The sequence below is a fragment of the Sylvia atricapilla genome, chromosome 6 (assembly GCF_009819655.1).
Source record: "Sylvia atricapilla isolate bSylAtr1 chromosome 6, bSylAtr1.pri, whole genome shotgun sequence".
Taxonomy (NCBI): Eukaryota; Metazoa; Chordata; class Aves; order Passeriformes; family Sylviidae; genus Sylvia; species Sylvia atricapilla.
The window spans coordinates 51017917-51090005 of NC_089145.1; the positions used below are offsets into that span (position 1 = coordinate 51017917).

A 72089-nucleotide genomic window follows, 5' to 3' on the forward strand; every position below is an offset into this window, starting at 1 on the left:
TCAATAATTCTTTTTTAACTCCAGTCAGTTCCTTGACTTAGTGCTGACAACGTTTTAATGAACCTTAGTTAAGAAGCCCTGCAAGCAATTTTCTTGGCACAGCTGAGGGACACAGGGGTATTAAGAAAGTTTTAAATTACTACTGCCATTTTTTATCATGAAACAGTAGCCACAGTTCAGCTGTATTTTTGTAATTTCACTAATTTTATTAACTATAGCATTGTAAATTAGGAGTAATCACAAATAAAACAATGCTTTCATGATCACCAAACATGTTTTGAGAAGGTGAAATAATAAAAAGAAAAAGTATGGTAGGTAGTTGGAGAATTGAGAGAAGACTTTTTCTCCCTTGCAAATAAAATAATTTTGGAATGGCATCAATAAGTAGAATTATTTGATTTCAGCAGATGAAAAAGCTATTGTCTTTATTTCAGTACTGAACTACCACTTAGAAAACTGCAGGGTTATGAATTACAAATCACACATAATACTCTTTAAAAAACTCGATTGCTTCACTGAGCCATGTACCACTGTGCACTTCATGGCCTGTTGGGAGTAAGAAGCAATAGAGCCTCAGGTTTGCCAGTCATCTTTGTCATCAACTTCAAAATACAAATAAAGGCTACAAATAAAGTTGCTGCAGGGGACCTCTGCCCCACAGCTGGGTATGGCAGGGCCAGACATTGCAGAGAAATAAATTACTCTTGTCCTTGGAACTGCCTCTGTCATGCCACCCTGCTTGTGAGGGGGGAGAAATGTACAGGAATGTGATGGGAGGGAGACTGATGATCATCAGGCTCCAGAAATCCCTTCTAGGAGTGCCATCTGATGGGTCTAGCTGTGGTTTTTGTTGAGAGGCTGAGAATCCTTGTGTGCAGAAAACATAACTGAAAAGGAAAATAAATCCAAACAAAGGTAATAAATGCAGAGGAGGCACTTTGACAAGGAGCAAACAGATTCCCTTTTGACAAGCAGCAGAACTGATGACTGTCAAGCTCTTTCCTTGACAGGAAAAAAAGATGTCAGAATCTGCGGCTGGAGAAATCTCCCACCCGATCTGACTATCAAAACACAACTGGCAACCCCAGGGAAGAAGATCCCTGAACAACAGGGAAAAACAACATGTGAAAATACTCTATTTCTTTTGACTTGAGAAGAACAAAGTCTATCACCAGAGAACTCTGGCTACAGCTACTGATTGACATTACTGGCATTTTCTAACTCTGGCCTTTCTTACTGTTTTCCTCTCTCCCTCCCTCCCTCACTTTCCTCCTTAGTCTCTCCAAGCACCTCTCCGCATCTTATCTATGTTTCTGACAACTCACTAACTCACTGTGCTGATTATCTGAATGTCCTCTCTGGGCTTGTCTGTGACTGCTAGTCCTAGTAATTTACCCTTTTGAAATAGTTATTTATTGAATAGCAATAAAAAGTAATTACTTGTAGCAGCCAAAGGAAAACCCTGATCTTAGCATTTTAAAATAGGATACATTACAGTCAAGGTCTTAAAGTCTTCAGGGTTCCTATTTCTGTAGTGGTTCTCTAATACAGGGCCTCCATTAATGATTATGGCTGTTCAAGAACTTCTATAATGTCAACATTGGAGTCTCTTTCCTTTCTAGTGTAGTGTTCCTGGCTTTTTGCTAACAAATATGGGATAACAACTCACAAACTGAAGGTGCAGTGATGAACTTGGATGAACCTAGCAGAGCCTGCTTTATGTAGCTCTTCCTAAATGAAGGCTGCTCTGACAGTGTTTAGAGATTCCATGGTTCATATGAGGCTACTGTGTGCTCCTGCCAAAGGCCGTAACATAGTTTGGGGTGGAGTGCAGCTTCCCCTTTCAGTGTGAAGGTGCCAGAAGTTCTTGATTTAAGCATATGGTGCACTTTCTTCATTAAAACAGCAATGTGCTTAGCTCGGGAGTGCTCCATTCTGAAGCTCACCGATACCCTTTTGATAGCAGAGTTGGTAGAATGCCATTTAAGTGTTATTTGGATTTGAGGACTTTGAGCAGCCCTAAATATCAGGGATCAATTGTTGTGATTCCAAGGAAATACAGCTGCACCATTACATTGCTTTCAGCACAAGATTGTCTACCATGATTTGCTATACTTTAATTAAGTTATTCTGGATAAACTTATGAACACTAACTGTAATTTCTTCATCATTAATTAATTGTGTAAATTGTTACCTGCCTTTCTCTTTACTTCTTTTGTTTGTTTTATATATATGTAATTTCTAGTTCAGAATGGTAACCTGATTGCTAGGCTAAATTATAGAAAGAAGGGTTCATATTTAACATGGATAATAATGAAAAGAGTAGATAAGGGTTCTTTGTCAAAGCTAAGTGTATGGAATAAGAAACTGTCACTGAAGCATCTTAGAGGTTGTCCATATTTACATGACACTTCATGTAAATAAAGTTAAGTCATGAAAATAGGTGAGAACTTCTCTGTCCAAAAAGACTCATATAGCTGGATGGTAGAAAGTATTTCAGGTAATGGCTGGAGTTGAGAAAATGAACTCAGTGTTCAGGAAAGCCTAACAGCTTTGAACAAAATTTATGATCTGAGAGAAAGTAATGAAGGATCTGTGGGGAATTTAAAAAGAAAGTAACATTTAATAAGGGAAGAAAGAGTATTTGGGATTGTCAGTGAGATAAATGCTTGGTGTACAATACTGAGTGTCTGGGTAAAGAAAAGGAACAATGTATGCCTGGCCATTTGTGAGCAGGTGGTTGTGTGTGATCATGATCATCCTGAGTAGTTTTTTTTTCACCAGAAAGGGAATAAGTATGTATGGGAGACAGATATGTGCTACAAGCTTTTTGACGAAGGGTTATCATCTGGTTTTGTGCATGTCTGGGTGTGGAATAGTGGTTTGAAGAGAGAGAATTCTCAAGAGAGAGAGAATTCATACGGGATCATAGCCTGAGTCCACTTGGGGGAGCCTTCAGAATATCTTCTAGTCCAACCTCCTGCTCACATTGGAATGAAAATGGTTGCAAACATATTGATAAAAGTTGTGCATATCCATGTTTATGGTACAGACTAACAGATTTTTGAAGCACTCAGTTTTCTTGGGAATTTGTAAATTTCAAACTGCTCCACTCCTGTATGAATGTACAAAATAAGCTACAGAATATAAAATTGTATATATATTTTCACCCTGATACAGGTGTATGGGCATTCAAATTATTTTGGCTTAGGCTATTCTTATTCTTGCACTAAGGACTAGGTTTGAATTGCGATCATCCTTACTTTTCCTCCTAATACATTTAATGAATATACAACTGGTTCCAGCCTTCTGAGCTAAAGTAACTGCTTTCATGCAATTTCGTGGGTGTAGCAAAACACTAAGGGACAGGTAAGGAGAAAAAGAAATGCATGAAAAAAGCACAGACATACCTGTGAGGACATACCTATGGTTCTTTGAGGAAGAACCATAAAAATAAAATTAATGTTCATTATTCTCTACATGAAAATTACATTTCCAATTGCTGTTGTAGAGCTTACCAAGCATACTTGCATCTGTGCATTCTCCTCTTTTCAAGGTTGGGCAGCATACTGATGCTTTTAGGGTAGAAAGGAATAGCACATCAGCAGAATAACTGCAGTCTGTATGATAGGACCTTCACTGCTAGTAAGATAGAGGATTAAATTTTAATAAATATATAATTGATTAGTCCCAGTTAATACAGTATTATGACTTAGTGATGCCATCCATAATTTAGGTATATTAGGTTGGGTTTTTTATAGGCTTAATAATCTTCAGTGTGCTGAAAGAACGGTGTAATAGTTGAGGACAGCAGGATTTCAGGTCATTATACTGTATATTTTCTTTAACTGTATTTATCAAAGGGCTTCAATGCCCATCATATCAGTTATCTAGTGACAGCAATCAGCATTCTTGCAGAGAGGTGACATTGCATATAACTCAAGCATTATACAAATTGTCTGGTAATAAACTTTTCAATACCAATAATGGAGATCTATGTGATATTATTTACAAATAAAAATTTTCCAGAAAACTGAGAAAAGTTTACAATCTCATTGGCAGCTGAATTAATGTGATTTTGTAGCACAAATGGAGATTGGAGAAGAGAAAATCTGTAGGCATCTCAGCTCAGTTGTTGGCAAAACATAGGGATGAGGAAGATTTCTGACAAGGTTGAAGAGAGATTAAAAAATGCAGTTGTACAGTGAAAAACATGGGCTGCTAATGCCATTACAACTCTAGTACTTCTGAAAGTGAAAACAAAAGCTTTTTTAGTTTTTTTACTGGTAAAAATAAAAAACTTTAATATTTTTTACAAACTGGTGCTATTTTAGACTAATTTATGTAGGTAGGAAAGATGGGGAGGAAACTGGTTGTGTTTAAAATAAAAACAGAACAGTCCTCTCTCCACTCCCACCTGGCTGAAAAATCCAAATGTAATGGAAAAGTAAACAAAACTGTTCTGACAAAGTTTTAGAGGGCTTTTTTAGTATTATAAGAGCAAATATTGGTAAATTAGACATAGTAATTGAGGTAATAAATCAGAGGCTTAAACATGACAGAGATCTGGAATTTATCTAACATAGATACAAAAAATGTCTGGAATTTACATTCCAAGTATGAAAGAGGCATGATTAACCACCTTCACAGTCACAGAAAAAACAAGGAAAAGCTCTGTGTAGAATGGAGGAGGGAAACGAATGAATCAGGAAAGCTATGATTTGGAGTCTTGGAGGTCCAGACATAGGAAGATTTACCAAATCTAACTCAGAACTAGATCTTGCAGAAGACTGAAACAAAAAGACTATTTAGCAATATAGGCAGCACATTGGAACTAGTACATAAAGAAGGGCGAGCCCTAAAGTTTTGTATAATCAAGTTGCATGCCCCAACCTAATGAGTAATTCTTGCAGCTTTCAGAACAGACAAAGATGCAGAAAGGAAAGGCAAAGCAAGAAGAGAATATACACAAAGTGAAAAGAACTGTGGGATGGGAGTTAATCTAGGAGACCTCAACTTGTTCAAAGGAATGGGGAGCATTACTGACTAGTAAAAAAACAAGGGAATTAATTTTTTTGGCTTGTGGTAGAGATTTTAGTCCACCTGTGATATTGAGGTGGGGCTATGTAACAAGCTTCACTTTTATTTTATAAACATTTGCTATATTTGCAGTTATTCCATTAGTCTACAATGACACACAAAGCTTTAAAATACAGCTTGAAATTAATGAACAGTATGGAAATAAATGGGAGATGGGATAAAATGCAGTTCAAGTTTACCAAATATAGACTGTGAGGGTAGTTTAACAGCAGCAGAATTTTTATGATGGAAACCTGTTAGATACAATTAATTTTTATCTCAGTAAAGCATTTGACAATGTTGCACCTGTGAGATTATTAGGTGAAATGGGAAATAGCACCAGAAATGTACATTAGATAAAGAAGTGGCTAAAAGAGGGGAGAGAATAGGTCTGTGCTGGAAAGGAGATTATAAGACCAAAGACAGAACTCAGTGGAGGCTCCTTATACCAACATTTGACCAATATTATTTAACAAAGGCAATGACACCAAAATAAGAATGTGCTAATTAATCTTGCTGATGGCAAAAACAGAGGCATTTGCTCACAATGAATCATATCAGAAATTTCAGTCCTATGAAACAGGTGATCTATGGAAGTAAAGCTGAATATAATACAGAATAGAAGGCCATGCCCTTAGGGATTAATAACAAAATTTTCTGGTATAATAGGAGGAATTCATATAAGGGAAGCAATTGTTTGGAAATGCCCAATTATAATTATTAGTTATGGTCATTATGAGCCACCAGTATGATTCAGCCAACTAAATGTTAAATTTATTCTACAGTATGTCTGTAGAATATTTCCAGTAGAGACTGAGAAGTACAACTGTGTCTTGAATACTGTGTACAATTCCAGTTCAGAATATGAACTGAGAAAAATGCAAAAAATTTCAGTGGACTGCAGAATGAAAAGTTTTTAATTGCTTAATTACAGATTGCCGTCTGTGCATAGATTAACATAGGTTAGCACCCTCATGAAGCAGAGAGCTATTTTAAGCCATAGGAAATTGCTGGCCCAGAAGCAGATGGATATAAACATAAATATAATTAAGGAGGAAGTCAGGATGTTTCTAAGCATTGGAACACCGTGGTTCTGGACCTGTCTCTCTACAGGAGCTGTGGGTAGAAAAGCCCAACAGATTTCAAAATTGAAAATACGAACACACTTACATGGTGAAGTTTTCTGCAGAGAAGGCTGAACTCAGTGACTCAGACCATCCCTTCCAGACACATGTCCACAAAAGGTTAGAGACTAGGGATAAATGGCAAGATCAACTTTATTTTGGGGAAAAGTCTAATGAGAAACTAGCATAGATTTTACATAAGAAATCATTAAATCCAGGGAAAATGCAGAATTGCTAAGTGCAATAAAAAATGGAAAATCCTGACTGTTGGTGTAGCTTGTTTATTTTTTACATCCTGACTATGTAAGCAGGCTGCATTTTGAAAGGTTTATTAGGAATACGACTCCTCCTCCAAATTAACATCTGATTCTGTGCTCCAAGACACCAAAAAACCCACCTTGTTACAGTAACTGGAAGCTTCACCTGTGGCTGCTTCACAATGAGGCAGTAAAGTCACCTCAAAATTATGCAGTAAGTTTAATGTTTTCTGACAAAATGGCATGTAACACTTGTTTTGATTTGAGAATAAAAGAAGTATGTCAAGTGCATTTTTCTTACAGGAGGGTCTATTCCTGTGGTATTTTAAAAAGAAAGTTGGCAGAACTACAGGGTACAAAATATAAAAATAGGCCAAAAATAAGGATGGATGTGGGGCAGGGTTTTTTGTTTGGTTGGTTGATTTGGTTTGCTTTTTTTTGAGGACCACAATTCCTCACATCTTTTCTCTGCAAAAAGAAACTGGATAAAATTTTATGGGTCTGGATATGTACAGGAAGTTCTGATCATTCTGAAGTTCTTAAATGTTCTCGTCTTCACCCTGAAAAGGCTTGTATAAAATGCTAGTGGGTCTTTATAGCAAACAAAATGCTGTGCTTATGTCTGCAAAATACCTCCTTCCTCTCCTACTGTGTTTTGTTCACAGGAAATGTACTGGAAACAATATGAAGACCTTCATTTTTTTTTTGAACCTATATAGAAATACAGACTTATATTCACATATGTATACATTAATACATAGTAGAATTTAAAATACTTTACGTGTCTGAGGTGTATGTCTAAACACCTCATAGACCTGTCTAGAGTATGGCTTTGATATAGATTTTTAATATTAGTTTTTTTGCTGTTTCTGTTTTGTGTAATGGAGCAGTATATACATATTTCAAAGTTGCCTACAAGATCAGTCTGACCATGGCTTCAATTTGAAATTCAAGGCCAGCACTACCATGCAGCCTGAAAAAAATCAAGTAGAAAAACTTCTTTAGCTTTTTGAAGTGTAGCATCAGAATGTGTATCTGAACTGAACCAGTTATCTTTATTACATATGTCCATCACAAATATACCTGTAATAACTGATCTACCCAGCAAGCATTTGATAGCCCAGCAAGATTTTCATCAGTAAAGATTTTACAGATAGGACTTGGATCAATAAAAAAACCACCAGATTTATTGAAGTATTAGAAAGATGGCCTGACAGCCTTTGTGAAAATATTAGCAATAATGCATCAATCAATTTCTATATGTTCATTTTCCGTCTAATTTTATCTGTTGAAGGAAAAATGTTTGCACCTTTCTCATGTAATTTTATAGCCCCATTTTATTAATAATTTAAACTGCTAAGATTTTATTCAGGTATTGTTTATTACATTGTAAGAAGAAAGCAGTAGAATTGCATTTTTATAGCATAATTTTCAAAATGTCTGTATAAAACACTCTAGGAAGCATATACATACTGCAAAGTAGGTCCTTTGAGGAGAAAATATGATATATTAAATGTAATAGTAGTATATACAGTAGTATATATAAATGTAATAGTAGTATTATACAATATCATCACCTAGAATACTTCTTGTACAAGTAATATAGATAATTAAAACTGAAGAGAACATTAGTAATTGAAATTTGTTGCTAAATATGTGTTACTTCCCTTTAAAGTAGAAGAGAAGCCCTTTTGAAAGACAGATGTAAAATTATTATACCTTAGTATCCAACTATCTTTGGTTTTGATCTGTCAGTTTTGAGGATTTGAAGAATATCATTTAAGAAGAACTTTTTCTTAGAAGACATCTTCTTGAGCTGCCTCTCTCAAACAACAGCAAAGTGTGAGATGACTGAGAGCTCTGCATCTTTTCCTCTGTGGAATGCCCCAGCCATGCCAGGCCTGATGCCAGCAGCATGAATCTGGTTACTTGGGAGAGGAAGCAAGCAGGGAGGAGTTGCTGGAGGTACATCCAGTCTCTGAGGAGGCCTGTCCTCTCCCTCAGGTAGTGACAGCAGATGTGAGAAGGGTGAAGGGCTGGGAAGTTTAACAGCAGCTTTGCAGGGAAAGAGAGCAGAGCCAATCTCCAGCTCCCCACAGCCCTGCTCTCCCCAGCCACAGGCTCTCCAGGCTGGGCACACATAAGGGTCCCTGTCCCAGCCTGTCCTTGTCCCCAGGGTGCTGCCTGATTCCAGGGCTAGGGCTGCCCCTGGTGATCCCAGTGCCCTGCTCCTGACTGGGGAGCTCCTGGCCCCCCAACAGGGTAGAAAGAGGAAATAAAATAGCACCATTGAATTCCCAAACATGCAATAGTCCTGCAGGAGATTTCTCCTGTGCAGTTCTCCTGGCAAGGCTGGCCGTGGGATAGTGCTGAGGTTACAGCCCAGCAGCCACACCTGGCAGAGCTGAAAACAGAGTTTTTCTGTTTCTGCATGCTGAGAAATTAAAAAATTAACCCTTGGTAAAATTACTGAGTAGATCTCAATACATGTGGGTAGTGTTGGCAAAGACAAAAGGATTTTTAATGAAAGAAACCTAGGGAAGGACTGGGAAAATGTAGAAAAAAAGGCTGGAAACTCAGCATGCCATCAGAACAGGAACCTGTGTTGTTGGAAATCCTGTTGTGCTCCACAGGTCCCACTGCAGGGAGATGCAGCTATAGCCCCCTTTTCCATTTGCATTTCCATTCTCTCTCCTGGAACATGCTAAATGCATCATATGAAAGCCACATAGGAGTAAGCTGCATAAGCATTCTCATCATGATACAAGTGCATCATCACATGATGCTGGCAGCACTCAGTGCATCAGTGAGGTTTGAGAAGAGTGATGGAGCAAAAGCCTGCAGTCCATCACATAAGGGTTGTTCAGGGGAGCCAAAGATGGCACAAGTGAACACATCCAACTGCCCCTCCAGCTCTGTGGGCAGAATGGGGAGCCGAGTTACTGCTTCACATGGCACCCATTTCACAAATGTCAGATTCACAAATATCCACTACAATTTCATTGTAATGAGGAAAATGTTATGGACCTCGTGAGAGGGCTTGGCTTTACCCCTAAATATAATACTATGATTTTATCAAAACATACAAAAGAACTCAAATCCTAGATCTACTGTAAACAATCACTCTCAAATCTGTTTAGGCAGTTCAGTACATTACTCATCGTAAAGCTTTTCAAAGAGAATCCTTATCAAAGAAGAAAAATCCTTAAAATTGATTAATTTAAAAAAATTAACTATACCAGATTTCAATATGTTGAATAGGTAGACACAATGTAAAAAGCATACCAGAGTGTTCTTAAGGGACTTGTTAGTTCCTCCAGTTGGTTAGTTCATTCCTTCTTATTAACAAAGAACTCATCTTATATGCAGCTACTGTAGTTTTGTCTGTAATGTAAAAGGCTTGATGGTTTGCTTTTATTAGGATGGAACTGAAGAAACTGCTGAGTATTCCTTTACTCTAGACATCAAGAGGTCCTTTGGTCAGACTTTTTTAGTAAATCCTAAGGAAAAGTGTGGCTCAACTGCAATGAGGCAACCAATTTATTTAATACATTGCATACATTGCAGAAAACTACATTTCATCAGCATGGGCACTGCTCACTCAATAATACAAGTGAATGTCAAAGTAGGAGATTTTACTACAGAGCCAGCTTTACTAATGTTAAATAGTAACTACTTGTGCCATAATCTAAAAGCAACATTCACTCAAGTTTAACTTCATTTCTGATAATGGAAGATACTGCTTTCAATTTTGTGGCACTGTTAAATATTGGTAGTTTGGTTGGTTGGGGTTTTCTTTGTCACAGTAACAGATGTATGGCAACAATGTCAATGTTTGTTAATGTATCCTTCTCTTTAGCCATAACTTGGTGTAACTTTCAGGGACACAGCATAAATCTGTGCTTAGGATTCTTACAAACTCTCACTGTGGTCGTTCGCTTTACTCTCAAAAAGCATATTTTCTGTATTCTCTTTGTTGAAATGCCATTAGCTACCATCACTGTGAGCAGCTCAGAGACAATGCAAAAAACTGAGTGCTTTTTTATTAAATCTATTTAGTGTATCATCCACTAGAGCATCAAAAGCTTGAAAGGGCTTTGAGCCTCGCTCATAAGAGAAGAGGGAAATAGTTTTTCTTCTGTAGATAGGTGGTAGTTTTCCCATTGCTGAAGTATGCAGAATAAACACATTTACAGATTTCAGGAACTATTCAAATATGATGACACCAAATATTTTGCATGAACATTAGACTTCTGTCCTGACTTTCTCAGTAAGTCAGTCTCCCAATGTGATCTGCATGCACACTGGAGTTTTACTCCCAATCAAAATCCTGCTCTGAGTTCTGACCTGTTTTCGTTTGATTTGCAGTAATGTAATAACCTGTAACCCTCTTTTAAATTTGGTTGATACTGATCATGACTTCTAAAACTGGAGAAAGTATGCCAGGCAGACAGAAGGACAACTGCAGCTTGCAAAATTACATGTTTTCTGTTTTCATGATAAAGACTAAAAAGCTCATGTGGCAAGGTAATTATTTTTTAATTCTCTCTTCAAAATTGGTAAGGTGCTTCTTTTAGATTTTTTCCCTATCTTCTGTATCAGTTCTAGGTAGATATGTATTTCTATATATAACATACTGCATTTTCTACATTTTAATGTTTTACTACAAAACTTTGTAGATGATAATACACCTGAACAAAAACTTGCCTCCCCATCAGTAGGTGAGTGTACACTTAATAGCAAACTCTCCAAGCTGGCAATCAGGGCCCACTCATTTGATGACTTCCACACTGTCAGTGTCCATGATCACTGTTTTGTTCTGAATCCTCTTCTCTCTGTACTTTCATACTTATCTCCTGTTGATGAATAGCATTTTATGGACTAATAATAAACGAAAGGTAGGAAACAAGGATTAAGAAATAGATTTTTAGATTTTTTTAAAGGATGAAGTCATCAACATCTAAAAAAAGGCTCCAAATGCAGTGACCACAGAGTTCACAAAGTGTGCAGATGGTGCAAAGGTATTCACAGCAACCAGCTAGGAATCTGACTGAGAAAGGTCACTGAAGCATTTAAAAGATGAATTATAAAATTACCAAAAAATCGATTTGGTAGATGTGAAGCAGTGTGTATAGGGAAGCTAATCCTATCATCTACACACAGTAGCTCTTTTACCAATCACAAATGGTCTCTTGAGAGATACTGGAGCTCAGGAGAAGACCAAAGCCAACAGAATGATCAGAAGGCATTGGAAAAGGAGCACAAAACAAACCAGACATCATAATTCCATATAGTCCCTAAACTCACTGTGCACCTTAATCATTACATGAAATTCTGGTCATGCATTAGTACTAGTGTAAGTAGAAGAACTAGAGAAATTCAGCAAGGAGACTATTTGTGGAGTGACTTTAGCATACAAAGAAAAAAGCCAAACTTTTCAGTCCAGGAAGGAGAATACTGAAGTATATTAATAGGGTATAAAATTTTGCAGAAAATGTGAATGAATAGGGTGCTTATTTTTTCCTCACAATGCAAGAATCAGGCATTGGCTAGAGAATAAAAAGGAAATACTATTTCAGACAATACATAATTAAGAAGTGGAACATCCTGTCCAAGAAAGCACAAAGTGTAAAAGCATAAAAATTCATTTTTGCAGTTCCTTTGCGGAGGGCAGGCTCAGGGATGCTGTCAGACGTGCTGGGTCAGGAGGCTGAGGAAGGCCCAGGAGGTTCTCTGTGCCCCGTGGCCTCGCTGACGGCTGAGACAGGGCACACGGCTCTGCAAGACTACATTGGTTACCAACAGAAAGGCCGCCTGGGCCCTTACAGCAGCATCTTTTACACAGCTGAGCATTCCGATCCTGGAGACATCGCTGAGGCGTTCCGTCGCGGAATGCTCCATGAGGGATGGGAAGGACGGGCTGGCTCTGGGAACCGCATCCCGCCTCTGGCCGCAGCAGTTCGCTGCTCCCTTCCCGCAGCGCGGCGGCGGAGGGCGCACGGCTCTCTGGGGCCCTCAGAAAGCCGCCCGCCAGCGGCCACCCCGGAGCGACCCCGGCCTCCTTCCCGGCCGCCATCTTGGCGCCGGCCGGAAGAACTACCGCTCCCGGCGCGCTCGGCGGCGCGGCGCCATCTTGCTGCCGGCGGCTCGGGCGGGGGGCGGCGGCCGAGACATGGCGCTGTTCCCGGCTTTCGCCGGGGCCGCCCAGCCCGGGGAGCCCCCCGCCGGCAGCTCCGAGGGCTCCACGAGAGGTAAAGTCCTGGGAGGACCGTCTTTCCCTTAACAGCGCCCCGGCGACCCTCAGCACAACGCCGCCAGCCCCGCTCCGGCCGCTTCGCCCCGCCGTGGAGCGGCGCCTCGGGCCCGTGGGCCCGTAGCCATCGCCCCGTGAGGCTGCGGAGCGCCGCACCGGGGCTTTTGGTTTGTTGGTGGTCTTGTTGTTTTTCTTTTTATTATTATTTTTTTCTCTTTTTCCCCACTAGCTTTGGATATCTTGAAAAGTGTTTTTTTTTAAATTCCTTGGTCATTAAGCCAAATCATAGTTGTAAAGGACTTTTTTGGACGGTTACACATGAGAGTATGATTCATTGTATCGCGTTGACTGTTGTAGCTGATGTCTAGCTAGTAATACTTTTAGTAAAATAAATGAGTATATTAAAGTAAATAACACTTTCTAGTGTAATGCTAAGCGGTGAAATAGGTACTACGTTTATTAATTCTACTGAAGAGGTTTTGAACTAACCCTTACTTTTGCCTGCCAGGTTCTACCATCCTTAAATCTGACCATTCCCTAGATGCCACAGCAAAGGGAAACCAAAGAATTATTTACCTAGGCTAAATTTCTTTTATCTTTGGTCCAGTCGGTGTGGTGCATTAGCTTCTTCTTCTATCAGTTCTCATTACCCCTGATGGCACAATAGTGGTTGATACTCACTCTGCCCGTACAGAGATGGTCTAGCTGCCTTTAGCCTCCTTTCTGGTAATGACACTTGGTGTAGGGAGTAGTGGACATGATAAGATCCCAAACTACGGCTTCTAGGAATAGAGGAGCTACTCTGTCAGGCAGACATACATTAAAATTCTCTGGTAATAAGACTTTGGTTATATTTTAAAACTTTAGGAATATAGCCTTAAAGTTTTTTATGGTAGCCTATGTTGTTTTAGACCACCTCTCTGGGAGATCAGATTATACAGAAAAATATGTAAGACTGACTTTGGGATCCAGATTTTAGTTGTTAGCACTGCTTATGACTTAAATTTTGGCATACTGGAAGCTTTTTGTGTGAGAATTATGGACAAAACTGGAACATAATTTGTTTGGTTTGTGTTTTAATATATATTGTACTTTGTTGTTGACAGCAACATTTTAATGTAAGTTGTAAAAAATAAATATTAACTCCGAACCCCATTTATGGGGGTGTGTATCAAATTTCACACATTCAACTTGTGAGAACTTGAGAACTTGACAGGCATCTGTCTCTCTGATAGATGGTTCTCTGCTCAGACCTGATGTGAAGCCAAAGTGCATCATACTGCAGAGATCCCCAGAGTATTTTGATTTTAATGTTATGTAAAACTAAGATGCCTTTAGCAGACATTTAGGACTGCTTCATAGCTTTATTATAAAAGTTGAAGTAACAATATATGTATATTGGTCATATTTCATGCAGCCAACCACTCTGCCTCATACTTTTGAAAACCTTCCTAAACCATTTCTAAAGTGAGTGCCGTCTGAAACAGAAACAGAAGCAGTGCTTACACTTCCTAAGCATCCCAATTGCTGAGTTGCAGCAGCCTCTAGAGTGCTGCAATTTTGTATATGCTTCATTACAATTATGTTGTCAAGCTTAATTAGTGTTTGGTGGAAGATAAATTGCAAATTTATCTCTTCTCTTCATGAAGAGAGCAGTGGTAATAAGTAACACTGCTGACATTAGTAAGTATAATGCACAGCATTATTTGCAGTCTGAACTATGCTGTAGGTCAGATGATGCAGTGAATTTTGCTGAAAGCAGGTTTTCAGGATCCTGAGAGGTAGCAAAAGGCTTCGTGTAACTCTTAAAAATTGTCCCTGTAGACATGCATGTAGAGGTGCTGAATTCTCTTCCAGATCCTGTCAGTGTCTGATCTTACTTGGCGACTGAAATGCAGAAATTTAGAATCTTGATGCTGACTAATGTATCCAAATTAGCATCAAATAGCTTTCTTTCGCGCTGTGGAAAGGTCTAATGTTTCAGTGGTTAGAGAACTGAGAATCCAGTAACATGTTTTGGCCATATATAAAACACTTGAGTATTCTTGTCAGTAATGGATGTGCATATCAATAAAATTGATTAAGAATTGTTAAGAATATTTTCCACAAATTCCGTAAAGTACAGTTTTGTTAGTTTGGATAAGCTTTATCACATTCATTAACTATACCTTCTGTTTAATTATGCCTTTCTGTACTTTTTTAATTTCACTTTTTATATATGTAACTATTTCTATTCTATAATGTATATAGAAATTAATGTATAATTGGTATATATTAGTAAATATATTATGATACAGTAGATTATCTTATACAACAAATTTATACGGTCTATATGTATATAAAGTTAGAACTTTTAAATCATAAAAATTAATGTTGAATAGATTCTTTTTTTATGTATAGAGCTGTGTATTAAACATAGAATCTGCTTTCAGTATGAGCTAAATGCAATTTTCATGGAGGGCTTTCCAATATGCTCAGTTATTGCACATGACTTAGTGACATTTACTGTGAATTTAACTGTCTTCAAGCTAATCTGTGTTGATCTCACACTTTTTTTTCCCCTACAGAGTTAGACTGGCTTAGTAACCCAAGCTTCTCTGCAGAAGATGCACTATTACTGCACCAGCGCACTACAGAAGTTGCCAATCTCATTCCTGAAAAATCACCATTAGTAAGGTAGAGTGTACCTCAGTATCTTTTGAAATAGCCTCTTTCTTTTGTCCTGCTTCTCTTTTGTTATATGAGACGAAATTCAGAAGCTAAAAGCTGCTTTTCGTTCTAGTGTTCAGTATTTAAAAATGCCTGAACTGAGTCATGCGTAAAAGAATGAATAATGCTTCCATGTCTTTTAAATTAAAATAATGAGGAATTGTATGTATGCAATTACATTCCTGTTTTCTTTTTCTCAGAGCTGCATTTAAATGATTGTTATTTTGGAAGGGAGAGGAAACTGAGCAATCATGATTCTTCATTAGCTTTTGAATGTCTAAAGTAACCCTTGAAATAATGTAAAGATTAAGCACCATCTTTATGATTTCTCTGTGGAAACCAGAGAAAGCCTTTTCACAGTCAAGTTTCTTACTTTTTGAAAAACAGTTGCTGATGGGAACTAATGAAATATTACATGTATGAAGTTGAGTGTGGCTGTGGAACATGCTGCTCAACTGAAGTAGGTGATTATATCCTTTTGTAGAAATGAGCTTTAGGCAGCCACATTTGCTGGTTTTAATATGTTCTCTGGACTGGTTGCTATACTTGGCTTATCTGCACTGTGACTAGCACTCAGTAGTGAATGCAGTTAGGTTGTAGTTGACAAGTTCAAAACCTTAGTCACTTTTAGTTTGATACAAGCTCCCTTGTCTATGGTGATTCTTGGTGATCATGACAGAGAATATCTTTATAATACCAAGCACAGCTGAGTACACCTTCTTCTGTATTTAGTCCTGCATTTACATGCATTGTGTGTTTGAAATGCAGTGAATGTTTTGTTTATCAGTCATATATTCTATCTACTGTGTTTCCTCAAATCTTTTTAGGCCTTCCATGTCATAAAGCTAAGGATTTCGCAAGTTACCATTAGATAGAATGACATAATAAACCCACCATATGAATTTTATCTTTGAAAAGAGCTTTGTCAAAAAACAGTGTGCAGAAAAATGTTTGGGTGTTTGGTTTTTTGTTTTTTTGGTTTGTTTTTTTGGTTTGTTTGTTTGTTTGTTTGGGGTTTTTTTGCCTATTACATGGGTACTTGATTTAATAAAAACAAATTGGTTTTATCTTAGTTCAATAAAAATTAATTGCTCCAACTTGGTGGTTTTGAGAGAGTTTGGTTTGCAGAAGTGTGCATGTTTGTTTTAAAGAAGATGGTGCTAATGGTTCTTCTTTGGTTTCTTTTTCCTTAATGTCCTTAAAAAATTGTGTCTGAGCTGTTGCTTGAGATGCCTTGTTTCTGAAATAAAATATTTTCTTTTATTGACGTGTTAGGAATACTGAGAGTTGTCACTCCTTTCTTTTATTGAAAGATTCCAGAAAAAAAAAAGAGTTTATGCTTTAATTAAGGGTTAGAGAAGACCTCCATTATTCATTTGATTATAAAGTGTGGGAGATTCTGTGTTATGTACAATAATATACATGTGTTTTGCCAAAACTATGTCCTTTGTGTGATCTCTCAGAAACTTGGTTGTCTATTGTACATAGTGTTATTTATTGCATTATATTGTATTATATGATAACATTAGTTGAGTAGTCATCAAAAATTGTTTCTTGATTGGTAGATTTCATTTTTTTAATCTGGAAGTGATTTAAAAGTGTGGGTTTGATACTACTTATATAAGTAATAAAAAAACAGAAAAAAATCAGACTTTTTTCTTTTGCAGGTCACAGTGAAAGATTTTTCAGTCCTTTAGCTTGACCTAAGTTGTTTAGCAAAGATAGAAAATTTTATCATCTTGGTCATCTTCTTCAATTTGTCAGTGTTCACAGATGGATATTTGTATAGATCACACATCAAAATTCCTTGCCAATTAAAACAGTAAGGGTGTTCATCAGTAATTCCAGCAGCATATAGTTGTGATTTAATGCAGATTTATATCACTTTTGCTGTATATGTTACTGCTACCTGCTCAAAAAAAAAAAAAATGCAGGGAGAATAAGGGTAAAGAGTAAAATGTTCTGAACTTTCTTATGGTGGTATTTCTTAACATTTTTACTGCTTAGCTGAATAGGGATATATAAATGTATATACTTTTTTTTAAAGCAGGACTTCTTCAAGATCTGAGTTGTCAGAGGAGAGTGATACAGATGAGAGTCTGAAACAGACAAGTAAGAAAAGGAAAAAGAAAAAGAAAAAGCATCACCACAGTAAGAAGACAAAAAAGAAAACCAGAGGGGATTCCAGTAGCAGTGAATCAGATGTGGATACTAAACACATCAAGGACAAAGGAAGTGGCAAAAACAGTGGAAAGGAAGCAGCAGCAAAGTATGTATATATTAACGCTATGCGAGGTGTAAATTCATTGTGTTCTTTTGCTTGTCTCTTCAACTGAAATTTTTACCATTGGCTGATCATCCTTTTCTAAGCTTTGTGTGATTAAACCTGCATCCAAAACAAGGGAAATAGATTTACAACCACTTGTTTAATCATATCAAAAAACTGTGACTAAAACATTCAGTGGAGTGCTGTTGTACAGAGCAAAGCATGGTATGGTGGTTATGAAATAAAATTTTAAAGTCATATAGAGGCTTATGTTCAGTTTTTGTACCATCTTGTTTCCTTTCACAGATCTTTTGTGAGGGTTTGGAGAGCTATTGCATTAAACATTCTTAATTAGTGAAAAAATCAATGTGTGGCTGGGTTTGCCATGTAAAGTAACTTCCTCCTCACAGAGTTAACATTTCGGGTTTTTTTCATTTTAAGACAAAATTTGTCGTAAGATTTAATATTTCTTTTATATCCACATATTTTGCTTCACACTTTCTGCTTGTGATATTTCTATATGAGGATTTGAACAGTTGAAATTGTTGTGTTAATTCCAGGAGCTTTAGAGTACTGTGTAATTAGAGATGTCATTTTTTATGGAACAAGAAAATAGGCATGTAGTTACAATCATAACCTTTGAGCACCAAAAGGGGTTCTGTGAATGCAGTGAGTATCCAAGTTTGGCATACCTGCCATAGCTGTGCTTTCCTCAGTCTGTTGGGTTTTCAGCATTTCAAGGAGGCCCTGTCCAGCTGGCTGTGAGTCACCTTCTCCTGATTCTCACCGTGTTTGCTAGTTTGAGCAGCCATTTTGCCTCTCTCTGATTCCCTGGTTCTCGTGTTTTCTTTGGCATCACCAGCTCTGGCTCTAATTCACCACACTGCAGCTACTCTTGTGGATACAATAAGGATGTTTGACATTAAGGAATTGTTGGTACAGCTTATGTAGTGTGGGTAGTCCTTGAATTTCCCCCAGTTTAAGTACTTTTCTCCAAGGGGACTAATCAGAAGCTGAAAGTGCAGGTTTGTGGGATGTGCCTATGTCAAGGTAACATTGTTTCCCTGCAGAAGAGTGGCAGAGGTACTGCAGATGTTGTCTGATACCTGTAGCCACACGTGGCTCCTCCTTTATGAGAACTTTCATTGCCTTGTGGGGGCTAAGGCTTCCTTGACTGTGAGGAAGGACAGTAAAAATTATTTGGGTGCTGAACCCATTCTGCTCAGTCCCATCACTCATCTGTGCTGGAAAGGTGCCTGGGCCTGGTTCATAAGCTGTTTGCTCAGTTGGGCCAGCCAGCCAGTGCTTTGCCCAAATAAAAATGTCAGAGTTCTTTCATGTTGTCTTTTTTTACTACTTTCCATAAATTATTGATGCTGAGAGAATACTGAGCTTTCAAAAGACTGGTTTTGAAACCACAAAATTGCTTTGAATGTGAAAAGTGTTGACAAATTTCAGAAAATTTTTCAAGACTCCAAAACTCGCATATTTGTGCCACTGGAATTCAGATTGGAAATTCATAGTTATCTACAGTTCAGAGGCAGGTCTCAATTTCCTCTTAAGATCATTTGTATAACCTTAATTTTTAAACCATTTTGATACACACTGTTTTATCAAATGCATGGGTTTAATTACAGTTAGTTAATCCTCTTACAGATTATCTTTTTCTTGATTGTAACATTTTACCAAGGCAGAAGTAAATTTTGAAAGTAGTAATATGTGGCTTTTGGATTATAGGGTGCCAAGCAATTGATTGGATTGATTGGTTAAATCTGGGTATTACCTTTCATAATCATAAATTCAGTTCTTGGAAGTGCAAGGACTTCTGGTGTTTTGATTTGATGGTTCTATTAGTGTATTTCTAATTGGTTTTTTCAAAGCGTGGTACTGACTTTGCAAGAGTGGATCATGTACAATGACCTTGAGTAAGCTGAATTATTATGAAGCACAGAAATGTAATGTTTCTTGAGTTATGTAAATGAATATGTTCACAAATGCTTAGAATATCCTCTTTCACCTTGTCTGCAGTGTAGATAAGAAAGCATCAAGTGTTAGCAGCAGTCGCTCTATTTGGCTTGATGATCTCCAGGCCCCCGCAGCAGAGACCTTCCGGATAGACAAGAAACCAGACCCTGCAAACTGGGCCTACAAATCCTTGTACCGTGGGGACATAGCAAGGTATGGGCCGTGGTTCTCTGTTGGTATAACTGTCACAGTCACCTGAGTCTGTCTGCAGTGATTTTACACAGTAGATGTAAAAAAGGTAACTGAGTAGCTTATTTCAAAATTTGATTTGGCATTGAGCCAGCGTCAGTGGCAAGTGATACCTCTAGGGGGTCTGTACTGGGGCAAGTGCTATCTGATGTGTTCTTCATCAATGACATGGACAGCAGGATCAAGTGCACACTCAATAAGTTTGACAAGACTAAGCTGAGTAGTGCAGTTAATGCTCCTGAAGGACGGGATGACATCCAGAGGGACCTGGGCATGCTCAGCAAGGGGGCCCTCATGAGATTTAACAATAGCAGGGTGCTGCACCAGGGTCAGGGCAGGTATGAGCACAGGCTCGGGGTGAACAGATTCAGAGCAGCCCTGCCAAGAAGGACTTGGGGTAGCTGGTGGATGAGGGCAATGGTGAGAGGAAGTGGATGATGAGCCAGAAATAAGCACTGGCAGCCCAGAAAGCCAGCTGTAGCCTGGGCTGCATCCAAAGCAGTATGGGCAGCAGGGCAAGGGAGGGGATTCTGCCCCTCTGCTCTGCTCTGCTCTGGTGAGACCCCACCTGAAGTGCTGCATCCAACTCTGGAGTTCCCAGCACAGGAAGGATATGACCCTGTTGGAGTGAGTCCAGAGAAGAGCCACCAGGTTGATCACAGAGAACTGTAGCACCTCTCCCATGAGTAAAGGCTGAGAGAATTGGGGTTGTTCAGCCTGGAAAAGAGAAGGCTCCATCCAGTACCTGAAGAGAACCTACAAGAAAGATGGAGAGGGACTTTTTATAAGGATGTGTAGTGACTGGACATGGGGAAAAGGTTTTAAACTGAAAAGAATAGGTTTTGATTGAATATTAGGAAGAAATTCTTTACTGTGAGGGTGGTGAGGCATTGGAATAGCCTGCCCAGAGACATGGATGCCCCATCCCTGGAAGTGTTCAAGGCCAGGTTGGAAGGAGTTTTGAGCAGTCTGATCTAGTGGACAGTGTCTCTGCCCATGGGGTTGGAACAAGATCATCTGTAAGGCCCCTTCCAACTCAAACCATTCTATAATTCTTGGATTAGTGTTTTAAAAGGCAAAAGATGGCATGTAATAACAGGTATAATGTGCATGATTTTCATTGTTTTTAAAAACATTCTCTGTAGCAAAATACAGGGCCATCTGGAGGTGGCAGCATGGGGCAGATTCAAAGTGTGTTTTTGAGGTCAGAAATCCCAGGTTGTGTTATTAATCATCTTTATGCAGGTGCTGTTTTGGTCTCTATTGTTCTGTTTCTGTGTCTGAAAGGGAAGTGAAGGTATTGATTATTTTGTACTAAATTTGTCAAGAGATTTATTTACATGAGTAGTTTGATAACATTGAAATAAAAAAAAAAAAAGAAAAAAAAAGAAGCTGCAGGTATTTTCTTAGCAAACAGATTTCTTCGCCCAGAGATTGTACTAAAATATGTCTGTCCTATGAAATGCTACATTTTATGTTAGTATAGATTAAATGCACATTCAATATCCTTAGTGAGTTACTGGTACTGCGGTGACCCCAAAACATTTCCTTGCTTTAATAGAGAAGCCCATCGAAAGGTGCCTGCACTTGGCTCGTGCATTATGTATGTACACATCTTGATTTTCTCAGGAAAATAGTTTACTGTACATACAATAATACTGTATATAATTATTTGTGGAGGAGGGAGAATTTATGAGTTATATTTTTGCAGCATTTTATGCCTTTGCATTAAAATTTCCTGGTTACAGTTTGTTTCAGTTTTCTATCACCTGTGGATTGTCAGCTATTTTCTGAGATGAAAAAGTATTATTTTAGCATTGCATGTCACTATATCTGCCACTGAAATTACATTCTTGGTATTATTTGAAGATTATATTTTCCTGTCTTAATCCATAGGATTATTGTGGCCTTTATGAACATGGCCTCTCTCTTCACATCCCTCTCGACTTTTTGGCCTGTAAAATGGACAGAGGCCTAGGGAGGCAGAAGGAAATTACTGGACTGAACAACTGGTGTCTCATTTTCAGTTTAAAATAATCTAGTCTAAGTAACCCTAAATAATGTCTATTGTTCTTTCTCCAGGTTTGTCTACATGGCTTAAAACGATGGAAAGGAAAAAGGGTTTTCTTCTGCTTGAGTATGACATATATTGTTGAACTCAGAGGAGGCTTAGTGTGAAAGCAAAAGTGTGATGGCACTGAAAGGATTTATAAGTTGAAGTCTTAAATAAGCAGAAAGTTACCAGGTTCTTAAACTTTTGAACGTCTAGGCTTACTTTATTTGGGTTAATTTGAATGAAAGTATTTCTTTTGAAAAGGAGGTATCTTTTCTACTGTGTATTTTAGAAGATGTTTGATTGTATTTTCCCTTCCAAGGTATAAAAGGAAAGGAGAGTCCTGTCTTGGCATAGATGCAAAGAAACACCGTATAACTTGGGACAGTTCTACATCAAAAAAGAAGCAAGCACAGAGTCGACCTGAGCGCTACTTTACAAAGAGCAATGTGAAGATGCTGAACACAGATGGCATTCTTGTTTGTAATAAAAATTCTCCATCTGATCCACCTGCTTTTATACCAGTTTCCCAAGTGGAAACTGATGATTCTTCTGACACAACAGAAGTAAATCCTCTTGGGATTTATGATCCATCAACCACAGTGTGGCTACAAGGAAAAGGGTGCAAGAGTGCAGACAACGAGTCTGTAAATACGCAGCAAACAGTTCAGGAGCCTGGGATAAACGTGAACTCCATTCTAATGTCAAAAGTGGAAGAATATAACAAGAAGGTCAGAGAAAACCCAAGAGATATTAATGCTTGGATGGAGTTTATTTCCTTTCAGGTATGTATTCTAATGGGCCTTGCTGCTTGTCATAAGTAATAAATACATGAACATTTTATTGTAACTTCATTTGTTTAGAACTGTGTATCTTTTGTTAGTGAAGAATGAGCTGTTAACTTCACAAATGTCCCATTCTTGTGATTCTAGTGATTGTTCTTCCTAAGGCTGTAACAATGTTTCTTTTTGGTTTAGGATGAATTAATGAGTGGACCTAGCGCTTATGCCGGTAAGGGAGAGCAGGAATTAAGGAGAAAATCACTCAAGTTAATCTTGGAAAAGAAACTGGCCATTTTAGAGAGGGCAATTGAAAGCAATCCAAGTAATGTTGATCTGAAACTTGCCAGGCTGAAGCTTTGCACAGAATTCTGGGAACCACCAGCTGTGATAAAAGAATGGCAGAAGCTAATTTTTTTACATCCCAATAATCCCGAGATGTGGAAGAAGTACCTTCTCTTCTGTCAAAGTCAGTTCACTACCTTTTCCGTTTCAAAGATCAACAGTCTCTATGGAAAATGTTTGACAACGCTGGCAGCTGTACAGGATGGCAGCATGGTGTCCCATCCTCTGCTGCCTGGCACAGAGGAAGCTATGCTGGGTAAGGTTCTTTCTGCATATTATGGTCAGATTGGTCTTCATAGGAGCTAACTGCATTAAGAACAGATTTTTTATGTATTGCATGAAGCTTTTTTTCTCTTCAAAATGCCTGGCATCCCGGTTTCTTAGCTGAGAATTAAAGCAGATATTCCAACCAAATATGGGTATAGCTGATCCTTCTCTTCCCCAGGAGAGTTTATGATACAACATCCATTAAAGTCTAATGTGCTGAGTGGTTTATAGTACAATGTCAAGACTGCAGAATCACAGCCAACAGCCAGGAGATGTGCTTTTATAAAAAGAAGACTTGTGAAAAAAAAAAATTGTCTCTTATTCAGAAGCTATACAACTGATTACTTAAATCCAGAAAAGAGAAGGAACATTACAAGTCTGATATGAAATTTTGTTGAGAATCCCAGTCTGTAGATGGAGAACTCTAACCATGTGATCATGCCTTTTGTATTTCTTCTATGCATACATCTACCAGTTTATAATTCATTATATAATTATCCCTGGAAGGAAAACAAGTCAGATAGTTAGGATGCTGGAGTGGATTCAGGGAAGAAATGAGTTCATGCTCAGTTCTGGCATGGTCTTTAAATTTATTTGGAGCTAAATGACTTAACCTATCCATTTCAATTTTACTTCTCTACCTTAAATATTAGTGTCACCATGAATATTTTTACTTGGTTTTTTTTTTTTTTTTAATTATCGTTTTGAAATACGTTTTCAATCTAAAAGAGACTGTTAGAGGGGAGTCCATTGGTTTTTTTGCATATGTACCTCATAGTCCAAGAAACATCTTATTTTATCCACACTTGTAATTGCTGTTGGAGCAATGATGTTATGCAATATCCAGTCTGGACTTAGAGATTGAGATGCTGAGTTACCAAATTAATTTCAGGTGTTCAGATCTCATATGGTCTTTGGCTGATTCATCTTGGATCGAGCACTGGAAAAGGCACTGCAAAGGAAAAATGCTCTGCCGGCCAGTGGATATTGTACAGCCTGATAGCTTCTAATTGTTTCTACTGTCTCTGATTTCCAATATTTCAGTCACTTTTTACACTAACCACAACAAATGATTCTCAGGGCAAAGGTTTTATTCAGAATCTATTTTTGGAAACAAGAAGGTTTTTCTTTAATTTTGTTTTCCCGCACATATTTGAACATATGTGACTCATGAAATACAAACTCTTGAAGCAGTTTGTAGCTGCTATGAGAATTTTTTTAAATAGAATTCCTTTAGCAAAGTAACTAATATTAGATTGATGTTTTTCTAAATAGTTTTTTGCTGGTGATATCCATAGATAGCTTAAGATGAAAATGAACTCAAATTCATGAGTGGAACAGAAACACAAATAACTTCTTGTTGTTCTGTCTTAATCCTATTATGATTTGTTTATGAACAATCTGAAGTATTTTATTTTTTCTCTTCAGAATTCAAATGATAGGAATAGAGAAATTTCCACTGGAAGACTTCCTGATTTAAGATTTCTTTAGTAGTGACCCAACTATGTAATTCTTGGGCTGAGTTTTAATTGACAGTGTACTTACTAGGAAGGTTACCAAATTTTTCATTAAGATAAATATACAGAATATTTCACAAACTAATTAGGAGGCGAGTAGCACTGTAGATGTACATTAGGCATATATCTTCAACCTTTGACGTTTGCTAAGGACAAAGTGGAAGAGCTTTAATTTTACATAGTGGGGGACTGTGCCATCTAGTGTTCAATGTGCAGTACTATTCTGCTTGGAAATAGATGGGTGTTTTTTTAAAGTATTGAAAAATTTTAAAAAGATAAAGCTGCATTTAAAATGGTAGATCAGCCTTTAGGTAAATTTTGACATTAGAATTTATAATACTTTAAATTTACTAGGAACTGTTAATATAAAGCAGACGAATGTAAAGTTGTTGGTTTGGTTTGGTTTTTTTGAGTTTTTTGTTGTTGTTGTTGTTTTCTTTTTTCTGTATAAAGGGAGTCCTGTTTTTCAAATTGTACCTACTGGTAGAGGTGAAACATCCTTATCTTCTAGGTCAGTTCAGCTCCAGTAGTGTCTTAGCATCATGAACTGAATTAAGTATGTATTCATGCTGTTTTCAGTTTTTGCCACAAAGGAAATGCTGATCTTGGCATTTCTTCAAATACCTTTTTGGTTTTTTAAATGTAGAAAATTTTACCCAATAATTTATTTTTTTTGCACCAGTTTGGCAGCAAATCCTGATGAGGTATTTTCTACATTTAGAGTATTTTAATCAAAGTTCATCTCTGAAGCTCGGAGAGTAAGAAAGGACAGTTTTTTCAGTGTCAGTTTGATGCAGTGCCAAAATGAGTTAAAATACTTGCTTGGGAAGACTGTACTACAAACTTAATAATTGTTTTCATTGTTTAAATATCTTCAGAAATCTCAGGGTTTTTGTTAGCAGGAATAATCATTGACTGTGCAGAAAAAATTAGATTAAATTCCTAGTTTGTATATTCCAGCTGAATTCAGATTTCTGTACGCCTGATATATGTCTAAATTGAGATAAAAGGAGTAAATAATTTCCCATGTATTAAATATAAGATTATGATTAAGAGCAGTTGCTGCTAACCTATGTTGTTACGTGTGTATTTAGACACCTAAATATTTGGATTGTTTAAAACCCTCCAAAGCCAATATGTTTAGTGAAGAAACTGTAGTATTTAAAGAACTGTTTTACTGTTTTCCAAGCTGTCAGTGATTTGTTGAAGTCTTTATGAGCTTGGGGTTTTTATGCAAGTTGATTATGATTTAAAGCAATTGAACAGTTTCTATTGTGTTAAGACTGGAGTGATTTGTAATTTTTGTAATTTGTGTAATTTGGAGTGATTGAGTATCACTGAAATGTCCTTGAGCTGCCTCAGAGTGGAGGTGTTTATAATACCTGTTTCTTCTTCAACTCTTTCATTGAAGACTCTCGTTGCAAAATATGAAGAGAAACACTGGGACTCTGCTTCCCTTTTTTAGCTGAGACTGAGGATCAATGTGCAGTAGGGATAATACAGTGATTAGACAAATGATTTGTTGAAGAGGGAGGGATAGGGCTTTTCTCTACTTCTGAGTAGTAATGTTCTGACCAGAAGACTAGACTTCTCTTAACTCAGGTCTTACATAAAGGAAAAGGTAATGACAACTGGAATGAAAATTATATATTGCCAGCATATATCTCATGCAAGACTGAGGCAAAAAGGATTTTTCTTGTTATCACCTCCTGTGTGCATTGTGATTACATGCAGCATCTTCAGACAGGGCTATGACACACTGACAGGTGTTGGATACAGTGAAGTTCAGACCATTGTGTCTAACTTTCCATCAGTAAGGGCAATGCACATATGGCATGAATAAAAAGTCATCTCTTTGGCACATATAAAGTGAGCAGTCATAAAGTTTATTAAGTTGTGACAATTTTGACATGTATTTATGCTGTTTGCTCTCCATGTTTTGAATTTTGATAGTATTCCAAAACAATTATGTTCTACAGCATTCTGTGTATGTGTTTTTATATTTGTGGGCTGTAATAAAATACTTTGCAACGAAATTTGAAATACTAAAACTTTATCTTCTTTTATTTACAGCTATTTTTATTCAGCAGTGCCACTTTCTGAGACAGGCTGGCCATTCTGAGAAAGCAGTGTCTTTGTTTCAGGCTCTGATTGACTTCACCTTCTTTAAACCTGACAGTGTAAAAGATCTGCCAACAAGGGGACAGGTAGCAATTTCCATTTAAATGGGTGTGTGTCTTTATGTATTACAGAAAGTGCTGTACAGAAAAATGTTGATGAATTTTTAAGGACATAGGGAAATATTTTGGATAACAGCTTACTTAGAGGTTCTTCAAGGTGATGCTTGAAAAATGCTTATGGGTCCTCTGGAACTACACTGGACAAATGGCTACTTTTACTATATATAATAGAAGTGTGATAACCAGGCGTTTCATGTATTTTTTAATAATTAAAAATAGAAAAAAATGGAGTTAGCTGACCAATGGCTGTGTCTGGTTAGCACTTGCCCTGCTGCTTTTCCCCAAAATGCTCTTGTTTTGTTACTGGTGATGGAGAGGGCTAATACAATCTTTCCATTCAGACAGATTTTGCAAAAGTTTCTTAGGTTCTCTGTTACCTGTTTCCATTAATTTGATGGCTATGTTAGGAACACTTCCACGCTTTCAAGTGCCTTTTATTTGACCCATGAGATTCTGTTCAGCTTATAATGGTAAATGTTGAAGTACTAAATCACTTTTTCTCTTAATTTGTTCAGGAGAACGTTGCACATACACCCCACAAATAATCAGGAAGTTAATCCTTAGATGCCAGTACCATCATCCCACTGAACAGTTAAGAGCTGTTTCTTTTTTAGTGAGTGGTAGAGAGGCTACCATTTAGGCAGCTGGGCTACTGTAGAGGATAAAAATTGAATTTGCTTCAGTTATCTCACTGTCCTCCCTAGAAACAGACTCCAGTTCTGGCTCTCTTGATTAATACTGTTACCCACAACTGGAGCAATCTCACAGGTTAAAAAATAGTGGTGTCTTTCTTAAAGAGCTAAAATTTAGAGATCAGTCATAGCTATCATGGAGGATTTGGTGTAGTTGCACACATACATATAGTTACAGTTTCAATCATTTGAAAAACTGCATGATTACTTGTAGAATTAAAAAAATCTTAGAGCAGGATGAAAAGGGACCTTGATTCAAAAGGACCATTACTTGGGTTGGAAAGTGCAGTTCTTGAAAAATAGGAAAATGCCAGATTTACAGCTGATCACACATTCTGCTGTCTTACAGAAGTGTTATGACTCAGTCTGGAATTACTTGTTTCCGTACTGTTTTCACACTTCACTTTCTCACTTGCAGCAAAGAATAAATCTACAAGAAGCAGAATAATATTTTGCAGTTTGCTGTAAGCCTGGAATTTTCTCATGCATTGATGCTTTTTTTTTTTCTTGGAATAAATTTTATTGTTAATATTTGTATTAACATTCACATCTCAAGGTCCAATTTGTATTAACATTCACATCTCAATGTCCAAGCCAAGGGTTAGTACACAGCAGAAGCATTTAATAGGTGAGAGATTATCATTAGAGATGAGGATACACAAAGGAGAGGAGGAATTGATGAATCTAGAGATGACTGCATACTGGTAGTGACAAAGCTTTTCAGACTAGAACCCTGAACTTCTGATTCACTGGAACATGACCTTAACTTTTTGGCCACCCTTAAACCTGAAAGATTAAAGTCCTTATGGATCTTTTTCCTCTTGTCTTTAGTCCAGTCATATTTATGTGCAACTGTAACATTTTGATTTGACCATAGGTATGTGATTGGGTTATCATTCCATTAGCCAAATTCTTCATGGTCTCATAGAAGTTAGGGAGGAATGGAGTTTTGGGTTCTGGAAGCCACGCTGTGGGGACTTGGGTCTTTATCCTTGAAAGATCTATAAAGGACTGTAGGCACAAAAGTATTTGGCTTTAAATAAAGCCTATTACCTTCTCACAAAAATGAGGTTTGTTTTAAAAGAGCTGATGACAGTTCTTATGTGCCACAGCCATAACTGAAGTATGCAATTGTTCCTGCTGAATCTTAAGCAGTATCTAACTTCTGTATTTAAAGTCTTTAAATACAGAAATTACATTGTAGGGTCTGGAAAACCCAGATTGACAGAGATTTGTCTGTACAAAGGCAAAAACTATTTTTTTCTATGTTTTGTTTTGGTTGGTCCTGTCAAAAACAACAGGTGGAATTCTTTGAACCCTTCTGGGATAGTGGAGAACCACGAATTGGAGAAAAAGGAGCAAGAGGCTGGAAAGCATGGATGCACCAACAAGAAAAGGGTGGCTGGGTTGTTCTTAAGCCTGGTAAGCGTGTCTCAATATGTGTAGTTGTGTGTCTATGTGTTCATCTAAACATTTTGATTAGGATGATATAATCTGATTCTTGTCATAGTTTTGTATAAAATTTTTAAAAATATTTACTGATATCAACATAATGTATATCATAGTTCACAGGGAATAGCATGTGTTGAATGTTCAATGTACAATACTGTTTATGGAACATTGTTGTCCTTCCTACAATGAGGATTAGAGGAGAGAGTTTTCATTTTGGAAAAGCTGGATGTGTGAGTGCTCGGTGGAGATCCATGTCGATCAGAAGTGAAAGGAAGCTGCTTCCCTTAAGACCCTTTCACTGCATTAGTAAGGTGAGGTGGGATTGTATTATTAGTTGACAGTTGCCTCAAGGATACCTAGATTTATGATTCTATTTCTAGAATCAGATTTCAGTTTCTCAAGCAAAAGTACAGCTAAAATAGGAGGAAAACATTTCCTTTTTCTTTGTGATGCAGAAAATGAGGGAATTGTGTCTTTACTTGGCTTGAGTGCTTCTGGAAGAGCAGGGATGCAGAAAACACTCCATGCTGCTTAGCCTCACCTTGTCTTGTGGTCTTCAGCACTTCTTTTCATGTCAAGGACTATTTTTGAAGCAGATAGAGCTTGCAGGGAAGCAGGAGGCTGAAAGGTGTCTGACCGAAGATGAGTGGTCTTTGTCTTTGCTGCTCCTTTGTAGCAATTCTGATGAAGCAAGTTTGGGTCTGCTTTTAGTAAACAAAGGAACTGAAAGAGAATTATGTTCCTCCCTTGTTCCCTGGATTAAGATGGAATTTCCTTGGCCTCTAACTGAGGTCAACAGTTTTATTTTTGGTGGCTCTAGACATTTTGTTCACAAATTGAGAAGTCTCAATATAGAGAAGAGGACCACTGCCAGTCTTGGGCAGCTCCAGTATATACCAGTGCTTTCCCCATATGTGTCAGCCCCTAAGTTCAATTGAGTGTGTTCATTAAAAACTGTCAGGTTTCTTCAAACTTTGATCAGATTGTGATCAAAATGCTGTCTTTTTTCATAGTGCTTCTGACTAAAGGAGATACTATTGATCACAAAAATACAGAGAGAGTAAAAATCTTGCAACCATCTGTTTGTTTTACCTGAAATTTAAGAACAGCTGGGATTGGGAGTATTTCACCTAGTTAGCAGCAGATGTCAGGATGAAGAATTTGGAGGGGGTGTAGAAATGGCTTGATTTTTATAATGCAGGCAACCATTAAACTTTGAGGGCTATTGTTTTTCTCAGCAATAAGAAAGAAACATCTCTGTAAGTTTTCCCTTTGCCTATAGGTGCTCATCAGTTTCTGCACAGAATTAGTGTATTGCTATCAGAGGAAAAACATAGTAATTTTATCCAATAGTCCATAAAGATTATCATAAAAGTGGGATGTGGTTAAGCACATCCTTTTGTGTGTGTGTAACTGTGTGGGTTGTTTCAACAGTTAAAATGTTGAAAATATCACTTACTATAAAGCTTCATGACCAAACTTGTTTTGCAATTTTTAATATTAAAGTACTTTTTTTTTTATGTACAGTGGTTTTCTCAAAATATTTTATGCACACTAGTATTCATAGAACATATTTGAAATTTTATGCCCAGGTATGAAGTGAAGAATCTAAATTACACAGAAGGATGCCTGACTTTTGGCTGTTGCTTGCAAATTGCTGTTGATAAAAGTGGTCCACAGCCTGTCAGAGTTTTCTTTTCTCCTCTGGGAAAAAGTTTGAGTGCTGACATTGATTCACAGCTTCTAAAAGTTTGGAAGCTTCCTACCTTCCTATTCTTACAGAATTAGTGTCAAACCCCAGAACTGTGATGTGGAAAATCTCAGCTATGTCTTGTGTGGTTTTTTATTATCACTATACTTATTTCCTTTGTTAAAGTAGTTGAAGTGTATGTCATGCCTGACATTTGGATTTGATGGGATAATTTTTCTTTAATAATTTTCTGTGTGTATATATTGATTTGATTTTAGATGATGAGGATGATGAAGAGCTAGATGAGGATCAAGAAATAAAAGATAAAACTCTTCCCAAGTGGCATATTTGGTTGGATATTGAATATTCCCGTGAGGCAAGGCACTGGTTACCTTGGAGGCCAGACAAATCCAAAAAGGAAACTGAAGAAGATTGTGAAGATCCAGAAAGACAGGTCACTGATATAATAGAACAAGGGGAGATTATAAGACTAGTTATCCTTTAATTTGAATTCATTGCCATATTTGTGGATATTTTAGAAGAGTAATACTTTTCTTTGTTTGGAAAAAAGTTTTTTTTATTTGAAATTCAAAATTTGCCTTGAGGTTTTGTGCTGAGACTTCTGGAAACCATGGGAAGCTCATGGTAAACTTTGGAAAGTCTGCCAGGAAATAGTCTGTCTTTGCTGTTTTGTGATTCCTGTCATCTGTGTGGAGAAATCTCACAGAAATATGTGTTTAAGAAGAAATGTGTATTAAATAAACAAAGGTTTCATTGCCTTCAAGTCAGATAGTTGGAAATTTTTTATTCCTTGGGAAACAGGTCAAGACAGATACTGATTTTCAAATTAGAATGTGTTAAAAGGCCTGTGAATTATGTCTTCCAGACCTTCATTTTCTAAGTTTTCTATGGACATCTTTGTTGTTCACAGGCAAAGAAATCTCTTGATAGCAAATTTACAGTCTGACTGGTAAAACAGATTGCTTGTTTAACTCGTCCATTTTTAATTTGGATGACATTTTGATACCATTTAATGGTAATTCTAAATCCTATTGATTTGAAAAGATTCTTTGATTACATAAATTATAGATTTGCTGCTTTTATTTGATTGCATAAATTAATGGAATTTGTTTTAATCTGCATTTTTTTAGGTGTTATTTGATGACCTTGGACCATCTTTAATCCGTCTTTCTAATCCAAAGCTTCAGCATCAACTGTTGTATTCTTTTTTGCAATTCCTGGGAGTTCCATGTACAAGTAAACTCTTTCCTTCCAGTCTCTATATTGCCATGGATGAAAATAACATCTTTGACAGTGTGCTTTATGATGATAAACCGCTGACTTCTGTTGATTTTCCGCTCTCTGGATTCAACAGTATTGGTCATATGGATACAATGTCACGAGGCAGACATCAGATAGGCCACTATAAAGAAGGAGAGGAGTTCATACAGAATGTCTTCCATGTTCTGTCCCAGATATTTACAGGAAAGGAAAAATCTAACCTGGCCATTTGTTGGCTACAGTACGAAATATCTAAGGTAATGAGGAGACTGCATATAATCAATTTTATGATGTGTGGCTTTCTTCTGTATTAATGTTTATATTGAATTTAGAAAAATCTTGATGAAAGTTGTCTTGCTTGTCTTGAATACTTGACTAAGTATTCAAATCAGGAAATGCCAGTTAAGATTGCACAAGAGGGAAAAAAAGAGAACAAAAAACTCCTTTGTCCTTCAGTATATGTTAGAGAGTGGCATACCGGTAGCAAACTATTTTTTGAATTTTTGCAGAAATGTTCTTATATGATAATATATAATTTTATGATCTATTATAGAAAAGTGCTGTGAGGTGTTTTTTTCTCCTTTCTGCTTCCATCCCTCTCAAAATATGTTCTGTTTATTTTCCCCTGCAGGTAATTCAGTGTCTGCAAGCAAAAAAGAAAAAGAAGCTAAAAGCACAAGGGAGGAAGAGTAAAAAGTTGGCCAAGAACTTCCTTAAAGCACCTGACAACCGAAACAACCTATCTCTCTGGAAACTCTATGCCTACCTGGAATGGCTGCTGGGTAACATAGATGATTCCAGGAAGGTGTTTGACACAGCTCTTTGCACAGCAGGGACAGGAGGATTGAAGAGTGCCCAGCTCTGCAGCCTCAGCCTGCTTTATGCTCAGCTGGAGGTGGAACTGCTGGAAAGTACAGAAGGAGCTGTTATGTCACGTGCTGTTCATGTACTGACCAAACTGACTGAAAATGGACCATATGTGCCCTACAGTGGACAGGTGTTACCCATGAATGTCTTGAAAGCTCGTAAAGCATATGAGCATGCACTGCAAGATTATTTAAGTGAAACACCAGTTTCTGATCAGGGGCAGGTCAAGGATACTGATCAGCTGGTTAACCTGGTTGGTTGTTATGCGCTGTTCCAGTATTTGACTGTTGGGATTGATGCTGCAGTATTAATATATACACAAGCTTCAGAAAAACTCGAAGTTTCTGGTTCACAGAAATGTGAAAATACTGGAGAGAATTTTGGCATTCTAAATTTTCCTACTGCTCTTGAAGCTGTCACAGTGCTGCATACAAACCTACTGAGATTCCACATGAAAATTAGTGTTTATCCTTTGAATCCCCTGCGAGAGGCACTAACGGAGGCTCTGAAACGGTATCCTAGCAACCAGTCTCTTTGGAGGTCATACATCCACATCCAAAGGAAGTCTCACAGTGCAAGCAAAGCAAGAAGATTTTTTGATAGTGTCACAAGGTCTACTAACTCTTTAGAGCCATGGCTGTTTGCAATCCAAGCAGAGCAGATGAGGAAAAAACTCACAGAGAAGGTCCAGAGGTAACACCTTGCAGCTCCTTACAATTATGCTGTTTGGATCTGTCTAATCACTCAACAGAGGAGAGAAAATGCTATCACAGTTCACGTTTTGCAGATGAAGAAGCTGTAGCAGGAGGTTTTTTGTTCAAGGCTGAACAGGGAGTCAGTGGCAAAATCTTGAACAGAATAAAAGCCCTGGGTGATAGCCTTATGTCCTTTATACAGCCATTGTGTTTGTTTGATTACTTGCTACTAGCATCAGGATGATACACATTTCTTTAAGGAATTTTTAAATAACTAAGCCTGCTTAGATGGCCAAGATAGACACTGTGAACTTGAAAACTGCTGCATTTTAGTACTACAGCAATAAAGAGCATAATACAGAGCTATGCTGCAGTTTCTGCCTGAGCTGGCTGCCCTACTTTACTCCTGAATCACAGAATACAGTTGTGGCAGATCTGTTTCCATAGTGAGTGCTTGAGAGTTCAGTTTTTGTATGGAGCTGTTACTAGGTAGAAGAGGCTGGAAATTCCATGAATTCACAGCTGTGTGGGCTCAGATTTTTTGCTCTTGGGAAAGGAGGAAAGAGTAGGAGATATGGGGAACAAGGTACATGTTCATTCTTAGGGCCTAGTCTCTTAACTGTTGTCTCTCATTTTTTGGAGCTACCTATCCTCTGCTACCTACAGATCTCCACTGACATGGACAGCTTGGTTGTTTGTATCTGCACATGGCAACAGGAAATAGTTACCTGGAGGTTTTACAGAGCTGTAAACTCACAATATTCATACTTGGTGAAATTACATAGTTACCAGTATACTTTGAAATGATGGTGCATGCACTTCTTTGATTGCTGCAGGCTGGCAACAAGCATTTAGACATGGTAGTGATATTCCTGAGCTGTTAGTCTGTGTCATCCTAAATTGCTATAAGAATTCTATGGCCACCAAATGTAAAGGAGGATTGTAATTTGATTTACTGTTAATTTCAGATTAACACTATGATGATAGGTGTTCACTATTGTTACTTGGAACTGAAAATTTCAGAACAATTTTCTCTGTGACACCGAGTTCCTTTCAGATGGTTCACTGCTACCAAAGCCTTTCCTGTAGATTATCTTTATATGGGACAAGTTGGGTGTTGCAAGAGGAGCTGAACTACTGCAACAGGGAGATAAGCGGCCTGTCAGTCATGCATAAAACTAATGTTTTGTGATGTTGTGGCAAAATAAGAAAAATGCCTGTGCTATATCTATCTGATATTCTGGTTTGTATTTCTGCTTAAGTGTATGGCATTCAGATGAGAAAATGAACACAAAGGGTAAAACAGGAATGTTTTAAAGTTGCTATTAGGCACAAGACTGCAAATGTTTTACTCCATGCAGAGTAGGTTACATAATTTTCCCTCATGGCAAAGGTTAAGATGAGAGGGAAAATTACTTCAAAGACACATGAAAGAAAGAGATAGGTTAGGAGCCAAGTGTTAATGGTGAGTGGAACAAGCTGGCAGCCTAAGAGAACATGCACAGACAAGTGATGCTGCCATCATCAGTGCTCCAGTCTGTTTCTTCAAGCTCAAGCATCAAAAGTAAGCTAGTAACAGCTGTTGAAGGAAATCAGTGCTTTGGTGAAAACTACATACCTGCTTTTGTGTTCTGCCTGGAACTTAGGAGATATGAATCTCTGGGTGAAAATTACTGTTGTGATTGTGGTTGAAATCCAGAGTTGTAATTTTGACCTTGATCAAAGACTAACGTATGGCCTTACAAAAGTATGGGGTAAATTTGAACAAACTTGCCTAGGCACCAGAAGAGGATGTGCTGATCCAAACTTGTATTTCTTTTGAGCTGCTCTGCCAAGCTTAGAATGATAAATAATCTTGGAGGTAGGCTAAGATGTTTTAAGATCATATGATAGTGGATTATCATGTTCAAAGAAATTATTTTTTAACTTGCTGCATGAACTTTCACCAAAAAATTGATAATTTTTCGATTTAGAAATGTGTTGCTTATATTAGCAAGTGCTAAAAATCTGGTTTGTAACATTGGGTTTATAGGATGAATTACAAAAGCCTGGCTATATATGGTGCTGTGAACAGGGACAGTGCATTGTTCTTTACCCCTTCTTTACCCAGATGTGGTCCCTTGGCTTGGGTTTAAAGCACTATTGTTTGTTCTCTCCTCTGTGTTTCAGGGCAGATGTTGGTGAAATACATTGTACTATTCCTGAAACTGGATTAACAAATCGGATTGTAGCTCTGTTTGAACATGCAATTCAGAGTGAAAATGGTACCCATTGTCCACTGCTGTGGAGAATGTATTTGAACTTTATGGTAAGAAGATGAGTATCAGTTTTGTTTTATTTTGTTTTACCATAATTGGAACTCTCATAAACACAGCTGGAATACTGCTTAGAAAAATGAATACTAAATGCTCTCATGCATCTTGTGATTTGCAAGGTGATATATTTGACTTGTACTGCTCCTTATTGTTGGGAGCAGCAAGGAGAAGGTAATTCACATGGATTAGGAGTAATAGCTTCTGACACTGTACTCCTAATATAGATGCAGACATCGTGTCTGTCACCTTACATAGATAAAAAGTTTGTCATAAGATACCAATAGATGTCAAGCTGCTCTAGTGGACTAGACCCCAGCATATACTGGTGCAGGAATTTGCACTTCCTGTTCAACTTTGAGGTTCCTGTCAACTGATTTCTTCATCCCATTGTGATCCCTCAGGATGGCAACATGACCCTCGGGTGTATCAGCCTCTCCTCTCAGTTTTGATGGTCTGCAGGCTTGCTGAGGGTGTACTCTGCACCATTAGCCAGATAATTAACAAAGGTGTTAAATGAGATTGGTCCCAGTAGTGTCCCCAAGGGTATTGCTAGTCACTGACCTGGTCCACAGATCACCACCCTCTGGGCGCAGACTTAGAGGCAGTTTTCTCACTGTCTGTGCATCCAATTCTTTTGTCAGCTGCTTATTTAGGAGGCCCTTACAGGAAACAGTATCAAAGGCCTTACTGAAATCCAGATAGACAATGTCCACTGCTCTCCCCTTACCCACCAGGCCAGTCATTTCCCCATGGCCGTTTAATGAGTTAGTCTGTCATGACTTTTAGTGAATTCACACTGTCTGCTGCTGATTTTCTTTTCACTCATGTGCCTGGAAATGGTTTCCAGGATTAGCTGCTCTGTCACCTTCCCAAGGTACGAGGTGAGGCTTACCAGTAGGCCACTGGGTATGTTGTCTTCCCCTTCTTGAAAGCAGGAGAGAAGTTTGCTTTCTGCAGTCTTTGGTTCCTTCTCCCAGTTGCTGTGATCAATCAAAGATTGTCAAAGAGTGACCTCTCAGTGATATCTGCCAGCTCCCTCAACACTTGAGGTGCAGTTCATATGCAAAATAACTGCATGGTAGGCAAAATATAGCTATAGCTTCTATATCTTGCCTTCGTTTTGACAGTCTTTTGAATCTTAAATGCTGCATATAAGCGTTACATTAACTGGCATTGCAGTGTAATGCTAAAAAGCATCAACTTCATGTAGTCAGCTTTGCTTCTTGGTTTTCTTGCTTTTCCACAGTATGATATGGAAGATGAAAACACTCAAGAGTAATAACCTTCACTCCCCAGTGTTTCTCTTCTGTTCAGTTCCCCTGGTGTAATAAATTGTCAGAGGAGGATCAGCAGTCAGAAGGCTGTGAAATAGAGAGGAGGCGGGAGAAGGAGAGATCTTCTTTTGTGTTTGAGAAGATATCTTGTGTGGAACTGTTAATTGTGATCATTTCTACACAAATACACACTTGTAAATATTTTATACAGCTTTGTATGTAGGAATGTACAGCTGAATTACTGTTTTTCTTTACAAACTAATAATGACACCCCAGTATGCACAAATACTAAAGATCACCTATTACGTGTTTTATCACTAGTGCTTCATTCATGGAAGATACCTTTTTCACAAGAACAACAAAGAATATTTACTAGATGCTAAGAAGATAGAGGAAAATACTGTTACAGCAATAGTTTGGAATAACGTTATTTAGAGAAGCAAAATAAATTAGAAACATTAAAACTTTCAGATCTAGTCATAGAAGAAATTGTGATTGGTCAGTACTACCTAGGTTGTGTAGATCTGTTTTCCCCTTGCTGATGAAAGGTGGGTTAGGTAAGTGGGCAGGGATATGGGCTGGACTGCCAGGCTCAAAGGCTTGCAGTCAGCAGCATGGACTCCTGCTGCAGACCAGCCACTGGTGCTGCACCCCAGGGATTGATACTGGGACCAGTGCCCTTCGACATCCTCACTAATGATCTGGATGAGGAGAGTCTGTACCATCAGCAAGTTTGCAGCTGATAAAAAATCAAGAGGAGTGTCCATAGCATCATATTCTGCTCTTGGTCTGTCCAGGTTCCTTTGAATAGCCAGGACTCTTTGTTCTCTTACTTGTCTTACAAGTAAGGCCCTGAAACTCCTTAAAGACATCTGAAGAGTGTAACCTGACAAATCACATAGCTACCACAATGTATAATAAAAAGGTTTCTCAGCAGAGGAGCATTGAGCTTTTTAGCAATCATTTCTTTGCCTCAGAAGTAATTGTTCCAGTATTTCAGCTATCACTGCACTGAAATATGAATGTTTTTTTATCACACAGGCTTCAGTAGGAAAAAAAGAAAAAAGTAAAGGATTGTTTTATAAAGCCCTTCAAAACTGTCCTTGGGCAAAGGTAAGCACAGAAAACAGGTGAACTTGTCATCACACTTTAATTTTTGAAGTTTTGTATTGGGGAAAAAAAGTTTATCCTTAGTAGTTGTAAGGAACTTTATGCAAATGAAAGGAGAAGTTTCTGAGGAAGTAATGTTAAGATTTTTTGCAAATAAGAGACACATCTTAAATGGAAATATGGTCAATAGTCAGTGCTGTTTGTGTTTCAGGACAGAAAGGTGTCGCATTGAGGCACGGCAGTAAGAAATCTTGTGTGTTCTAGAAATGATTTGGTCTTGCAGAGTTTTATCATGAGCATGTGTAATTTTTTCAAGTATCAAAAATACATAGCTAAACAACAATTTATGTAATATATAGAAATTACTGAGGAGAACCTGCAACTCCTCAGGTAATGTCTGTATATGCTGCAAATGATCCAGTGCCTCTTGACCTCCACTTTATCTTTTTGCATAAAGTTACTCAGTAAGAGTTGGAAAAGACTTGATTAAACATTTAGTCGGCTGTCACTGCGGGAGTACTGATTCTGTTTGTATTACTTCAAAGAATAGATATTTGTTATGTTCTTGCTACAGAGTTGTTGCTATCTACTTACTTTATACTGTGTTTCTTGCTAGTAAAGTAGCACAGAGAATGGTCTTGCTCTTTCCAGGTACTCTACATGGATGCAATAGAGTATTTCCCTGATGATCTGCAAGAGACACTTGATCTCATGACTGAAAAAGAATTGAGAGTGCGGGTACCTATGGAAGAGCTGGACCTGCTGCTGGAGATTTAAAAGACTGACAAAGCTAACAGTTAGATCCATCTCTTTTCATACAGGAACTCTGTTGGGACTTGGGTACTATGTACTTGATATTTTGTTGTTCTTATTAAATCTTTTATATAAATTCCTATCAAAATGGAGTTCTACTACCTGCAAGTATTCTGGAGTCAAGAACTGCTTTATGCCCACAACAATGGATCCATTTCTCTGAAGTATTGCTGGCTCCCACAGAAGGATACCCTCTTTAAATAGCCTCCTGTTGGAAGCTGCCTGCATTTCTTATTCTATTGTTTGAAATTACATTCCCTGGGGTTCAGTAGAGGTTCAGTACACGCCAACTATGGCTTGGTGAGCAGCACAGGAAATAAACATCTGCCAAATGGATGCTCCACTGTCCTCCAGTTGGCAGACTTCAGTAATTTCCTTCAGCGTGGTATGCCTGTGTGTATGTAACTGCCAAGTCAAACAGCCATTACATCTGTACATATCTTGTGAGTAAAAGCTAAATTTTTGTTTGAGCAGGCACCTATTTTGGTATGCTTTGACAGATTACCATTTTAATATAAATATTTCTGAAAAATACATCTGAATATTTGAAAATCCAAAAGTAACTTGGTTTTTATTTATTAATTCAATAGAATTCTGAGTGTATTAAAAATGAAAACATGTCCACAATGCACCTCTAAGCAGCTCACTTCTAAGCAAATTTTTGTAATTGATGACTTGACTGGAATCCAGGCAATTGTTGTAAGAGTAGAGGTTTGATCTCTATTTGCTTCTCATCAAGAAGGCATATCTTCTGTGATTATTTAAAAAGTAGCTTATATTCCAGGAGACTGTTAGCAAGCTCCTAGAGAAGTAATATGAAATATGGTAACAATTTAAAGATACAGTTCTGTTATATATTTATTTTGTAAAGCAGAATATGTTTAAACATGGAAAGGATTGCTTAGCATCCCTGCTCTTGAGACCTAAGGACTCAGAAACTAGGTTTTCTTCTGAAACAAGGACACCTGCAGCCCCTGAATACCCTAAACTGCGTCAGGCATTTTTCATGAGAGAACTCATTGTCACTAGCAGCACTAAAGCGATTGGGATCATCCAGCTGGTGAGATGCTATTACACATGAAACTGTGTCTGGACCAAGATGTACAAATTCTGGCTCGGGTTTGCCATCATGATGCAAGATAGAAGACACTTTACTTCAGGCTGCATTTCATTTATTCCTTTCTAAAGTGATTTTAAATATTGCAGGGAATATGTATAATTTTAAATGGCATTACAGCACTTTTGAAGAGCCTTATAATATTGATATAGTTGCAAGTGATGCTGGTTTTTCTGTAACTCATTAGTCTTTATGAAAAATATAGTTTATTTTTGAAATCTTTACTTTCTACACAAATGACAGGTCTCCTGAATTGGAGGTAAAGTTACTCTGTACCCTGAACAGTAGCATGACAAATTATGCCTGTTTGTTAATGCTTTCCTATCACAGCAGAATGCTGTTTCCTCTAAAGCCCTGCAAGGGCCATGGGGAGCAGAGAAGCTTGATCGTGCTTCTGCTTACAGAAATCCAGGTTGAGAGGGACCTTGAAAGACCCCAACTTTTTGTGGAACAGGGAGCCTAGATGAGATTAACCAGCTCTCTCTGCAGTCACATTCAGTGATGGCAGCAATGACTTCTATATCGGTCACTTTTCTTCCATGTATCCTGTCCCAAGTCCTTTCCTTTGCAGTTTCTCCCAAGGCAACACTTGGGCTGCTTCCTTCCTTTGATGGTCAGAGGCTTCCTGGAGCAAGTCCTGCCTTTTAATTCAGACCCAGGAGCTCTCCTGTCCTGTGGGGAATACACTTGCTGTTCACTTTCTTCTGGTATTTAGAACATTTGTCTTGTCAAGGTCAGAAACTCGGGCAAAAGTGGCAGCAGTTAAATTCTGCTGCAAAAGCTAAGAACTGAATTTTCAAACGTGTGTTTTTCAGTTCCTGTGGTGGCAGACAGGGTACTAGAACAGTGTCCTTGAGTTCATTTAATGCAATGCAGCTGTTCTTCAGGGATTTCTCTTCCTGGCTGTTGATTTGAGCCAGCAGTAACAGCCACATCCCAAATAAAAAGTGCCTTGCTTGCCACACGTGTCATAAAGCTCTTCAGCCCCTCAAGCAACAGTGAGATCAACTGCCATGATTAGAAAGTGCTAAAAAATCCCTAGCTTTTTGTGACCTTTCTAAGGAGACAGATCTCCTAAGGTTTATAAGAATGGGTAATAAAACTTGTTTTTCAAGCTTCAGATGAAAAACAATTCTATTTCAGGATTTCTGTCATCCAGATTAAATAAAGGACTCCATTCATCTGTAGGGTTCATTTTTAACAATGAGCCACATACTTTTTACACAGAAAAATAAAATCTCTTGGCCTTGCTGCTGCCATTGTTGTTGGAGCACTGGCAGGGAGCAAAGGCATTGCTCTGGGTGTCACTCTCCACCGTCTGTTACTGGCCCACGTTTGCTCCCACAGAAAGTTCCCAGAACAGAGACTGCACATTGCATAACTGGTTTGCATGTGGAACGTTTCTATAAACCTTACACATCACATGTACAACATTTGGAAATTAATTACTTAGAAATTCTAAGAAGCCCTTCACAGAAGTGTACTACACAGGATACTTTGTAAGTAGTTTATGCATGGCCACAACAGACACCTAGCCCCCATGGGAGTGGAGCTGTAGGCAACAGAGTTGTGTACAGGGGAAGAATCCAGTTCTGCTGTAGAACACATAGGACATGTAGTCAGAATTCTCTGCACACTGCTTTATGCCAGACCCCACAGCTCCAGCACGGTGCCGTATGTGTGCACATCCTGCCGTGGGCAGCACAGGGCCCTTGAGCCTGTTCCACTCTGTTGGTTCTTTTCAGAGACATTCTCTAGCTTGGATGTTTATCTAATGAACTGGAAGCCTTCTGGGAAAAACAAATTCATAAACTAATCTTACAAGTACCCTATCCCAACAGGTTTAGATGTTTAAGGTAAGATTACTAATGAGCTACTACTTACATCTTGCTCTCTTATAAGCTGCAAGTTCTAGAGCTGGGTACCTTTCCAGTGTATCTCAGTGTTACTCAGGGTTGCATACTTGTCACTGATTTTCATGTATAAATGACTGATAGATACTGAAGTTACTCAAAAGTGACACTTGTCCTAGTTAGCCCCTAAAAAAAGATATAAGAAGGAAATCAAGAAGAACAGCAATGCTAGAGTAGTTTTAAAAGACTGCCAAGCCTTAGGAGGACTAAGAGTTGGATAGCTGCATTGCTCCCTGCCCAGGTGCTGTGGGTCACTGAGACAAACACTCGGGTCACCAGCATTTTTCCCTGAAAGTCAGAGAATGCAACAGACAGTTCCATGTAAATAGCAGAGCGTTGCCACCAAGACACTTATTTGAACTATTTTATTGGGAAGTGAAGAGTTACACTGGCTGAAAACCCATGCCCCACCAGCTTTTAACCTGTTCATGAATGCAAACTAGCTGTGTGGTTTTACACAAGACTCTCATCAACACAAAGTTCTGTATAGATCCCAAAGAGAGAGATGAATTAAAGATACAGTCCCTCAGGAGTTCCCTCTTGCTTTTTATAGAGAACGTTCTCTTTAGACTTTTTGAAATCTTCATTTGTTACTTTCATTCTCCGTTCCCTCAAAGCCATCAATCCAGCTTCTGTACAAATTGCCTGCAACACAGGAAACAAGAATAGTTACGCTTTCTGTGCAACCCCTTCAAAACACCCTCACAGGCAGCTGCATCTTCCTACTGCTCCAGTAACTGTAGAAGGCAGGCGTGTTAACAAAATCTGCATTCCTAAGTTTGATAGTGTTCTGTAGCACTGAAGCAGGCTGCATAAAGCCAGATGAGTGTGTCCAAAAGGACAGAAGCAGTCAAGAGTTACACTTCACTGACAGAAAGGCAGCAAGGACAGTCACATCCAGCCGTCTGATCCTTCTGCAGGGAGGTGGCAGTTGTGTCATGTTGGTTTAAGCTCATGAGTGTGCTAATTGTAGCAAGGGCTCTATCTGCTTTAAAAAAGCTGAAGCTCCCTAATACACAGTTGCATTTTTATTTACTTGCAACATAGTCCCTGAAAGTGCTACTTATCCTGTACTATCTTAAGTAATGTTTAAGATACCTTGCACAAGATTCCACATTCTCCTTTTAGTTTCTACTTTGCTACTTTAAAATTTCATAATCAGGTAACACAGGTACATACTCTTACCAACACAACCAACCTCACAATTACAATTTTGATAATTTCCCATTTGTAAAGCAGAGTCCCTGGCACTCATAAAAGGTATTCTAAAGCCATCCCACTGTCCCTCGGTGATGTAAGCACAGAAAATCGGCCAACAGGTCAAATGACAATTGTTTTGGATGCAGCAAAAATGAGATTTGATTTTTGCTTTGAAGTATAAACGATGATTATGTGCACTGACCTTAATATCTGCACCACTGAGATCATCTTTTGCCATAATCAGCTCATCCAAAGTCACATCATCTGCCAGCGTCATCCTGCTTGTGTGAATCTGAAAGATTCGTTTCTTTGTCTTTTCATCAGGTAGAGGGAACTCTATTTTCCTATCAATACGTCCTGTACAAAAGAAAAGTTCAGTCTTAGGGTTTTTGCATGCAGCTGTTGGAAACAGCAGGAAGAACTCCTGAAGGGTTTGGCTGACAATGACTCTTAAGCTGTCCAGAGAGGGAGCTGGTGAAGGGTCTGGAGCACAAGTCCTATGAGGAACACCTGAAGAAACATCTGGGCGTGTTTAGTCTGGAGAAAAGGAGACTCAGGGATGACCTTATCACCCTCTACAACTGCCTGAAAGGACTTTGTAGCCAGGTGGGGATTGGTCTCTTCACCCAGGTAACAGGCCAAGATAAAATGGCCTGAAGTTCACATGGGGAGGTTTAGATTAGATATCAGGAAAATTTTCTTAATGGAAAAGGCTGTCAAGTATTGGAACAGGTTGCCTAGGGAAGTGGTGAAGTCACCATCCCTGGAAGTGCTCAAAAGAGGTGTAGAAGTGGCACTTGGGGATGTGGCTTAGTGGTGGACTTGGCCATGTTAGCTTAATGGTTGGACTCAATGACCTGAAAGGTTCTTTCCAACCTAAACAGTTCCATGATTCTTCATGCCACAATGAATCCTGTCTTGGAGTAGAAAGCAAGGTCAGACTCTCTCTTTCAGTTCTGGCATAGTATTATCTGTATTCTAACTGCCCTGGGTTTGACCTGGAGGGTCTAAAGCTAAACGATGACAAAACCAGACCAAACACATACCTCAGCAACTTCATACCGTGGAGGTATTTCAGCTTATTCTTTTGGTCACTCTGTTGTTTTCTACCTTCCAATTTAACAGGCACCACAGACATACTACACTTTGATACATTTTTAGTGACGATTTAAGAATACTACCTGTGCCTGCTCAAGCTCAACTCCCTCACTCATGCCCCAAATGGCAGGAGTGTGCCAGGTCAGTAAGGAGCAGCCTGCTTTCCTTGCACCAGGATCCAGGCTGTCTCTGGTAAGGCCTAGGCTCTCACCACAACACAGGTGGTGCTGCCCTGCCTTCCCCAGCTTTGGCAGGTGTGCTGCTCCTGCACACAGCTTGCCTAACAATTACTTAAAATGCTTGTGCCATCTTAATAGAAAGGAAGAATGTTCAAGCTGATTATGTATATGTAAAGGAATTAACACATTTCTTCTCTTCCAAAGATTTTTCTCCTATTTAGAAGCTTGTGAATGGGTTCTGATTTCGACAGATGCACCAGCACAGATGAGATGGTGAATAAGAACAAACTTGCAGTCTTTTTACCAGCATGTGTTTGTCAAGTTATGACAAGTCTTTTCACAAGAAAAGTGGCTTAAGCATACACAGCAGGGAAGTCCCTTACCTGGTCTAATTAAAGCTGGGTCCAGTGTTTCTATTCTGTTTGTAGCCATGATAACTTTAACATCCCCCCGAGAGTCAAACCCATCCAGCTGGTTCAGCAGCTCCAACATTGTGCGCTGGATCTCTCTCTCACCCCCGGAATTTGAGTCATACCTTTAAGAAAAAAAAGCACAGTCAGAAAAAGCACCAAGTAACTGCCACAAAGGTATCAACAAAAGGGGGAGAGGGGTATTTTGTTAGTAAACATCCGTAAGGGATTTAAATAAAAAATTTAATGTTTATCCATATTAACAAAACATTGGTTTTCAGAATCATGTTGTGACATCTAGGTAAGTAAAGAGACACTGAACTATTCTTGTGGCTGGGGAATGTAACAGCCACCAAGTGAAGGAAATCTGGGTTTTTTCCATGTTTGTTATATATTTGGAATTATCTTCCCACCTTACAGAATCAGCAAAAAACAGGAAAAACTTAATTCTTAAAAGCACATACATCCATACATAAGGCAGCAGCTGGCACATTGGGATTAGACAGAGCTTTAAAAATTCTAGTGGCACTTTGGGCTGGTTGCCATGTAGTAAACATGTATGAACACCTGTAAAAAACATTGACTACTTCAAAGACTATTTGCATTGGACAGTTGCAATAAACCTCCAGAATTTTCCAAGTAATACAGTTTGGATACGGGCTGAACAGCAGTTTAGTGTGACACAAGCAATGCTTCTCCATGACATAAACCATGTAACCTTTTGTAAAATACTCTCAGGCAGAAGTATTTAGCCACCTACTTGAGAGGCAAACAACCAATGGATATATTCTATATTAAATATTCTGCTTTACCATTGAATCACTAAAGCAAATTACTGTATATGGACTTGCAGCTGGAGGATCCCGTATACACAGTGTCTCCTTCTGGTTTTGACACTCTCCTAGAGATGCTGCCATGTAGCAAGAGAACAGAGGTTCTCTCTCTCCATGTCTACTTAGTATCAAAGGCTGTGATACATTGTGTTTCCACAGAAGTTATTTGAAGTGTTACTTGTTACAAATGCTCACATTACATCAAAACAATGTACGCAAACAGAGTCTCAGTGTAGCTGCAAAAGAAGCGTTTCTAGCAAAGCTTTCGTTACCCTGGCAGTGCCGTGTGCGCAGTGGGGCTCGGCTACTGTACCTCTTTGTGCCGATGGCGTCGATCTCATCGATGAAGACGATGGATGGGGCGTGCTCCTCGGCCACGCGGAACAGCTCCCGCACCAGCTTCGGGCCGTCGCCCAGGTACTTCTGGATCAGCTCTGAGCCAACCACCCGCAGGAACGTCGCTGACGTTTGGTTTGCCACTGCTTTGGCCAGCAAAGTTTTGCCTATTTTAAGTTGAGAAGAAATATTGTAATTAGTTTGCAGAGAAGGGAAAAGAGAAAGAGAAAAGTGCCCTAATAAAACAGTTGTATGAAATTTGTGACAGACTTGGCAACACTTTAAATACTAACCAAGTGTGAATTATTTTACTTGTGTGATCTCAGCACAGGAAGTAATGAGCTGTAAAATACCTGTGCCAGGTGGGCCATACAGAATGACTCCTTTGGGTGGCTTTATACCCATCTCTTCATAATATTCAGGGTGGGTGAGAGGAAGCTCCACAGACTCCTGAAGCACAAAAAACACAAACATGTTTTTCTAAGACGTGGAGTGGTCTCCAACAAGGATCCTCAGAACAGCAATAATGAAAGCAGTAAAGGCAAAAAGAACTTAACTGGTTTCAAGACAGACATTGAACAGCATGGCTCTCTGTCACCTCCAATTCTAAGGCAGACAACTACTCTATCTGCACAGGTCTTCCGACTGTTTCCACTTGACATTTGGTAGAGCAGCAGTGAACATTCCCCCTCCTCCATCCTCAATGCATCATCCCAAATTTAGAACCCTGGAGTTCCTGACCCCCAAACACCCATGGATGACCTTGGGGCCAGGGAACCCTTTATGGAAGAGTGCCTTCTATAAAGAGTTACCAGATACCATAGATTTTAAGAGCATTTCTGGTTCCCCCAGAACAAAAGGGCTGAGTTTTAGCAAGGTTCAGGGCAGTGCTCTGCTGGTAGGGAAAAAATCTACCAACCTAATACTCCCCAACCAAACAACAAACAAATACAAAAACAAAACAAGCAATTGGCCTGAGAGGCTAAATGCTTAAATTGGAGGGCATCAGACACTCAAAATGACCTCTGCAGTTTTCACAATTTAACTCTCATCTTGCAATAATTGAAACTTTACATGTTGCAAAGCAAGAAGCTATTAGAGAGACTTCATGAGCTCTGGGCTCTAAAGGTTCCTCAGCAACTGTGAAAGATTCCTGTGCACACAGCCTCTGGTGACCCGCTTAATAAGAGTGAGGTCCACAAGTCTGCCCAGCGAAATCTAATGAAGAAATGCACTACAGAAGGATAAAGGACACCACTACAGGAACAACAGCCAGTCCTGCTGTTTCCCTTCTCAGCTCCTGGCACAACAGTTACACTGCTGCTGTTACACAGTTAACTGTAAATGAGTACAACTGAATACCTTGATTTCTTGAATTTGGTTGTCAAGGCCTCCAATGTCAGCGTACGTCTCTTGAGGAGCTTTTTCTACTTTCATCACAGTCACTAAAGGGTCTGTGTCGTCCATCAGGACTCCTATCACAGCATGAACCTAATTCAAGAATTAACAGTTGTCAAAGAAGGCAAACGGCATTTTTAATACAGGCTGAAGTCTAATCCCTATGCCCACTTATTCAGGTGTGTGAAATAAGCAGCATTCTCTCTCCTGTGGTCTTCAGAAAAAAAAAAGGCTGGTTCACAACAGTACAACTTGTAAGAAACCTGATTTTATAAAAATAACTCACCTTATGATTTAGCAAAACAGAGCAGCCTGGCTCCAGCAGATCCTTGTCCACAAAAGACAGAATGCTGACATAGTGCTCTGATCCCACTGATGTGGACACAATAGCATGGTTGTCATCAATGATCTCCTCCAAGGTACCCACAGACATTGGTGTTCCTCTCAGATCATCGACCTTGGACCTCTCTTCCTGTTGTCAAGAAGAATCCAGGAAACAATTGAACAACACAGGAAAAAACATTCTTGTACAACAGTGGCTCAACAATTCAGACAGAACACAGCAGAACCAGTCTTTCTTATTGTTCTACTGCCCTAAAAAGACACAGGCCAGTAACAAACTTCATGATTATTTCCCCTACAGACACTACTTATGTGGATGTGAATTACTACAATCTTCTTTCTCTGTTGATGGATATCTGCAAGCTGCACTTGGACAGAGCATTAAAAACAAACAACTCCCACAGCTTCATCTGTAGTGATCCCTGCTTGGTCTAAAACAATTTAGCCAGTTAATGAGGAATTGTGATAAACCTGATGTTTGTATCAACTTGCACACCAGTAGTGCTTTATTTCCATTGCTTTGGTATGAAGGAGTTCACATTAACTAAGAGCATTTACTGTAACTTGAGAAGTAACAGCTCACTCAAGCCTCACCTCTTGTTTTTCTTCCAAAGGTTTCATCTGTTCTTGATTTCTGATAAACTCTTCCTCCATTAAGAGATAATCTTTAATTCTCTCCAATTTCAACAACTTGAGTCTGCACTGTGTGTGAGGAGTCACTGTAACCAAAGCAGAATCACAGTATTTTAGAACAAGCTTGGCATGGTACCAACTAACCAGTAATTCAGTACTAGAAATCCTGCTTTATTTTCCTGACTGTAACTTCTACCTTACTCATCCCACTGTAACTCCAGGCAAAAAACAGATTCAATGTTTCCCCTGCATTTCTCCTCAGTTTAATTTCTCTCTCTCTTACCTAGGAATTCACGGGCTGCATCTTGCAAAACAGTACTCTTATTCTGTGGGTGGCTTCTTTATGTTAATTAGAAACAAAATTACATTTGGCACAGTGTTAGTGACCTCCACAGAGGCAGATCTGGAGAAGAGCTCTGTACTCCCCAAGAGCAGAAAGGCTGCAGCTCTGCAGGGCAGGCAGAATGCTTACCCAGGGGGAGTTTGCTGGCAGCATCTGGTCCCTTGGTCTTCTTTTTCTTTTTCCCCACTCTGGTTGGAACTGGAGGTTCATATTTCTTCTTCTTATCCTTATTCATGAAAAAAATTCCATAAGAAGAGAAGAAGTCGGGATAATAACAACAAAACAATACACACACATGTTTACACGAAAAAAGACCTTTTCAGAAAACACTGAAACTTTGAAACACCGAAACTTCTACCAGTTTTCAGGGAATAGAGGACATGCAAGAGTCAAGCCTGAAATAAATCACAAACAAAACTAATAGATGAGACAATGAGAAAAATACTGAATCTCCACCTTTCTGCTGCACTTCAATCAACAAATCAGACACATTCAGTTACCCAGCCTAGACACTGCCTGCCGTGTACATTGCATTTTCAGCTTCAAAGGAGACCAGGGAGGCCCCTGATGTCCCACAAGGTGAAGTACACGCCTACTGCAGATCATCATGCAATGTCAAGCCAACAACAACTTTCAAACCAACAACAGTTCCTTAAGTGACAGCTTGAAGGCTTTCCTAACCCTGACACACTTACAGCTTTATTTTTTTACAAAATTAGTCAATACCAAGGTATTTCAGTTTAAGCTCCCTTTTTTTATTTATGAACAATGCCTGTTTTCTCCGATGTACACCCAGTAAAGACAGAGCCAGCAGAAGCATAACCTCATGCCACAAGAATGATTTTTAAAAAGTAAATTTTAAAAGCCTGTTGCAGCCAGGCTCTGTAGGAGCACACTGGTAGTTCATTCTGTAAATATTTATTCGAGTTTCAGTTACCTTGTCATCCTTCTTGCTTCCACCAGGACCATGTCCACCACTCTGACTTTGACCCTGGACAAAAGGTAAAAAATCAAACAACAAAACCCTAAATATACGTACAGCTCTATGAATCAACAAGCCTACAGGCAATTCCACAAACAGAAATCTCCTAATTAGATTTCTCCTGTCTAAACAACGTGCTAGCTAACATGCTCCAGCTCATTGTGCCAAAATAAAAAGAAGTATCCCTCCCGGCCCGGCCCCACCGCCCGCGCTCCCCCCTGTGCGGGCCGCGGCCTGGCGTTGCCGGCGGTGACTCCGCAAAACGCCGGGCGCTGGCGGCAGAACCCGAAGGGGCGCGGTGCCCCGGCTCGGCGCGGCAGACAGAGCCGCGCTCTGCTCCCCGCGAGGCCGCGCTCGGGGCCGGGCCGGGCCGGGGGCCGCGGCCGCTCTCACCATGGCACCGCGATGGCCCCGGAACCGCCCGGGCCGCACCGTCACGGGCCGCGGCCGCCTCACTACGGGCAGCGGCGAGGGACAAGAGAGCGGGCGGGGCCGAGCGCGCGTCCCCGCCGCCGCACGGCTGTGCTTCCGGCAGCGGCCGGCGGGGGGCGCCGTGTGCCCGCGGTTCGGGAGGCGGGGGACGGAGAGCGGCGAACCTTCGCACCTCGTATTTAAAGATATAGGGTTTTTATCCCCTAGACCGGATCCTTCCTTCCATCTCTTGCAAAAACTAGTCAATATAAGAACATTTTTGCGTGTGCTGTAATGGTTTTTCTTGCGGCAGCGCTTTAAGAACATGGGTAAAATTTTCAGGAAATCCCTCCTTGCACAAAACCATTACTTTTATACCTACACTTCTGGTTCTACTGGTCTGTGATATCCCTGGGGAATGCAGTAGAAACCTGCAGTGGCTGCTTTTGACATTCCCAGCGGGAAAGCGCAGCCTGCAGTGAAGCGCGCCCCGATCCCGAAGCGGAGCCACTCTCGGGTCCGTCTCGCACCGTTCCTTTGCCCCGGAGCTCCCGGCCCCGTGCGCGGCCACAGCGGCTGCTCCGGGCCTGCCAGGACCAAAGCTCCGCTTCCTCGGGGGCATCTTCCTCTGCTTTGGGCTGCGAGAGCATCAGCATCACAGGAAAGGTTACAGCCGAGAGGAGGGCACAGTCTAAAAATACTCACAGCCGGTTCTCACCCAGTGACCCAGCACATAGATTGTATTTACATCCATCACTGTTTCAGTGTAGAGATCAGAGCATCTGTGAAAAGAGGCTTCAGTTTACACCAGACAGTAAGATGTGGGATTGTTTTGCCTCGCTTTGATGGTGTTTTCTTTCTTTCACGCTTTCTCTAGAATTCTTGTCTGGGTAGGGAACTTTGTTAATTATTAATGTAACTGGCTGAGCTGTGTAGAAAGGTGTGAGGTTTTGATCATTTACTTTGGTTTTGTTCCATTTGCTCGCAAGGGTTACTGCTGTGTATTGTGGATTTAATTTGACTTTTCTATTGTTTTTATTGTTTTATGAATTAGCTGCCTTTTTATTACCATATCAGCTGTTCTGTAACTTTTAAGGACATTGAAATGAAATTAAATATAACAGGTATTCTTTGCTTTAATAAAATTCACTTTTTGGAGTTTACAGTCTTACAGGATTGCATCTGTATTTCTTTTAACCTTGCAAAGTAAAAATTCTAGAATATTCTTTCATTTCCCTCACACAATTTTTCCTCCCTTTAACCTCCCTTTAGACTAAGATATACCCATATTTATTTCAAATTATACCTGTAATTGGTAGTTCTGGTTATGGTTGAGAATTCTTATCCCCTTTTTTCTTTGGAAAGCCTGATCTTAGCGTAGCTTTGCCAACATTTTAACTGTGAGGGTTATGGCATAAACTGGCCCAAATGGCAGGGGTGTAGGATAAATGTAAAAGCTGAACTTTCCATTTGTAAGCTGACAGGACAAATCTGTGACTACCTGTCTGGTTTTGTAGTATTAATAAACATTAGGAAATTTTATATGGGAGCAACTGTAAAAGGATGTTGTCAAGATTGTCTCCCAGCTCATTCACTTAAAGACACAGTGTGGAACAGCTTTGACAGAAAACATGAACTACAGAGGGCAAACACTGCATTTGGGGTGATCTGGTTAATGGCTTTCAGTTCTTGGGGTGAATAGTGCTGGCAAACTGGAAGTGAAATTCAAACGTGGTTCTTTAACCTGGCTGCTTGCCTCAACTTTACACATCCAGAATTTTGGTTTGATTGCAGAGTACAGATAATGTCAAATTAGGAACTTTAAGCAATAAATATTGTATAAACAATAAAAATGATCCAAGTGCCTCTGACTTCTAGGGTTATGCTTACTAAGGAAAAAACCCAAAAGAGTGAGCAGGGGTGACAGGAAGGAACACACAGTCCTTGTTTGTTAAAGATGAACACAGCCTCAGGGGCACCAAAAAACTCTTCATATCAAAAAATACCAAGACTTCTTCAGTGAGGGTGGAGGGTTTTGTGCCTTTGTTTTTAGTTAGTGTTTTCTACCCCTCTTCTTTATTCTGCAGTAAGCTTACTGCTGATCTTTTAGGCATATTGTAAAGCCCCCAGCTCTCTTCCCAGGCCTTTGAGGAGGAAGAGGGCAGCTGAGGGCTGGGGGAATATTGGGTTTGGGATTAGTAAATAGCAAAGAGGTTTATTTTTCCTTTGCACATACAGGAAATTACTAGGATTGCTTATGTTGCTGTTATTAATTTGTCTCTCTTAGTATATGTCTAGCTTCCTAGAGCTTTTTATGTTTGCATAAAATGAAATAAATCTACAGATTGGAAAAATATTGATTTTGCTATTGCAGCTACATATAATGGGTTGCATTTTCAAAAGCTGCAATTTAGACCCCCTCTTTTCATAAATGGGCTTTGAACTTACAACACCTTCAATAAATGAATAAAAATGCAAGGGTTTAAGGACAATTGGTATTTCTTTTTTAAGTGTGCATGTGTCAAAGTACCAGTTTAACCATTAAGCTTCTCTTCTGCTTACAGGTTTTTCAAACAGTTTAGAAGTGGAAGGTATTCTAATACCTTCTAACTGGCAAGTAACAAGAATTATAATTAGGATTATAATTAGCAAAAGGATAATTATTAGCAAAATGCTAATCCTTGTGGGCTCCTCATAGAAACAATTCAGTAAAGATTCTCTCCCAAACTCAGAATAAGCCTTCTCACTTTCTGGAAGAGTCTTTTACTTTACATTGTCCATCCATGGAACTATGAGCATAACTTTTTAAAATTAAGGTGCTCAAATAAGTGCCTGATATCAGGCAACATGATTTCTTCTTCCTTCTCCCATCACCAAGACTCAAATATGGTTTTAAAAATAGGAATGTCACCTTCACCTCCACTGTTTTTCCTGAAAAAGTGACATTTGAGCCAGTTCATTTTCAAAAAGGAGTGGAAGCCCTAACTGCATCAATGGCTGTTGGCTAAAACCCCTCGGATGTGAATTACTGGGTACTCACAAAGATGACACCCCTTAGGAAAGATTCACCTGGTGGTTCATGACTTGAATCATCAGTCGTAAGTTCTCTGGCCTTCCCTGACACATTGTTGTGTTTCTCAGCTATAAAGGGCTGTGGTCCTTATGCCCTCCTGCAGTTCTGTGCCTTGCTCCCAGTGTGGATGAGAGCACCTTCAGACACCTCTGCAGTGACTCTGCTGTGTCCCCAAGGTGCAAAGAGCTCTCGCCCTGCCCTTTTTCCCTTGTGATGGCCTAGCTGCCACCCAAGGGTAGAGAGGAAACAGAAAATGAAGGCACCTTCCTAATTCCTCCTTTCACTGGAGAGTCCAGAAGGATGCTCATCTTTAGTGCAGCTTCATGGCTGTGGGTTAGTACCAAGCAGTTGTAGCAGAGAAGGTAAGGGCTGCAGCCATGAGCTTACCCCTCTAAAACAGCAATGCGTGTTCCCACCATTGGTGGTACCAAAAACTCCAGTGAGGCTCTTCAGCTACTCAAATTGAAGCAATTGCCAAAGTAGACAGATTCTACTGTGCATTGGAAAGTAGATGCTATAATAGAGGAGAAGTCCTTATACTCTTACTTTTTAAACAATTTGAAAATGAAATTTTCTGTATGGCTAGAAAAATCTGGATGAATTTCATGTTCTTGGATATGCTGTCCTCCATTTACACAATCTGAGTTGGCATTTATTATATTCCTAAACATATTTATGCATAGTTTACTGTTGTAAAATTTTATTTCTTGGCAGCAACCACATTAAAGGAACATTTAGATATGCTAAAAATTAATTGTCTTGACAGCATTAGCTACAGACCTGCTTTAAAGCTTTGATTACTACAATATTGTTCAGAACAAGGTTATATATTAAAGATTGCTGAGACCATTCTTAAAAAATAGCTAATGCACTTAATTTTAACAATAACTAGTTTAAGAGGTTTGTTATTTAAATTTGGTGCACACGGTAACATTTTCTGTGAACACAGAATTAAGTGTTTTTCATCCACATGGAAAGGCAGTGTCTTACTGGACACAGGAATCTTAACTCTCCAAAAAGAGAGCTATGAAGGGTAACTTAGGAGACTGCTAAGTGTCACAAACCACCTAAACAGATTGTGTAACAACAGTAGTAGGGCTGCAGGTGTTTCTTTTGTTTTCTTGGCCACAGAAGTTGTATGACACTGTGCCATTGGGTGAACAATGGTCCCTGGAAGGCTGCAGGGCTGGGCAGACAGAAGCAGGAAGGACTATTCTCTAAACACAGAGCTTATGCACGGGGTGGATGAGGCCAGTGCGGTCAGCCAGAGTAATTTCTATGCTGCACTGTATAAACCTGTTCCTTGTTATCTGCTGGCTCTTCTCCAAGAGCTACAGGTACAAGCATTTTTTGTCGTTTTAACATATTCATTTATCACTTTTGAGGTAAATAGGTTTGGCTCGTGGTTTAGTGGCGAAGGTGACCTCATAGTCTTGCAGGCAGGGCTGGTAGCTGAGGGACACTGTCTCAGTCCTACCATCCAACAGCTGAAGTGAAACTACTTCTCCCTTCGTGTGAGAAGTATCAGAGACACCTCATTCACCTAGTGGCAAATACATTCCCATAAGTGATGGCAAAGTTTGGCCCAAAGGATTCCAAGGAGTGAGAGTAGAACAAGAGCAAAGTGGAATCCTAAACTCAATGGAAAGTGAGTGTGAGAAGAAAATACCTTTCTCACTGTGCAGAGGTTAGCAAAATATCAGGTAGTGTGGCTTATTGGTTCTCATATTTTGGTAAGAGAAGATCCTGTGGTACTTCAGCAGTGAGCACAGAATGATGTTGCTATGGTGACTTCTTGTTGTGGGGCAGGAAAATGTAATAAGAAATCAATTTTTTTGTGAAGTCCAACATACTAGCTGGTCCAAATTCTGTAGAGTTTTTGGTAGCTTTAGGAAAGCTGGAACAAAAAACCGTGTGATAAGAAATTTACTACATTTGGGGCAAAGAGAAAAAGAGAAGAGATCAAATATGGAATTATGATCTAAACTGAATACAGAGTTCTTCACCTGGCTAATTGATGGTTGCTGATGTTTAAAAGATACCATCACTCAGTTCTCCTCTAGTCAACCCACTGATACATTAATAGCTGAGGATGGTTTTAACAAACTGAACAGTTCTTCAGTAATTACATCAACATTCACATAAATTTTTGCAGGACTCAATCAAATGATGAACAGATAGTGAAATAATTTTTATGTAAAGAGGAAAACATGAAAGAGGCTTTTCCTTTTATTTCAGAGAAAGCAGTATTTCTCAAGACACAAATGCTTTCTAAACATTTTACTGACTACTACTTAGGCTGTGAGTCTGAAATTCCTAGACAGTAATAAATGTTTGCCAAATCTGTGTGCTCCATTGTTTTATTAACTGCTAATGATTCGTATGTTTTCTGTCATGAAAAGCCAGAGTTGTTAGAATTACTCATCTAATGATGCAAGTGTTCCTGCTTTGCAGGGAAGTCATGATGCCTGCTCCAGGTCCTCTCCTCACAGTGCAGTGCAGAGGGAGGCCAGAGGGCAGAGCACATCCACACTAATACACCAGCAAAGCCTTCATTAAAGACAGGAATTTGGAGAGTCTTGAAGTCAGAAAGCATTTAGGAACAGTCCCAAAGCTCACTGAGGTGGACAGAAAGAAAGGCTGAATCTAACAATGAAAATTGTAAGTGGGCTGAATCACTGGAGTATTAAAGGGAGTAAAAATTGGAAAGAAGGGAGAGAACTATCATCAGTGTAGGGGAATGGGAAGTAATTGTCTGAAACATCAGAAAAACAAGGTAACCTAGCAGCCATTAGCTTCACCACCTGGCCACTGGAACTGCAGATAAGCTGAGTTTAATTGCTCCTCCCTGAAGTACTGGTTCTGCATTAATCTGTTGACTGTAATGTAATGGCTCCTCTGTCATTTCCTGCAGCACTGTAATCTAATACTGCACAAGTGTCTCACCATGTTCACATTCTCTGTTGAGTAATTGTGGCTTTGATTTCATGATGCATAGTCTGTTCAATCAGCCTGTAATTGCAGCACTATCTGGAAGTATTGTTGATATATCTATGTAATTATGTTTATTGTTAATAATGCAAATTGAATCTGTTGAGTTAGTCAAGTCAGTCATTCTCAAGAAGCAGTTTCTACAGATGATTTCTTTAGCTGCTGAGGAGCAGGTTTTTTTAGTTCTCCTTTATTCTTTCACAGAAAATACACTCTTAAAGATAAGAACCACAGCCCCATCATTGAAGTGTCAGCATGTACTGTAGAGGTTATGCAGAAATCTTGTCTATCCAAAACATCTGGAGAATTTAGTCCAATGCATGTGGTACTGGCATGTGGAGTGACAGATGAGAAATGCAGGAATCCCTGTTTGCTTTGGATATTGCTTCCTATGAGCTTTTCTAATGATTGGCAAGGTGATGAATTTTGGAGTATTTGGAGATGCTAGTCTTGTCTGGAAAAGCATAGGAGCCATGCAGGTTCTATGGTGCTGAATCTGTATTTTATCTTCTACAAACATGTCTGTTAAAAAAATTTGTCCCACCCTGATACAGATTTCTTTCACTCCCTGTCTCACATAAAGTCAGCCCTGGCAAAGGTTTTCAGATATATGCTTATAGTTGATTAAATTGTCTGTATTCCCTGCTGTAAATACAGCTCTCTATAACAGTTTCCTGTATGTTACTCAAATGTTACATCTATCAGGATAATATACTTAATATTTTATTCAAGGTGAGGTTGGAGGAGGCCCTGAGCAACCTGATGCAGTGAATGGCACCCCTGCTCACAACAGGGGAGTTGAAATTAGATGATTTTAGGATAATTTCTAACCCAAAATGTTCTATGATTCAATTGTTATAGTGTGAAATGTTTAGACTGTCTGCTTCCTAGTAGTATGGGGCACATAATTTCCTTCTGTTGAAATCTGCTTTCTTGGGAATTTTTTTGTTAACAGGAATTACTCATTTTGTGGTCTTTCTATCTCAGGATGCTCCTTTTGTAAATGAAGAACTGGTCATACAGTTTGAATAACACTTGAAAATGGGTCTTTTGAGCGCATTTAATTGAGACTGAATATAGCACTATTGCAATAAAATAAATTTAGTTCTGCATCCAGCAGCTGGGAACACTGCATTTTACATTATACAGTCACAGAGTTCTCCCCCCCTTTTCTGCATTTAGGTGGTTGTTGGAAACCATTTTTTGGTCCTGCATTGTTATTCTGGGCAACTGTATTGCCTGTGGCTCTGTAAACTCCATGAAAACAACCCTGAGTTCAGCTATTTACATAATGAGTGTGGAGTCTTCTTAGGAAGTGCCCTCTGAACATGCAAATATCTCCTCATGTGGTCCCTCAGCTCTGACTGACTTGAAACATCACTTCAGGTTCTTATGTGAGGCTAAAAGTGCACAAGACTGTCAAAGATGGGCCATTCAAGGGTAGTGTTGTTTACACACAGCTGGTAATCACTCTCAAGGCAGGCTCCCTCCATCCTCCTGTCTCACCACTGGCCAGCTGGGTGCAGCTGGCCTTGGCTATGCAGCTGCTCTGCAGAGTCTGGATGGCAGCTGTGGGGCGGGATTATTGAAAAGGTTACAGAAAGCAATCAAGGGGAACCTACCAAATTTGCTATTGATTCCTTAGCATCGCTGTCAACATTTTATACTTCATCTTCTGCTTAAGCTTTGAAGTTTCAGAGTATTTGCAGGGACTTCAGTGTATTTTACCAACTAGTCCAGGCTTCTGGCTATTCAGACTGGAACACAGTTACCACATTGTAAATTGGAAACATTTCCAAGTTGGTAATATTGCAATTCAATGGGAAGTCTTACTGTTTCCCTGGAAGGTAGCCAAGAGCCCTCTCCTGTTATTTTGACTTCCACTCTTAGTCCACCTCCCCTCTGCTCTGCTCTGGGAGGAGGACTTTGTAAAGACATGAAATAGTTTCCTTCTCTATAATGTGAATGACAAAAAACGTTCTCTCTTTTTTATTTTTTTTTCCTTTTTTTTTCTCCTTTTACATTTTCTTGATAACAAGACACTGTTTGCCTTTTTTTGCTTAACATAAGCACTATTCCTCTGGAGAAACAACTCAGGCTTTGAAAGTGTGTATCCCAGCAAAGGTGAAAACCCCCTGCCAGGGCTTGGGCAAATGCAAACCATTATCTACAAAGTGATTTTACAAGAAAAGTAGGGCACTCCTCTGAAACCCAGACAGCAGTGATGTCATCCCAGATAGCTGAAAAGTGTCAGGAATCAGTTATGATCAAGGAAAGTGAAAACTCTGTTTATTTTGGTCCTGGTCTATTCCTTAAAGATGCTATGATTCTTCTATAGCAGGTAGTGCACAACATGACTTAAACACCACCCAACACTGTGAATCTTGTTTTGGAGGTTCTGGCTTTTTCTAGGCATTTCCCACATGCCAAGTGAAGGTCATGATTTCCAAGAGGTAGCAAGAAGGAATTAACAATCATGTGATTCCAGAGGACTTTGGTGGATTTCTGATGCCCAATTTGACATTTAGTCATTTGAGAATCTAAATTTATGGCCTTTCTCTCTATAGTAACTACAAACTTTCCTGTACTAATATGAACCACAGCCAGGCAGACGAGAAGCAGGCATGGCACTGTAAGTAATTGTGATAGTTATATAGAAGTCTTAGTATTAAATATCTGTTCTTCAGACAGAAAAATACGTAGCATGTATAGTCACAGTGTTTTCACTTAAGCTAGATTCCAAGCTATGAACATGCTGTCTTTAAGATATAAGGAAATCAAAATGCTACCTATAAGATATAAGGAGATTAAAAAAGAATCTGACTCATTGCCTTATAAGAAGACTGTCTCTCTTCTTATTAACTAACTTCAGTCTGGGTCTCCTCAGGATATTTGGAGCAGCTGATCTGGGTTTCACCTCATGACTGGGTTTTTTGGCTGTATTCCAACAGGATAAATGCAATCAAAACAAATGGTACACAAAGGATGCATTTGTACAGTGAAGAGGAACAATATCAATCATGGCTTGTGTGTACTCCAGTGAAAGTTTTCAAACTGTTCAATATCATAAGCAAGACAAACTAGAAGCAGGAATCTCTAGAGTGGGTGCATTTGCTAGTCCAACCAGATGCATTTTTCAGAGGCCCTACTGCCTGTTAAAAAGTGATTGGCTGTGTAATTACGGATATGATTACGAATATTAGATCAACAGGCTGACAGTGATCACGGCAGCCAAATTTTAGTCTCTGGCAGAAATGAGATTAACAATTGAGAGGTTCTTTCATGGAGACTAACCAGATTTCCTGAGCAACATAAGCATTTTTTATTGAGGTTTTCCAATGAAAAGGCCACAAGACATTCTGAAATAGCAGTTTGTTTCATTGTCCTCCTCTGAATAGGTCAATGCTCCCCCCAGTTTGTTGTATAGACCACTGAATGTGTGTGGAAAGGACACCTGGTTTGATGAGCAACCCAAACATGGCAGGGAAGGCAGCAAAGCTGGATCACTGAAAAGTGAGGTGTCTCATCTGAATCTGAAGCAGTGTGGGTTCTGGACAAGCTGTGGGAGGCTGGTGCATGGGCTGTTCACAGGCTGTTCAGGGCAGAAGGCAGGTCTGAATTGCAGTCAGAAGTCACTGATTTCCACACCAATCGAGCAAAGGTTTTGGCTGAAGGCAGTGCAGCCCCCAGGCAGGCAGCCAGCACCATTCTCTTGAGTCTGCATGTTCATAGCACTGGGTACCTTCTGTTCCTGACAGTTTGCAGAGTCCACTCTACCCCTCAAGGAGGCTAAATCCACTGTAAGAAGCTTTTCTCAGACTTTTCTGCTGCCTCCTCATGGTAATTTTTCTGTGGGAGCTGCAGACAATCCAACCCCGTGCTAACAATTGCTCACTGCAGGGCTCATGTGTAACATCCACAGCACTTCCAACCCCAAATCCCAAAGCCATGCTATAAACACTGAAATGAGAACTGCAGTATTTTCCATGATTTTTAGAAAACATTTTAATGGCTCCTCTGCCCACAGCTTTATGACTTTACAGAGTACACCAGGACCTTGTGTTCCAGCTTTTCTTTGTGACCATGACAGAGTACTTTATTTTATAAATCCTGAGATTCTCCTGGATGACAGTGACACAGGGGCTGGGAATTCCATGGAAAGTGTTCAATATGCTCAATACATCAATAAAATCATGGTGTTTACAGATCCCATGAATACTGATGGTCACTCCAGGAGCACGGACCTTGCAAGGCAGTGATGAAACAGTAAAAACTTGTTGCTTAGGTAAAGGGCAACAACAGGTGACTCAATGAAAAGAAAGGCAGGGGAGCAGAGTTGTCTAGGGGCCGAGCTGCCTGGCTGCTGGCTGAAGTGCAAAGGGTTTTCAGCTGATTGCTGACACCTATAGCCACAGAAGGTATTTCTATAAGACTAAATTAAGAGTCTGGAGGAGATATATAACAATGAATAGAAAAAATGAAAACATAATTTAATTTTCATCACTAGCTTGTGGTGGTAGGAGCACTGGAAAGTCACTGTTTACATGCACTCCAAATAAAAAGGAGTTTTGGGCTGGCACAGGTCTGACATGTATCAAATTAACATAAAACCAGCAGGAATGTAATGTCTTTGTGTTCTCAAACTCCTTGGAGGAGGCGAAAATTGCTGTGAAAACCCTTAGCCATTTACTTGCTTTAACACCCTGAGTTTGTAAACAATTTGATTCCTCCCTTGGTAAATCAGATGCAGTTTTGGTTCTGGGCTGAGATATCCTCACAATGCTTCATGTCCCATAGAGCCAGCCTAGCCAGGCTTCCCAGTGACCCAGGGCTACTGGGGGGTTCCTGAATTCGCTCCTGGCAGCTGAAAGCATCACACAGAAAGGACCAGGAGGTCTTTTTTCCTTCTTCTTTCCATTCTCCATGCATCCTATGAGTCTCAGCATACTCACTGACTGAAGATTTCTATACAAGCAAAAGACAGCCTGGATTTCATAACTGCTTGTGTGACCTGAAGATATCGTTCCAAACAGACAGAAGTTCAGTTTTCCTGACTCTATCTCTCATAATCCTTTACCCTCAGCTCAGGTGGTGACCAAGCATCCAGCAGCAAAGTATCATGAGGTAGGAGCATCAGCCCGCATGAACCAGGAATAAACAACTCACTTCCCAAAACACTGTCAGAGGAACAACCAGGTGCTGAAATTATCCAGACTCAGCAGCCATCTGGAAACTTGTAGTGACCAGCCCAGAGGGATATTCACAGACTGTCACCCTGGTGCTCTCAGCTCTCCAGAACAGACAAGTAATAAGGAGAAATGGAATCATGCACAGTAGCATCAACAGTGTGCCGGAAGCTCCCTGCACGTGCTATTCAATGATAGACATAGATACAGTTGGACCACTTGACATATTGATTTAATTTTGAATGGGGGCACTGCTAAGAAAAAGAAGATATGAGAATTTCTTCTCTTGTGGCTTGTAGCAATTGATTATTATAGCAACTCACTGTGAGCCTGTGAGCTCTTTGGTGCCTTTTTGGTCACCTTCATGTTACCTCTGGTGTAGCAAAAATGTTCTCAAGTCCTTTGCCTATACAGCTAATTGAAAATTAACTTCCACCTCTCCAAGCAAGAATGCAACACTCAGGATCAGAACTGGGTTTGGTCATTAGGCTAATTCAATTCTGTAAAAGTAAGTTTGCATCAGGGCTGACTGTAAGAGTCTGCCTGCAGTATAGGCAGTGGCCAGAGCTAAGAGCTCTGATGGAAGTCAAGAAGCAGCAAAAATACAAATACCAGGGCTTCCTGGACTGCCCAGTGGTTTTTCAGGTAACTTTGAGAAACATGTCATAGCCGTGCCTTGCTTGAGGTAGGAGAGGCATCCCAGCTATGCAGGAAAGCACCGAGTTTGGCTGGAGGTCACTGTGTGAGTGACACAGGGCTGTCTGGGGTTCCCCTGTGCAGAACAGTCGTGTCAACTTTCTGACAACAACTCAGCTTTTATTAGCAATAGCTCAATAATCTCTCCCTACAAGAAAGGAGAAGTCCACAAGGACACCTCAAACAGGAAGAAAACCCTGGATATAAATCCATTTATTTTCCTAACGGGTTCAGCTGCAGTTTTCTCTGAGCAGCGCTGGATCCAAGCGCGCAGGCTGGTGAAGCCCCGAGCACCTGAGTGCTGCTGCACAGGAAGGCTGGAGCAGCACAAAGAAGCTTCCAATTCCCCATCTGGAAAAAGTCCCCACTTAGAGGCCTGTAATTCTTTCAGTTAAGTTTAAGTGCATGGGGACCAGAAGGATTCATGCTGCTTGACGATTATGTCATTGAGCAGCTATTGTTACAATTAGCCTTAATAGAAAATTTTTCTGCCTTTAGCTCAGCTATTAATTTCCTATCTACTTACAAGTAATATTTCCTCTTTGCTACAAATTCTGTGCTATTTTAGCCTTATAAAGAATTAGTCTAAATTTTCCCATGTTTACTGCTATATATCTAAGAAGTAAATTGCTTCAGGAATTCCCTTGGGGCAGTTTGTTAAGCAAAGCTCATTAATTTACTTGTCTGGATTGCCTACCCACTTCTCTGCAGCTGAGAGTGCAGGTGCAAGCAAACACTGGTGACCCCCCTTCACAATCTAATCCTTTCCCCTGCTGGCACTGCTAAGTGAAACCTGCTCCCTTAACTCGCCAGGGTCTGCTCAAAGCAGGGCTGTGCTCCTGTCTCCAGGGTTGGCAGCTCCAGCACCCATCTGTCCTGAGTCAGGCATGACCAGGGTTCAGCTGCCTCTGTCCCCAAGATTTTTAGTCCTAGAGTCAAGCAAAACTTTATCTTGTGCATCAGAATGAAAGAACTAACAAGTGGATAACGTATTTCAACCACTTCAAAGTGCTGGAGGGGGCTGTTTGGGTCATGGAAGCCCAGTTCCTATGATCTTGGGCAGCCACACAATAGAATGCTCCAAATCATCCTCTCTGTGCTATAGCTCTGGCCTGGAAACCCTTCATCATTTCCTGTGATAAATATAACCTCTTTTGTACCCACTACCAAAAGCACACAAGGCTGTAACACACCACAGCAAAAAGGCACAGGAGATACGGAGAGAGCCACCACAGCTCCAGCCACAGTGAGTCTTTAAAGGGTGAACATGCCAATCTGATCTAGAAACTGCTGGCAGCTCATCTCTCCTTCAATCTGGGCCTTTCTGTACAGATTCTTCCTTTTGTCACTTGGCAACAGGGAATTTCAATGAATTTTGTATGCCTGTAAATTGGATGATTTTGTTCCTGTGCTGCCATCTTTGTGCCTATGTTTCCAAGCTGTCAAACAGCTTTGTAACCAAGCATTTCTGATTGCAAATTCCAGATTGTTTACTTACACTTGATTTGGTTTCTCACACAAAGTTAGAAACCATGTTGGCAAATGAGACAACAGGGCTGTGTTGCTAATTAGTGTCCTGCCAATTTATAATACTTTACCAAGCCTGAGCTCCAAGCGTGTGGTCTTATGCTACACTCTGTTCTAAATTTGCTTAAAATATAAATGGAAACTACAGTTATTCTCTTACAAAACAGGCAAATTAAAATTAAAATTAATGTCAAAGATGCTCTGAAGCCTTTTGTTCCACTTAACAACAAACAAATGGAGAGAATCTGAAGTCTGTCAAGAGGGAACTGTTCTGTAAAAGGACCAAATGATGCCCAGAAGAGCATCAGCCCCCATGTTACCCAGCAGTGCAAGCAAACCTCTGGGGCACCTGTTGCCCAGGCAGTGGAGGCTGGTCTTTCAAGCAGAGGCTGTGCTAGAGTGATGTGGTCTGTGTGCAGAGGGCAGAGACACTGCCAGGAACAGGAGTGTCTATAAAACACTCACCCAGAAGAAACTGGAAGTCAATGATGAAGTACAAGGGCAGAGCTGACATTCCCAATCTTTCAGCTGCCTTCCTGCTTTAAACATTAGTCCTGCAAAGACCAGCCTGAGCTTCCCAGGGAATACACTTTTTTTGCCATAGCTGGGGTCAAGGCAGTCACCAATCTCCCTGCTGCAGCTGGTTGTCTTCTCATTAGGATGGAAACAACAAGTGTGGCAATACAAGGGCTTTTATGTTTTGTTGACCCCTAAATTTGCAGCAACTGCTCCTGTGTCCTCAAGGTACTTGGAGTTAGAGATGCAAGCAAAAGGAATACCTCAGCCCATAAAATGGAGCAGCAACCTCCAAGCCTTCAGTGTGGAGTGAGGCATGAAGGAAGGAGCCTGCCACAGGAGAGCAGCTCCCAGGATTTTGAAGTATGAGATGCCAGTTCACCTGCCTGTCCACGGGAGGTGTGAGTGGTTTAGTGCTGAATGCAGTGAACAACCTTACATCTTTTTCATACCTCTAGAAATCACTCTGAGATGTGAGCACAGGTGAATCCTCTCATGAGTATGTGCCACCACTGCTCAGGGTGCCAGCTGGGGAAAGCATTGGGATTTGAAACATCTAGCAAGGACTGCACTGCCTCACAAAACTGTGACAGCAGCATGCTGTGAACATCCTGCACTCCAGGTCCCCAGCTGCTCTGCAACATCTGTTAATTCTCACAACATGATATGGTGTTGATTTTGATTGTTTTGTTTTTACAGGAAAAACCAACTTGAACAATAGGTGACTGATCCCAAAAAGACTGTTTTGATGTGTATAATTTTACCCAGCTTACAGATAACCTTCTTACGGACTGAAGGAAATTTCACATACTGGTGCAGAGCTGAGGAGGTGTGGACAACAAAAAATATCGGCAAAACAACAAACTGAAATCAGCAGAGCACAACCACTTCCCCAGAGTGCAGCAACATTGCCATTGGTACCTGATGGTGTCATCCATTGGCACAGTGTGGAGAATGGAGGCTTTTAGAGAGAGGATTTCCCTGCTCCAAGGCAAAAGCACACAGATAGCTAAAAAGAGCATTCATGTCAATCTGATGCCATTATGTTTAATGGAGCTAAATGTATGACTTCTGCAAAAACAAAATACTCCTACAGCAGAAGGAGGAGAGAGAGACACACATATATTTTACATTGTAGCAGCCCCATGGGAATGAGAATAAAGGCTATAGATGCTGTGAGCCTAATCACACAGCTGTGGTTATTTTGTTCATTGCAAAACACGGGATTGATATTTACATAAAATCCCTGGGAAAGCTGTGTAAAGGCAGAATGTCTGGCTTCCTGGCTAGCATGGCCTAACAGGCACAAGTGTCTCTGGCTCCCTATTCTCTGCTTTGTGATTTCTCTTTGCCTCCAATGTCATCCTCTACAGAAGTTTTATTATCATCACGAAGGCTTGGTAAAATTCAATTTCCAGCAGAACTTCCAGCTTCTCTCCTAAAATTTCAAAAATTTTTAAATGGATTGGTTAATAAATTGTTGCTTGTGCTCTCTGGCCACATGGCATCTCACAGTGGAGTAATGGTTAACCCACTAAAGGGTATTGAGCCAACACTGACCCCCTGGTCCCAATTTTTGTCTCAACTTTTTTTCATGGGGTCAGATTTGCTAGCATGAGCAACAGCTAGATCCACAAAGGATTCATGTGCCCAAATTGGCACAAAAGGCCACAGGAGAAAGTCTGAGCTACTAAACACAGTTGCTGCCCAGCCCTGGAGGTTGCTGGGGGAAGATGCATTGTTATGTCCTCAGAGAGAGTCTGCATAAGGAGCTGCATTTTGGCTGAGCACTTGGCTTACACTGTGGGGCATTTAGCTGCTGCTGCAGCCGTTTTCCCTGCAGGTGTTTGTTCCTGGAACATACCATGATTGGGCTGAGGATAGAGTGGGCCTGGGAGGAGTGGGACCTCTCAGCTACCCTTCCTCCAAGCATGGCAGAATGTAGCACTTTGAACACATTCTATCAACGCTGGTTTGCCTTGGATGTCAGACATCTCTTTTCCTGTCTACTCCCAAAAGCTTAAAAAATCTCTACTCATTGAGGAGATGGTAAGAAAAGGCTCTCATAAAAGTTATACAAAATTCCAGTGTTTATGATGTACAGATTATGGATATGCTGCCAGCTCTCTAGACCAAGGTTCCATTCATACCCCAACTGTGGCCTTGTTTTAGAACCATGCACTTGGGCAGATGAGCAGTGATGATGGTACAGGGCAGGAAACATCCCAAGCTAAATGCAAAAGAGATATTAAGTCCCAGACCTCTTCCAGAGTTGGATATCTGGAATCAAACTACATGATTGGACAATTTTTGGAGGAAATAATGTATCTGCCATCTGGCTTTGTATCATGGCCCACTGCAATCACTCTTTCCTCAGTGCATGTTTTCATTGTACTATTCAAGCAAATCTTGGATCAAGAGAAGACAATGTTAGTCGGTTTTTTCCCTCTCTTTTGCTATAATTATGGGTCTCTGTTTAGTTCCTTATTAAGAAGTCTTTGGTTTTATATGACTATTAAATTAACCCAATTACTTTTCAATCCTCACTTTCTCCACTTCTCCCCAGGGTGGGAAACTGTTCAATTAGTTTTACAGTACAGAATTCTCTGAAGGTCTGATTATAGATCAGGTTCTCATCAGTGTGTTGCATCTATCACTTGAGGCTCACTCACTTCAACAACCATGAAGAAAATGAAGAATTTTGAACTTAAATGTAATTTTCATTCCAGTTCAGCCAAGAACTGGGGGGCTGGTTATTCAATAGCAGGGGTTAAACAGCCTTGCAGGCTGGGCAGCTGGGGTGGAAAGCCACATGCCCCAGTGTATTCCCTGGTAACCTGTCTGCTCTGCACTGAGAAGGGATAACTGTGATGCTCATGTCATGGGAGCAAACCTGGGAGTGGACTACCTGATGTCCTGCCCAACCCTGCAACACTTCCCTTTGAACCCAAAAGAGCAGACATACAAATTTTCTTCTGAGAGGATGACAAAATTTATATTTTTTTTCCTGTTTTGGGGCTCTTTTGTTGTTGTTGTTGCTCTCTTGGGTTTGTTTGTTTTGTTGTTTGTTTGGTGTTTTGGGGGGGGTGTGTTGTTGGTTTGGGTTTTTTGTTTGTTTAGGTTTGTGGGGGTTTTGAGTGTTTTTTTGGTTTGGTTTCTTTGGGGGTTTTTTTGGGCTTGGGATTTTTGGGGGGGGGTTAGGGTTTTGTGTTTTGGGGTTTTATTGTGTGTGTGTGTTTTTTTGGGGGGGAGGTGTGGGGTTTGTTTGTTTTTTGTTGGTTTTTGTGTTTTTTTCTTTGGTTGGTTGGTTGGGTTTTTTGAGGCTTGGGATTTTATTTCTGTCATTAATACAAATCCCTATCTTTTTGTCCCCCAGGGAGCTTCTCACTCAACCTTGACAACAGATGCTGTATCAGTATAGTGTTATACCAATCAACTTGCATATGATGACTCCAGTTCTTCAGATCATGGGTAAATGCTCTATCAAGAAAGAAAACAGTACTTTCCCCCCCTTGTTTATTAATTAATGGTATGAGTTACCATGGGTGTAAAAGCAGAACATTAGTTGGCATGAAGACCTATTTAAACATTTAATCTGTATAATGACCTAGGTCAGTCAGTGATTTTATCCCTTGGTATCTCAGCTTGACCTTTCTTGGGAAATTCTGTCACCTCCAAGGATCACAGTGTGCTTTTTCCGGGAGCTTGTTTCTCTCATGAGGGTTTAAAGATCACAGTAAAATGCAGAAAACATACAATTAACATAATTTATCCTGGGCCAGATCCTGCAAGGACACCACATGTTCCCACAGCTTGCTGAGATTCTCATTTTTTTAAAACTTTCAAAAAAATCATGTAACAGCTGCAAATTTAGGGAATGAAAAGTCTTATCGTTTGGACTCCACTGTGAGCTTTTTGCAGGTCTTGACTTCATTGGTCTGACTTAACTGCCCTGGTTGGATGAATCAAAGCATTCACATCAAAAAGAGAGGAGCCCTGGCACAGTGCCACTGCCAATGCAGTCAGACATATTTGGGATTAACTGGTTGAGAGCAAAGTGCTCTGACTTCTGTTTGGTTACAGTCAACACATCAGCGAGGTGAAGGTCCTGCAGATCAAAATAGCCCCTTCTGGAGGACTTTTGGTTTTGTCCTGGGACTTCCCAAACTGTCAGCATTAAAGTAACAGCTGCTATGAGAAGACTTTGTGCATCCCATGCTTCAACAACTAAGCACATTGATTTCTGAGTGAAATGGACTCTGCTGTTGAGTCACGCACTCTTTATTACAGGGTTTCTTCCAGAAGAGACTGCACTTCCTAGTCTCTTCAGGTCTATTTATTAGTCTTTAAGAATCTCATAGTCTTCAAATTGTCAGGCAAAAGCACAAGAACACATTGGAATGGAGTAGAAGTTAATATACTCTCTCAACAGTTATACCAATTTGGGAAGAAAACCTGTAATCGCTTTTAAGTCCATAAATATAGATCAAAAGCCCTTAATGCACAACTGCAGTGCATAAATGCTGTTTACCACTGGTACTTTCCTTTTGTACATCTCAGTGCATCCTACAAAAGCAAGCTACTGCTAACTGTTATAGAGGTGGGAAAAGTGAATTACAGAGAAGTTACCTTATTTAAATCCATATTTATAATGCATGAAGTACTAATCACACATAGAAAAGCAGTAGAGTTGTGCTCCAAGCCACAGATTTCCCAGCTCAGTTTGGGGCTTACTCTACCTATTTCCCAAGCCTTAGGTGCATTGGTGTGTTTGTGTGGGCAGGTGTGCTGGAAGGTGGGGGTTTGCACCTTCCCATTGCTCCTTCCTTCACCATGGCTCTGGCTCCCACAGGATGTTCTGGTGAGGCCCTGCTGAGATTCCTGCTGCTGTAAGTGAATAGATTCTTTTCCCCAGTGCTTGGAGTGTGGATAAGAGTCCTCCCTTTTTCTGGCAGCACGCTGTTGTTCAGTCTGAGTGATCTTGTCAAGCTGTCTCAGTCACAAATATGCCCAAATAGAGACCCTAAGAAGAGGATCCTAAAGATTATAAAATGGGACCTGGTGACTGATTATGTATTTGCTGGAAAAAAATTTTGAACATCTCTGCTTAAAGAACATCCAGTATTATTGGTATTGCAGGAAATAATTGCCCAGACAAGCCCAGTGGTTTGGATCAATGCAACAGCCATTACATCTCTGGGAACACTCTGTAATTATTCTATATTTAAAGAGTGGATAGAGTCTCAACCCCCCATCATCCTGATCAAAGCTATCTGCATATAATGAGGTCTCTCAAAGTCTTTCTTTCCCTACCCTATGTGCTATGTACCATAAGCCTTGTAATCCCTTTTCTCACAAGCCCAAGCACACTTGGCTCTCTTGGTATCAAGTAACAGGATATAGCTGCTGCACTCTGGCCCCTCATGAGGAACCCACATGAAGAGCTGGTGGTCTCACATCCTTCACCAGTGCTGTGCCATCCAGCCTGTGCTGAGTTCCTGTTGCTTTTGTCACTACACTTCACTCTACCAAACTCATGTCACAGGCCAGCTCCATTCCCCATCTCACACAACACAGCAGTTCCTGTACTTTTTTGGACCATCAAACTCATTTTTGTTCTTATGGTATGTTTTTGGAGTTGTCTTCCTCCACTAAGAGCCAAAAGGGATTGTGGCACTTGCTCATGTTGCAGAGCCTTTGGCACACTGAGAGTTCTCTGAGGACCTGGCAGTGCTGGTAAAAGTGATGGATTTGTCCCTGCTTGCCCTGAGCCCTTTGGTGCAGGTCACCCTGCTTGTGTCTCAACACAAAGACCACAGCAGAAAGGCCATAATGCTGCTGTTGCCATCACCCTTCCACCCCCCAGGGCACAAGGAAACAGAGTAAGAGGCAAAGCAAATACAACTTTGGCTGTGCCTTACCGAGGAAGCTGACACCAGTGTAGGGCATTTTGGTGTATTTGTCTGAGGACAAGACTTCTCCTTTTTCAAACTGCCACAGAACAAATTGCCTGTACTAAACAAGGGATCATGAGGCTTTTCTCAGAAGGAGAAGACTTGCTTCTTCCCAAGCACACATAGCTTTTACCTGCATCACCTAATTAGGTTCCTGCAATCCAGTCTGCATTGCTTCAGAACCTGATATATCCCATATCCGACAAAGTCATTCCTGTTTCTATGTCATGTTTCAATTGCACCAGTTTGCAGGAAGTATTTGGATGTTAAATTTGATTTAAGCCATTATGTTTCATCTTTATTGAGACTCTTTGACTCACCATTTATCTAGCTGCTTCAGTTGCTTGTATGGCAGGTTGCCCATTGCCAAGGCATCTGAGAACCTCGTCACCAGTTTAAAAATCAGCAGACTGACAAGCAGACTGAGAGACTTGGCCAGATTTTGCAGGGGATGATTTGTCTTTCAGTTGACAATTTCCAGCTGCTGATATTGGAAGGTTTAGTCATCTGCATTGATAGCACAAGTGTCTCAGCCAGTCTCAGTCATTTCAGGTGATACAGAGATAATGTCTAAACTAGCTGATGCCTGATGTGAAAGGGCCTGCACCCGTTTATTGGTAATGTCAGAAAGGCTGTGTAGTTTCACTGATAGCCCTTGACATCACTGAGAACAGGGTAGTGTCTGTGTGCCATTTTCTTCATCCATGGTATTAAGATTAGGAATCAAGACTAAGTGTGAGGGCTCTTGTGATGAAGCAGAATGTCTGGGAGCTGCCCAGAGGGGCATGCACTGTGCATTCCTTAGAGCCTCAGAGGTCCTAAGTTAGCAAAGAGGTTGTGGGAGATCCTGGGGTTGCTTTCTAATTATCCTGATGACAGTCCCTCTAAACAACCCTGTTGAGAGGCAGAAACATTTCACTAGGCTGTAAAATGTGTGAACAGTGGACAAGCCTTATGACATATTATGTATGAGCAGTGAAGTTGTTTTAGTAGTTAAAAACATTGTCAGATACAATGAATAACTGAAACTTTCCAAAATTAGGGTATTTTTACAAGTTATCCTTAGAAAGCCTCAGAACCATTACAAGGAACTGCAAAGCCAAATTAGGGACTTCTGAGAAGCTTCACAAAGCTTTAATGTTAACAATTAGCTACTAATGTTAACTTCACATAGCAATGAATGTCAATTTTAGACAACTATATAAAAACTTTGGATTCTCAGAATGAATGTCCTGTTAGTACCCAGGGCTTGAGGACATATTAAACAGGTGTAGCAAACACACAGCCCTTGGGCATGTGGACAACAACCAAGGGCTGCATGGCATGCAGCATCTTCAGAACTGTCTGACACACACTGCTGGCAGACCCTTCATCCAACAAGGTAAGAGCAATGCAGTGTCACAGGCCTGGGAAAAGGTAGTGCCATCCTTTATGGGCAATGCTTATGGCAATCTCCATGAAGTTTTTCTACATCCTGTGAGACTGTACTTAACATTAGCTAGGAAGGATACAGGAACATCAGCGCCTAAACTATCAGACACTCTTGAGGCATTGCAGATGTTTCTGCTGATTCCTGTTCTCACCAGCTGCTGTGATGGCTACACCAAAGTTGCAGCCCTATATGGGGCCATGATGTCAGCTTGAGGCTGTTCCTGCATA

The 72089-nt window shown here is 39.9% G+C and overlaps 2 protein-coding genes across 2 annotated transcripts; one reads left to right on the forward strand and one right to left on the reverse strand.

Moving 5' to 3' along the window:
* The first annotated feature begins 12314 nt into the window (after positions 1–12314).
* NRDE2 (NRDE-2, necessary for RNA interference, domain containing) lies at positions 12315–39855 on the forward strand. The gene is made up of 14 exons (XM_066321933.1): positions 12315–12711; positions 15281–15389; positions 17473–17691; positions 19717–19866; positions 22278–22740; positions 22933–23335; positions 26937–27070; positions 29097–29217; positions 31216–31391; positions 32089–32475; positions 32850–33778; positions 35950–36088; positions 38411–38482; positions 39131–39855. Exons 1-14 carry the CDS (start codon positions 12360–12362, stop codon positions 39254–39256), a joined length of 3780 nt encoding a protein of 1259 aa, XP_066178030.1. The 5' UTR covers positions 12315–12359; the 3' UTR covers positions 39257–39855.
* A 2818-nt stretch (positions 39856–42673) lies between these two features.
* On the reverse strand, positions 42674–50540 carry PSMC1 (proteasome 26S subunit, ATPase 1). Its single transcript, XM_066321928.1, has 11 exons — positions 50470–50540; positions 50032–50085; positions 49224–49320; positions 48713–48837; positions 48063–48248; positions 47741–47869; positions 46732–46828; positions 46356–46545; positions 45183–45334; positions 43725–43879; positions 42674–42967 (listed from the first exon to the last, which is right to left on the reverse strand). Exons 1-11 carry the CDS (start codon positions 50470–50472, stop codon positions 42833–42835), a joined length of 1323 nt encoding a protein of 440 aa, XP_066178025.1. The 5' UTR covers positions 50473–50540; the 3' UTR covers positions 42674–42832.
* Between the last annotated feature and the right edge of the window lie 21549 nt (positions 50541–72089).

What these genes read in the sequence shown, in the direction of transcription:
- NRDE2 (XM_066321933.1), top strand. Translation starts at nt 12,360, where the DNA reads ATGAGGGATGGGAAGGACGGGCTGGCTCTGGGAACCGCATCCCGCCTC. An exon ending in GGAAAGGAAGCAGCAGCAAA is followed by an intron (nt 17,692 to 19,716) that starts GTATGTATATAT and finishes CCTTGTCTGCAG; the next exon opens with TGTAGATAAGAAAGCATCAA. An exon ending in TGGAGTTTATTTCCTTTCAG is followed by an intron (nt 22,741 to 22,932) that starts GTATGTATTCTA and finishes TTTTTGGTTTAG; the next exon opens with GATGAATTAATGAGTGGACC.
- PSMC1 (XM_066321928.1), bottom strand. An exon ending in CTGTTTTGCTAAATCATAAG is followed by an intron (nt 47,870 to 48,062) that starts GTGAGTTATTTT and finishes TTCTTGAATTAG; the next exon opens with GTTCATGCTGTGATAGGAGT. An exon ending in GTATGGCCCACCTGGCACAG is followed by an intron (nt 46,546 to 46,731) that starts GTATTTTACAGC and finishes AACTTAAAATAG; the next exon opens with GCAAAACTTTGCTGGCCAAA.